The sequence below is a fragment of the Erythrolamprus reginae genome, chromosome 1 (genome assembly GCF_031021105.1).
Source record: "Erythrolamprus reginae isolate rEryReg1 chromosome 1, rEryReg1.hap1, whole genome shotgun sequence".
Lineage (NCBI taxonomy): Eukaryota > Metazoa > Chordata > Lepidosauria > Squamata > Dipsadidae > Erythrolamprus > Erythrolamprus reginae.
The window spans coordinates 1,645,202-1,717,290 of record NC_091950.1 but is presented as its reverse complement, the minus strand read 5'-3'; the positions used below and the strand labels follow the sequence as shown (position 1 = coordinate 1,717,290).

General features: G+C 39.9%; 2 protein-coding genes across 2 annotated transcripts; both read left to right on the top strand.

Moving 5' to 3' along the window:
• The first annotated feature begins 16,262 nt into the window (after positions 1–16,262).
• LOC139158171 (vomeronasal type-2 receptor 26-like) lies at positions 16,263–28,031 on the top strand. The gene is made up of 6 exons (XM_070735589.1): positions 16,263–16,288; positions 17,561–17,852; positions 18,207–19,037; positions 22,703–22,921; positions 23,380–23,509; positions 27,127–28,031. Exons 1-6 carry the CDS (start codon positions 16,263–16,265, stop codon positions 28,029–28,031), a joined length of 2,403 nt encoding a protein of 800 aa, XP_070591690.1.
• A 1,414-nt stretch (positions 28,032–29,445) lies between these two features.
• LOC139158170 (vomeronasal type-2 receptor 26-like) lies at positions 29,446–69,214 on the top strand. The gene is made up of 7 exons (XM_070735588.1): positions 29,446–29,518; positions 39,813–39,990; positions 43,998–44,289; positions 44,853–45,614; positions 55,950–56,168; positions 66,061–66,190; positions 68,310–69,214. The coding sequence occupies exons 1-7, from the start codon at positions 29,446–29,448 to the stop codon at positions 69,212–69,214; spliced, it is 2,559 nt and encodes an 852-aa protein (XP_070591689.1).
• Positions 69,215–72,089: the final 2,875 nt, after the last annotated feature.

Below are 72,089 nucleotides of genomic sequence, written 5' to 3'. Positions count from 1 at the left end.
TTCCCTCCTTCTCTTCTCTCCCTCCCTTCTCTCCCTCCCTCCTTCCTTCCCTCCTTCTCTTCTCTCCCTCCCTTCTCTCCCTCCCTCCTTCCTTCCCTCCTTCTCTTCTCTCCCTCCCTCCCTTCTCTCCCTCCCTCCTTCCCTCCTTCTCTTCTCTCCCTCCCTCCTCTCCCTCCCTCCCTTCTCTCCCTCCTTTCTCAAAAAGCACTTAAACTGTAACTGTACTGTACTGTACTGTACTGTGTAATGACAGAATAAAACCCCCCAGCCCTCACCTGTGTTTGAATTTCATTCATTCACTCAGTCATTCATTCATTCATTCTTCTGTACAGACTGTGTGCCACTCAGCCGCAACACTTTTAACCCATAAATTACCATTTCCCATCCCCTTAATTACCATTACCTACTGTACACATTGAATAAGACTCTTAAGTTATGAACAATAACATATTTATTTACATTTTTTGGGGTGGGGTGGGGGTTAGCATAACTGGGATACAGTAACTAGGGATCTTCTTCTATCACCATTTCTACAATGGACGCTGCAGGTGATGGTGTGACAGACCTCTTGGTTTTTGTGACAAACATGGTCATGGGCAGTTGTTGGCGCCGTTTCTTTTTCTGGGCTAACATGGATCTGTATGGTGCAAAGATGTTGTCAAGGGAGGCGTTAAACTGTATAGAGCGAGTCATGTTGGGATCCCAAAGTTCCACCATGCGTTGTACATTTGAAGTGGCTCTGTTCAGTTCTGCAAGCCGCTCAAGCGTTAGGCCAACATCTTCTTCTTCCTCAGCTTGTTCAGCTTCCGCTTCCTCCTCTTCTTCACTCGCTGACCTGGTCAGCTCCTCCAGATCTTTGTCTGTCAGCGGTAGGCCATGCTCATCAAGCAAACCATTGACTTCCTCTGCTGTCATGTCAACGAAGCCTTCTCCACCCAGTGCCTGTGCCAGCTTCACAGAGGTCTGGACTGCAGCATCTTGGATTTCTTCGGGAGCAAATCCCTTGTAATCATGCACCACTTCTGGCCACAATTTCCTCCAGCAGGCATTCATTGTCTGTGTCTTCATATCTGTCAAGGCATTCTGAATGTTCTTCAGACAAGATGCAATTGTGTACTGACGCCAGTAGGCCTTCAATGTGAAGTTGTCATCAGCATCCATTGCTTCCACGATGCTTCCAAGAGAATTGCGCGTGTACAGTGCCTTAAATGCACGGATAATACCTTGATCCATCGGCTGGATAAGCGATGTGGTGTTTGGTGGCAAGAATTCAACTTGCACCCCATCATGTTCATGGTCCAGGTGATCATGGCCGCCAGCATTGTCCATTAGGAGAAGCACTTTGAAATCCAGTCCTTTGCGAGCCAAATACACCTCCACCTGTGGGATGAAGCAGTGATGAAACCAGTCCCGCGTGAGGGGTTTTGTAATCCATGCTTTAGCATTATGCATCCAGTACACTGGCAATGCATTCTTATTTCTGTTCTTGAGGGCTCTTGGATTTTGTGACTTATAAATTAGCCCTGGCTTCAGCAAAAAGCCTGCTGCATTCCCACACATGATCAAAGTCACTCGATCTTTCATGGCCTTAAAGCCAGGGGCTTTGGCTTCATCTTGCATCAAGAAAGTCCTTGAAGGCATCCTCTTCCAGAACAGGCCTGTTTCGTCCATGTTGAACACCTGTTCTGGAAGGTAGCCCCCTTCTGCAATTAGCTCTTTAAACGTGCGCTGGACAAAGTTTTCTGCTGCACCTGTATCTGCTGAGGCAGCTTCTCCGTGCAATGACACACTCTTCAGGCCATAGCGCCGTTGAAATTTCTCAAACCACCCTTTGCTTGCTGTGAATGTGGCTGGGGCTGAGGCTGAGGCTGAGGCTGCAGAATGACAGGAAAGGGAGAGAGAAGTGACTTGAATGAAAGCATAAAGAGTAAAATGCCCACCTCCTTCCCTCCTTCCTTCCTTCCCTCTCTTCTCTCCCTCCCTCCCTCCTTCCCTCCTTCCTTCTCTTCTCTCCCTCCCTCCCTCCTTCCCTCTCTTCTCTCCCTCCCTCCCTCCTTCCCTCTCTTCTCTCCCTCCCTCCTTCCCTCCTTCCTTCTCTTCTCTCCCTCCCTCCCTCCTTCCTTCTCTTCTCTCCCTCCCTCCTTCCCTCCTTCCTTCTCTTCTCTCCCTCCCTCCCTCCTTCCTTCTCTTCTCTCCCTCCCTCCTTCCCTCCTTCCTTCTCTTCTCTCCCTCCCTCCCTCTCTTCTCTCCCTCCCTCCTTCCCTCCTTCCTTCTCTTCTCTCCCTCCCTCCCTCTCTTCTCTCCCTCCCTCCTTCCCTCCTTCCTTCTCTTCTCTCCCTCCCTCCCTCCCTCTCTTCTCTCCCTCCCTCCTTCCCTCCTTCCCTCCTTCCCTCCCTCCCTCCCTCCTTCCCTGCTCCTTCCTTAAAAAACACTTAAATACAGTATCTAATGACAGAATAAAAAACCCCAGCCCTTACCTGCGTTTCCCTCATCTGCATCGCCTTCTTCTGTGTCTTCAAGACGGTTGTACAATTGTTGTGCCTTGGTTCTGATAGTGTTGGTATCCAAAGCAATGCTCTTTTTGCGGCAGTCTTGTACCCACAGGGACAAAGCAGCTTCCATCTTCATGAGCCGTTTGTTTCTAGGCGTCACCATTCTTTTTGCAGCCTTGTTGAAGGCCATCAGGGAACTTTGCCTTATCTTTTTCTCGTCGTCACGAATGGTTCGCACACTCGATTCGTTGATCCCATACTGCCGACCAACATCTGCATAAGAGCGTCCCCCTTTCAGCATGTCCAAAATGTCAATTTTCTCTTTAATTGTGAGTATCCTCCTGGTCTTTTTAGCGTCGCCGCCAGCACTCCGAGCACAACGTTTAGGAGGCATCTTGCAACAAGTCTGAACAAGTTCCAAAAGTTCAGTTGCAAAGCTTTTTTTTGCGTTTGCAACGATTGGTTGAGATTTTGGCCAATCAGCAATCAGCATGACGTCATCGGGCGGGAAAAACCGTGGTATAGCAAAAAAACCGCGAACTTATTTTTTAATTAATATTTTTTGAAAAACCGCGTTGCAGCGTTTCGCACTAATCGAGAACGCGTAAATCGAGGGACCACTGTAATTAAGATTACATTAAAGGTATTTTTTGATGACTATGTTATACTAACTTTACCAAATATTTACATCGTATTTAAGATTTGTAAAACCTTAACTCAAATTTACTAAACCTTTTAACATTTAACATATATTCAATTATGTATTCTTTTTCTGTATTTGAATGTATACTTTCAAAAGAAGCGGGGGAAAAACACCCTCACTTTATGTTTAGTGTTTGTATGTCTGTCTGTTTATTTTATGAAAATTAATTTAAAAAAAAAAAGGAATATCAACCCTATTGCACTTTAGAGTCATCGGCAAATAGGCAAACCTTCCCTACCAAACCTTCCCCTATGTCACTCACAAACATATTAAAAAGAATAGGACTCAGAACAGACCCTTGTGGCACACCGCTTGTAACCTGACTCTGCTCAGAATACTCGCCATTAACAATAACTCTCTGATGTCAACGCTTCAGCCAGCTGCGAATCCATTGAACTATCCAGGGATTAAGTCCAATCTTCACTAATTTATCTATCAGCTCTTTATGTGGAACCGTATCAAAAGCTTTGCTGAAGTCCAGGTAGGCAATATCCACGGCACCACCTTCATCCAACACCTTTGTGACATAGTCAAAGAAATCAATGAGATTAGTCTGACATGATTTGCCTTCAGTAAAGCCATGCTGATTTGGGTCCAATAAGTTATTGTTTTTTAGGTGCTGATTTATCCTCTTTTTGAGTAGAGTCTCCATCATTTTAACTACCACTGATGTCAAGCTAACTGGCCTGTAGTTACCAGCTTCTTCTCTACTGCCCTTCTTGTGGATAGGCACAACACTGGCCATTCTCCAATCCTCAGGAACTTCTCCTGTTAACAAGGATTGGTTAAACAAATCAGTCAGGGGGGTAGCAATTTATTTGCTATATAAGAAGAATATAAGTATATAATATTGGTATATAACACTGATATTTTCCTCTTTAAATTTTACAGCGTTAATTCTTAATTTTTTTTCTTTTTCTCTTTTCCCTTTGTTCTTTTTAAATAAAATTAACTTAGAATATATGCATTGCTAACTATCCTTGGTTTCCTGCTCTACTCTACTGAATTTAAAACCTCCTTTTCTACAGAGACTGCTTCTTCTCTGCCTTCCTTTTTTTTCTTCTTCTCTTTAGTTATATAATTAACTTTTTATTTCTCCTCTTTCTTTATTACTATCTCTCTTCTTTGTATTGAATCTCTGCTTCTTCTTTCTTCTTTAAATTGTTTTTAAATTGTTTTATTTGTCTGCCCTCCTTTTGGTCTTGTCAAATTAGGGTAATAAGATAATTTACTGTGAAATTTGCTAACAATTTTACTGATATTTCTGCCATATTATTAGTTAAATTTTATTGTGATATTTTAAAGAAAATTTATTGAAAAATCAATTGAATAGGTTTGGAATTTATAGTGATTCTTTTCTTTTCACTAAATATAAAACAATAAGAATTGTAAATTTGAAAATGTCGAGTACTTCAATCTATACTAAAACAGTTAAAAAGCAAACAGCAACTGCAGCTTCATCACCCCAAGGCTCACCCCACCCTTCTCCGGCACACCAGACTGTACCTGTAACCATGTTTACTAAAGAGAAGGAGAAAGAGAAACCACAATAGCCTACGCTTACAACAATACAAGAGACTTTGAATGCTATGAAGGACTTTATGCTTAAATCACAAGACGATGCAACTCAACAAAGAGAAGCCATAAAAGACGATGCAACTCAACAAAGAGAAGCTATAAAAACAGAGATGGCCGAATTCAAAACAGAGATGGCTGAACTCAAAGCAGACATGGGAGAAATGAAGGCACAGATGAAGGAGATTCAACAAACTCTGAAAGAGAGTGAAGATCTAGTCAAAAGAGTTGAAGAGAAGACTGACAAAATGGGAAAAAGAATGGACTATCTTGAGGACAGAGCTGACTCGAGATATAGAAGATATGATGAATCAATCACTCACTTGGAAATGCAACGTGTTTCGTATGGGCTACGATTTCAAAACATAATAGAAGAAAAAGATGAAGATTTAAAGATGACTATGGCCGAAACCATTGGAGGAATCCTCCAGGCAGACCCCATGGAAATAATTTATTTATTTATTTATTTATTTATTATTTGGATTTGTATGCCGCCCCTCTCCGAAGACTCGGGGCGGCTCACAACAAGTGAAAAACAATCCAATACAATCCAATTAATTAAAATATTATAAGTTTAAGAAAATCCCCTGTACTAACATACACACATACAGACATACCATATATAACTTCAACGTGCCCAGGGGGAGATGTTTAGTTTCCCCATGCCTGACGGCAAAGGTGGGTTTTGAGGAGTTTACGGAAGGCAGGAAGAGTAGGGGCAGTTCTGATCTCCGGGGGGAGTTGGTTCCAGAGGGCCGGTGCCGCCACAGAGAAGGCTCTCCCCCTGGGGCCCGCCAACCGGCATTGTTTAGTTGACGGGACCCAGAGGAGGCCCACTCTGTGGGACCGAATCGGTCGCTGGGATTCGTGCGGCAGAAGGCGGTCTCGGAGATATTCTGGTCCAGTGCCATGAAGGGCTTTAAAGGTCATAACCAACACTTTGAATTGTGACCGGAAACTGATCGGCAGCCAATGCAGACTGCGGAGTGATGGTGAAACATGGGCATACCTGGGTATGGATAAATAAGAAAAAATAATAGAAAATTAAGATATAAATGTGTAATTGTCTTTGTAAGGATAAGGTTTTTATTTTTAGGTTATAGTAGTGTTAGATAAACTAAGTTTGGATTAGAAATATAGTAGAATTAGGTTATATATTAAGAATTATTATGAGAAGAATTCTTTTTTAAATGAAAAGTTTAACAAATCATTTTTTTAAAATATTCAATTATGTATTCAATTATGTATTCTTTTTTCTGTATTTAAATTTATACTTTCGAGATAAGCGGGGAATGTACATCCCCACCTTTTTATGTTAAATGTACGTATGTCTGTTTGTCTATTTTATAAAAATTAATAAAAAGATTTAAAAAAACCATTTTCATCAATGACTTTGACGAGGGAATAGAAGGGGAACTAATCAAATTTGCAGACAACACCAAGCTGGCAGGGGCAGCATTCCCCATAAGCTGCGCGCGTGCGCAGGCGCGCACCCCCAAATACCCCCCCGTGCACCCTTTTCCACGGGCGCGCGCTCCCCATTTCCCTGCCAGCCTGCAGGGCATGCGGGGGCGTGGAGGTGCCGGCAGTATTCACCAGTAAAACCGTCTGGGCCTGCGGCTTTAGCAGGTTTCAACCCTTTAATAACTCTAGATATCTCATCATTTGTTATTTTTGCATTTAAAATTTGTCTATCTTCTTCCGTTAATTTCTCATTAACCTCTATAGTTTGCATTGTAATATATTCTTTTTTGTATAAATTCCCATAAAAGTCTCTCATTATTTTTTCCATTTCTGTATTACTACGTTTTATTGCACCTTCCTTATCCTTTAAAGCAGAGATATGGGATTTCTCCTTTCTTTTTTTCAAATACTGTACCATTTGTTTCATTGATTTGTTTCCCCAACCCATTATTCTCTGTTTTACAATCATCTTCATTTTATTCCATCTCTCTTCCTCAAGAGATTGTAATTTCTTTTTCTTAAATAATAATAATGTATTCCAGGCTCTATTTCTTGTAGTTTTCAAAGTCTCTTGGATTAAATCTATCTCTTTTAATAAACTTTCTCTTTCAGCTTCCCAGGATTTCCTAATGAAAGCTTCGGTGCTAATACAATTACCTCTCATAACAGCCTTGTGTGTATCCCAAACTATTGTTTGCTTACTTTCTCCTGTTTCGTTAATACTAAAGAATTCACTCAATTCCTTTTGTAATTTGAGTCTATTTTTCTCACTAGCCGAAACCACAGGGTTGTATTTCCAAATCCTTTGTTGTCTACTAACATCCATTTCAATCACTGCTAACAGTGGAGCATGATCTGATAACCAAATGCTTTTAACTTCTGCTTTCTTGAGGTGTACCTCCCCTGTTTTGTTCATTACTATATAATCAATGCAACTAAATTTATTGTGTCTTGCCGAATAAAATGTATCCCTGTTTACTATGTTTTCATGGAGGTCCAACATATTAATTTTATTTAAATGTAACTTTTTCTTTTCTCCCCTCCCTGCTGTTAATTCCAAGTTGAAATCGCCTGTTAAAATCACTGTGCCTTCCGCAAAATTGTCTAATTTACGCTTTACATTCATTATAAATTGTTTTGCATTTGCATTGGGGGCATAGATTGCTGCTAAAGTTACTGCCTTATTATTTATTTTCCCCTTAATGAATAGCATTCTGCCGTCTTTGTCTCTTTTAATATTAATTAATTGAAATAATAGTCTTTGGTTAATCAAGATGGCGACTCTACTTTTTGCCGTCCCTCTTGACTCGTAGACCCGTTGCCACTCGCTATTGGTAACTAATTTATCTGATCTTTTCCTCCCTTTATGAGTTTCTGATAAAAATAAGATATCAGCTCTACTATCCCTAGCCAGCTTCATGATTCTATAACGTTTTTTCTGTGATGAAAGACCATTTACATTTAACGACAATAACACTGTTTCACCCATTTTACATACTTTTAAGTGTGTTTCCCCCTCCTGCAAAACAGAGCCTGTTGGAAAAGTATTCGTTTATTGTCTTGAACCCCCACCCTAGTGCCCCTTCCCTTGCAACCCCCCCCTAAGGGGAGGCAACGAAAAGATTTTTCGTTATCCAAGAGGCACTCCTGAATTTGCGTTCCACTAGAGACCTCCCCCACCTCTCCCCTTTTAATGCAGTAAAGAAAGACCCCCCTCCTTCCCTCTTTATCCCTTGTTAGTTAGCATAAAATACACAAAGAAGAAGCTAGTTAGTTGAGAACAATAATACCATGTTGGCAGATCAGCTCAGTTCAGTTCATTATTTCTTCTTCTGACGCGTGATTCTAGGCTCTTCTTTTTTTTCCCTTTCTTGGAGCAAATCAAGTTCCTTTTGTAAGGCTGCAATTTTTTCATTTTTTCTTTGTTCTGCTGTGCGAGTTGGTTGGAGTGTAAACAGATCATCTTCTCCTCTTCCATCTCTTCCATCTCCTGCTGCTGGTTTGTCCTTCGCTGTTAATGCCTGGAAATTTACATCCGAATCGATCCCCAGCTGTTGGAGCAGTTTCTTCCCCTCATCCAAGGATCTCGCCTAGAAAAGTTTGGAATCTTTGAAAACAATTATTGTAGCAGGATAACGCCAGGTGAAATGGATTCCTCCTTCATATAGTTGGGTCGTGATACCTCTCATTTGGTTTCTCATCTTGAGTGTTTCTGCAGACAGGTCTTTTAAAACGCGTATTGGAGTGGCTTTATAATGTAAGTTTGGGATCTGCTTTAGTTCTCTGAAAATTTCTGCTGCTCTCCTTTCCGAAATGAATCTTACGATAACATCCTTTTGATCTCCTTGACTCCGAGAACCAAATGCCCAGTGTGCTCTTTCATATTCACCTGGGTCACATTTAATGTTATTTTCACCAAACCATTGATGAATTGCTTGGATAAGATGTTTACCCTCAGCAAAATCTTGTTTAAATCCTCTCAAGCGCAGATTAGCTCTTCTTTGTCTGTCTTCCAAATTATTTATGCGTAGTTCCTGGCGACTTTTCCCCTCCTCCAGTTTCACAATTCTCTGATCTTGTGTCTTCGACTGCTCTTTTAAATCTGCTACACCAGCACTGACGGCAGCTATTTCCTTTTGCATCTCTTTGAGTAGCTGCCCCATATTAACAAATGCCGTTAACAGTGAATCCATTTTTCCCTCCAGATCCGGAGTAGTTGCCATCTTTCCTTTGTTCTCACTTTTCCCCCTACTCACGTTTAAAACTGCAACTTGCTCCTTCTTTGCTTCTTTTTTGTAAGGTTTTCAAAAACTCCATTCAATCCCTCCCCCTCAATCCGCTTTTCACCAAGCTAGATAGGGTTGTCAGGGGTTAACTTTCACTTTTCCTAATTCACATTAGGGAGCTCTCTGTAGAGGCGTCTATCTATTCCGACGCATGCACAAATTCCCCTTTGCTTTCCACCAATTGTAAACTTTCTGCCAAGTTTTATAAAATTCTGTTTCAGCTTGGTTATTTAACTGTCTCGTCATCATATCTAATTCTGCACATTCCATTACTTTCCTAAAAACCTCTTCATCTTTTGGAATTTCCTTTTCTTTCCATTTTTGTGCAAATGTGATCCTTGCTGCTACTAATATATGAATTATTAAATAATATATTTCTTTTTTATATCTAATATCTGTAATACCTAATAAGAAAAATTCTGGGGTCTTCCTAATTTCCTTACTTTTAATTTCCTTTAGCCATTTTTCTACCTTATTCCAATAAAACTTGGTTTTGGGGCATGTCCACCATGCATGAAAGTATGTGCCAATTTCTTTTTTGCATTTACAACAAATAGGTGAAGCACTTGGAAACATCTTTGAAATCCTATTAGGTGGCAGATGCCATCTATAAAACATCTTTATTTGATTTTCTTTAAAGGAAACTGATTTAGTTATTTTTCAGTTATATGTCCAAATCTTTTCCCATGTATCTAGGTCTATTACTTTTCCTATATTTTTACACCAGCTGATCATATTATCTTTTAATATCCAACGTATTGTCTTATAATTTATTAAATATTTATATATCTTCCCGATCAATTTTCCCTGATTTTCAGTTAATTATTTCCCAAGTATATTGTTATCCTTCTTAAATATAAATATTCTTACATATTTTTGATATCTAGAATTAATTTGGGCATATTGCCACCAATCTATTTCTACTCCCAACACCTGTAATTCTTGTCTTGTTTTCAATTTTAGTTGATTGTCAAGTAAATCTCTATATTTCCATATTTTATCTTCTTTTAATAAATTAGGATGAGAAATAGCTTCTATCGGCGAAATCCATTCTGGCATTACTAGAAAATGATTTTTTAAAATCTCATTCCAAACATCTATTAATGCCTTTCTAATAATGTTTCTTTTAAAGTATGAATGAGTTTTGAGCTTTTCATGCCACACAAAAGCATGCCAACCTAACATTAAGTCATGGCCCTCTAAATTTAATAATCTTCTATTATCCAAAATTAGCCATTCTTTTATCCAAGATAGTGCTGCCACCTGGTAATATAACTTCCAATTTGGGAGGGTGAGCCCTCCTCTCTCTGATCCTCCAGTGAACTTTGTTTTATTCTAGGTTTCTTACCTTGCCATATAAATTTTTTAGTAATCTTAGTTAATTTTTTAAAAAAATACCCTCCTGGATTTATTGGGATTACCTGAAATAAAAACAATACTTTGGGAAGGATATTCGTTTTAATTGTAGAAATTCTTCTTACTAAAGGTAACTGTAAATGTTTCCATATTTCCAAGTCTTTTTTAATTTGGCCTAAGAGATTTATATAGTTATCATCTTTTAATGATATAGCTTTGGCAGAAATTCAAATACCCAGGTATTTTACTTTTTTTGTTATCTTCATATTTGTTAATTTTTCTAATTGATTTGTCTGTGAATCCATCATGTTTTTTGTGAGTATTTGTGTCTTTTCCTTATTAATTTTCAAACCTGCCACTTTCCCATATTCTTCTATTAAATATATTAGTTTTGATATTGATGTCAGGGGAATCTTCTATTATAAAGACAACATCGTCGGCAAATGCTTGGGCTTTGAATGTCTCTTTTTTAATCTGTAATCTTTTGATATCATTTTCTGTTCTTATTTTTATTAATAGTATTTCTAATGTCAAAGTAAATAATAATGGCGATATAGGGCAACCTTGTCTAACTCCTCTTTGTATTTCTAATCTTTCTGTTTGTTCATTTTTTATTATAATCTTCACTGATTGATTGGAATAAATAGCATCAATTATATTAAAGAATTTGGAAATTGCTTTTCCTTGCAATTACCAGAAGAACAGTAATTCTCAATGTCTCCCCTGAGGATTCCAACCCACAGAAATCTTCCAATCTAAAACTGCTTTAAAATAACATGATCTCAGTTCTTTCAATGGTGGAAGGAAACCTTGTCTGGACTTCTAAAGAGCGAACTCTGAGGGTTCAGTAACCTTGGTTTTGTGTCAAAGCCCAAACACAGGTAAGAGAAAGCACGGTTGACATCATGGTAGTTTATTGATAGATCAGCCTTGCCATCTTATGATTAAAGTAAAATGTAATACGTAGTCTAATTTCTGAATAAGATAGATAGGAGAAAATAAAGAGATAAAATACAAATGGGTTAATACATACATACATACATATCAACTTTATTTGATTAGTCAATCGACCATATCAAAGTGAGGAAAAGGACCACATCGGTCGTCATAAAACTGTGACTGGTTAAAATACAATAAAATTGGCTAAAATAGAGGGAATTTAAATAAATAATAAGTTAAAATGCAGTATAATATGCTAAAATTGAGTATTAAAACATGAGAATATAACTCGTGCAAAGGATTATATTTTAACAAATCTAAGATACTGATATAAAATATTCTTAAGTGAGTTCATCTCCTTTGCATGCCACCCCAATATGTTCTATAAAACGTATTCTCATCTGAACAGCCATGACTATAAACTTAGCAGTTCTAGAAACTACATATATATTTGTACCCTGAAGAAAATATTATAATTATTTATTACAGTCCCAGTGTATGATTTTGTCAAGTAGGGGCTGTAAATACTGAGGTCTTACTGAGGAGTATAGTAGCACATGTGCAATGTCTTCTATTTCTGGTGCACCGCAAATGCATGTTCTCTCAAAATATGGTACTTGATGGAATCGTCCATATTTGACCATAGAATCTAACTGCTCAAATCTTGCTCTAGTGACTGCTGTTCTATGGTATTGGGTCAGACCCATTCTCAGGTATTTTTCTAGTTGAAAGGCTGTTTTGTTCTTGCCTAACTATTTCAGTGACCTGCACTTAGCAAGTGCCTCAATATCAGAGAGACATCAGATAAAGCTGCACAAACCTTGCTTTCTGTTGCAGGAGGGAAGATGAGAAGAATGGCTGGGCTGCCCTTCTTGCTTCGATTGCTGCTCTTGGGGCTCCTGCCTCCAGCACCTTCTAAGAAGATGCAAACCATTTGTGTGTCGCAGCCTTTACATTTTCAGAGACAATGGGAATTTTACAGGCCTGGTGATCTGATTATTGGGGGGAATTTGGCCCTGACAACTTTTGTGGAATCCAGAGTCCTAGATTTTCAAGGGGACCCATTGCGGCTTATTAATGACATCACGTAAGTTTCACTTGGAGGGGAAAAATGTAGGTAATTGTTTGCTTTCCTTTGGATTCAGCACCTCGTTTAAGAAATACATAGAATAGAATAGAATAGAATAGAATAGAATTCTTTACTGGCCAAGTGGGTTGGACACACAAGTCATTTGTCTTTGGTGCATATGCTCTCAGTGTATATAAAAGAAAAGATACATTTGTCAAGAATCATGAGGTACAACACTTAAAGATTGTCATAGGGGTCAAATAAGCAATCAGGAAACAATCAATATTAATATAAATCGTAAGGATAAATGTAACAAGTTACAGTCATACAGTCATAAGTGGGAGGAGATGAGTGATAGGAAGAATGAAAAGACTAATACCGTAGTAATATTAATGCAGCCTTAATGAATAGTTTGTTTTTTTTAAATAATTTTTATTTACATATATATAATAAGACAATAACAACAAACAGTACATTTACATAAAATACAAAAAACAGAAAAAACAAGCAAGAGATATATTTCTTCTCTTCTCCTGTAGTAGTGACTGTTGACAGCGTCCTCTCCTTTTAAAAAAATTCTTGGTGGTGTTAAGACCAGTGGTTTGAGTTGTATGTTGTTATAGTTGAATTTTTATGTCGTAGGTTCTTATCAAATAAACAAAACAATAACTATATTGACTTTTTTTTTTGAAAAAAGATTGTTCTTTAAATTGTTTCTTTATCTCGCAGCACTATAAAGTGGTGTTCTTTTATTTAACCAAATGTAAAATTCTTCCCATATTTGGTAATATTTTGTTTTTTCTTTTTCTTTTAGTTCCATTGTTAGTTTATCTGCTTCAGCACAATCTAACATTTTTTTAATTAATCTCCGTTCATTTGGCATGTTTTCATTCTTCCAAAATTGTGCGATAGCTATTCTCGTTGATGTTATTAGATGTTGTAATGGTAATAATGTTCCTTATTCATCTGATTTTCAATAATGCCAAGCAAAAATATTTCAGGTTTCATTTCTAGTTCAATCTTAGTTATTTCCTTTATCCATTTCGAAGTTTGTGCCAGATTCCTTTAACTTGTGAATAGTTTGACAGTGGTGACGGAATTATTTCTTCTTGTGTCTAGTTGTCTTCGTGTGCAGTGCTCTATAGCGACGTTTTAAGGGTAGGAGTTGAAACAGTTTGTGTCCAGGATGTAAGGGGTTTGTAAAAAATTTTATGGTCCTCTTTTTGACATGTGCAGTCTACAGGTCCTCAAGGGAAGGCAAGTTGACAACATTTGTTTTTTCTGCAGTTAGGGAACTTCAGATCTTTGTTCTTGTCTCAATAAGGGGGCAAGTTCAAGAAATAGTCTAGAATTCCCTGTCTTTCCAAAACGGTTCCCAAGGACAGAGAAGAATAATAGTATATACCCAAATTATTTGTGGGGGGCCATGACTGTCTTTCCAGATGTTTTCATTGGTATGATTATAATTATCAATCTGATTGATTTGATGATTTGATTTGATTATTTGTATTCCGCTCCTCTCTGAGGACTCGGGGCGGCTCACAACATATTGGAAACAATATAACAAATACATCTAAAAATCCAATTAATATGGCTAAAAAGACTTTTAAAAAGCTCTAATATGATTTAAAAACATTCATCACCATTCACTCAAAAAAGCATACTAATACATATAAAGAAGAAACATCTTGGAAATTTTGCTGGCTTAATATAGAACTTGACTTTTAACACTAATTTGGACATAAAAATCATAGTAAAAAAACTCAAAGAAAAGTTTGATCTTTGTCCAATGTGGATATTGTCCAAAAAACAACAACTCACTCTCCTCTGGTTTGGAATCAGTGGAGCTCGTGAATAATGGCCCTCAGTAAATCTGAATTATGGCCCTGATTGGTGTCTTCTCCTCAGACCTGAAGAAGCTGCTCTGAGAGAGAAGGAAAATGAAGAAAGGGAAGAAGGGTGGGAGAATTTATTTATTTATTTATTTGAGTTGGATGGGACCTTGCAGGTCATCTAGTTCAACCCCCTGCTCAAGCAGGAGTCCCTAAACCATCGTAGACAGATGGCAGTCCAATCTCTTTTTGAAAGTGTTGAGTGTTGAGGCTTTCACAACCTCCACTGGGAAGCCATTCCACTGGTTTATCGCTCTCACTGTCAGGAAGTTCTTCCTTACTTCCAGGTTAAATTTCCCCCTGGTCAGCTTCCATCTGTTGCTCCTAGTCTGGCCCTCTGATGACCAGGAAAATAGTGTGCCCCTTTCCTCTCTGTGGCAATCCCTCAAGTATCTGAAGACTGCTATCATGTCCACCTTGTACCTCTTCTTCGCTACACTATCCATGCCCAGTTCCTGCAACCTTTCCTCATATGTCTTGGTTTCTATTCTCTTTATCATTCTGGTTGTTCTCTTCAATATTTTCTCTAGAGTTTCAATGTCTTTTTTTATAGTGTGGTGACCAAAATTGAATGCAGTATTCTAGTTGTGGTCTAACTAGGGCATTATAGAGTGGTATTAGCACCTTCCTAGTTTTGGAGTTTATCCCTCTGTTGATGCCGCTAGTGTTGGCTTTTTTAGCCACCACATTGGTGGTTCATAGTTAGTTGGTTATCCATCAAGACTCAGAGTGTGTTTTATATAAAACAATCTGGGAGAAGGACAGCCAGGATTTTCTCCTTTCTCAGAAATCCATCCAAGTACAATTAAGGAACTGAAAAAAGCCAAAACAGCCCAAAGAGACTTCTTACTTCCTGCTCCAAGGATACATAAAACAGGCGAGGCCAATTCCACCAGCACACAAGAACTTATTTTTTATTTTATTTATTTATTCTTTGTCCAATATACAATACAAATGGAAGAAAATAGACATTAAGTAGTATATATAAGGATAGTAAGTAAAAAAGAAGAGAAGTAGATGAGAGGGAGAGAATATATAATATATATGAGGGAAAAAAAGACAATTAGACAGGGGATGTTAGGCACATCAGTGCACTTATATATGCCCCTTACTGGCCTCTTAGGAACCTGGAGAGGTCAATCATGGAGAGTTTAAGGGAGAAATGTTGGGGGCTAGGGGCTGACACCACTGAGTCTGTTAATGAGTTCCATGAGGATTTGTTTATTCAGTTCATATATGAGGTTTGGATTCTTTTTGCCGATGTGGAGGGTAGAGCATTTGTTGGTTGATATTTGAAGTTGCCAGGTGTTAGACCAATCTGAAACAAAGTCAAGGTCTTTTTGGAGAGTGAGTGTGTTGTCAGTGGTGTTGAAAAGTTTCACGTTGTTGGCAAAAAGTACACAGTTGCTTGTGATATTATGGCAGAGGTCATTGATGTATAGGATGAAAAGAGTAGGACCTAGTACGCTGCCTTGGGGAACGCCACTTTTGACAGGGACGGGGGTGGAAATGGTGCTTCCAATTTTGATGACTTGTTGCCTGTTTGATAGGAATGCAGTAATCCAGTTGTGGAGGAGTTCTGAGATGCCATAGGATTTGAGTTTTAGGAGAAGTTTGTCGTGAACCACTGAGTCAAAGGCTTTGCAGAAGTCGATATAAATTGCATCGATGGATTTTCCTTGATCAAGGTGGGTGGTCCAGATGTTTTTGCAGTGAAGTAGTTGTAGGTTGCAGGATAGTTTCTTTCAGAATCCAAATTGTTTGTTTGAGAGTAGGTTATTAGATTCTAAGTATAGAGTGATTGATCGATTTATAATTGATTCCATGATTTTACAAGGGACGCAGCATAGTGATATTGGTCTGTAGTTGTCAACTAGTGATGGGTCTCCTTTTTTGAAAATGGGTATGACTACTGCTTTTCACCACAGTTTGGGAAGAGTGCTGGTCCTGAAGGATTTTTGGAAGATCATGCTTAGGGGTTCAGCTATGACCGAAGAAAGTTCTCTTAGGAAGTAAGCACAAAGACCATCTGGTCTGACAGATAGGGAAGGTTTGAGATCACGTATTGCTTTTTCAACATAGTCTATCGTGAAGTTGGTTTGGGTTAGGTTTTTTAATGAGTTTGGAGTGCGATTTGCGAAGAAGGGGGATGAGCCATTATTGTTAACAAAAACAGAGCCAAAAAAGGAGTTGATGAGGTTAGCTTTGGATGGGTCATCATGGTATTCTTTGTTGTTAGGGCCTACAAGAGGTGGAATAGGTCTGGAGTCATTAAGTTTGTAGTTGATGAAGTTGTAGAAGGCACGGTTAGATTAGGTGCTTAGGAGGTTTTCCTCTTGTTCACTGTGATAGTTGAGACATTCTGCTTTTATTTGTTGGCATATGCTTCTGTAGCGGCTTTTAAAGTTGGTTACTGGGCCTTTTTTATTTCTACGCCAGAGGGATCTTTTTTTGGTTTGTAGTTTCTTAATCAAGACAGGTACGTTATTTTTTTGTTTTCTTCTGGAAGAGGTGAGTGGTACATGCAGATCTATAGGTCTATTAATTTGATGTAGGAACGCATTGTAGAGGTCATCAATGGTGCTGCAGTTAGAGAACAAGGATTGCCAATTAATGAGTGAGAGATTGGTGTCTATGAGTTTGTAGTTGGCTTTCCTGAAATTGTACTTAGGTGGCGCGTTGTTCTGTTGAGTGTTATGATGGTGTAGGTTGAGGCTGAAGTTGATCATACTATGATCGCTGTTGGAGAATGGTTCTCTGATATGCAGTCCATAAATAGCATTTTTGCTATTACAGAATATGAGATTGAGACAGTTGTTGAGTCTGGTATTGTTTGATACTAATTGTTCTAGTCCCAGGCTGCTGACAGCGTTATAAATGGCGGTATGTATAGGTTCGGTGGAGCATTCATTTAGTGTCCAGTTGATGTGCGGTAGGTTGAGGTCACCTAGGAAGATAATGGGATAGGGGCAGGAGGTTGCCCATGTTAGTAGGGAGGTTAATTTTGTTGCATGGGTAATGTCATAGTTCGGAGCTCTGTAGCACAGTAAGAAGCAGAGAGTAGTGTTGAGGGAAAGATCACAGATTAAAGTTTCAGGAAGGAATAAATCGTGTGCAACTTGAATGTTTTTTAGATTGAGTGAGCTTTTATAGAATATGGCTACACCCCCTCCTCTGCGTGATTCGCGGTCGGACCGGAAAACCAGGTAGTTATTTTGAGTGATGATGGAGTCATCATCACTCAAAATTTCCTACAATGTTCCTCAATCTCTTTCTCACCGTAGACCCCTGCTCAAAAACTACCACCAGTTCCTGGCCTTGATGTTTGCTGTCATGGAGGTGAACAGGGATCCGATTCTGCTCCCCAACATCACCCTTGGCTTCCGCATCTATGACAATCAGAAGATGGAAAGGAAGGTTTTCTTTTTCAGCCTCTCTCTGCTCTCCACACGGCGCCAAATGGTCCCCGGTTACAAATGTGACAGAAAGGACCCTCTGCTCTCTGTCATTGGAGGTCACAACCCCACATCCTCAAGGCAGATGGCCTCTATCTTCAGCAGCTTCAAGGTGCCACAGGTAAGGGGGCTGCACTGGACACAGCATGGAGTATACAAAAACAACCGAAGCACACACAGAATTCAAGTATGAAAACAAAGGTGTTGGGGGGGGGGACACATCAGGGGTATATGACTTGGGTAATACATCCTAAAGTTGAATAGATTTTTCTATTTTTTTAATGTCAAGATACGTTTTTATGTAACAGATCTATCCCAACCAGGCAAAATAGGGTACTGGTGGTTCTCCCTAAGAAGGGAGCAAGATGAAGCTTTGAGGTAGCACGACTGGTGGACCACTAACTACACAATGGGAACCTTAAAATGACCATAAATCCTAACTTTGTTTTTGAAAGAAGATTCTTCCTTTTTCCAGCTCGGTGTTGGCATTGAGGAGATAGGAGATAGAAGAGCTTATCCTTCCTTCTTCCGGATTAATCCCCAGGAATCTGCTCAGTATGAGGGTTTAGTCCAGCTGCTCCTCCATTTTCAGTGGAACTGGGTTGGACTGGTGGCCAACAAAGATGATGGTGGGGAACGTTTTGTCTCATCTCTGGTACCAAAGCTCAAGGAGAAGGAGATCTGCCTGGCCTTCACTCAAGTAGTGAAATTTGATTTTTACACTGAATCAGATAAAAGACTACATCATATTTTCAACACTTGGTCTAAAAGTGAAGTGATTATTTTTTTGGGAGACTACAGTAGTATAACAAATTTACAGATATCTGTTTTTGTTTGGGAAACACAGAGTGATGCTTTTCTGAGGGTTTGGATCTTTACATCCCATTGGAAACTTAATATGATGAAGTCTGAATATATATTGCTAATTTTAAAGCTCTACCATGGGGCTTTGCATTTAAGAGACCACACCAGGGATGTCCCAGAATTCAGCCATTTTCTCATGTCTTTAGACCCTTTGAACCCACGGTGGAATTTCTTTCTCCCTGTATGGTGGGGGATGACCTTTGGCTGCAGGATTTACAAACCAGGAGAGATCATTCAAAAGGAGGAAAAACCATGTTCTGGAAAGGAGAATGTACGGAATGTGCCAGCTCACATTTTTGAAACAAGTATGACAGGTGACAGTTACAACATCTACAATGCCATCTATGCTGTGGCACATGGACTCCATGCAATGTATGGATCAGGAATCCAACCAGCTGCTATGAGACTTGAAAATAGGATCTCAAATGTCCAGACATGGCAGGTAATCTCTGTTTTTTTAAAATCCAGTCCACAGATCCATAGAGCTAACATAATGACATTTAATACTGACCCGAACAGTACAAGTGTAACAACAACATGTAGCAACAGGTAAACCAACCCTCCCTGCAAACCCCCCCCCCCCACATTCATAGTTAGAACCCCTCCAATGAGGAAAAGTAAATCAATCACAAGTTTCAGACCTGTAAATGTCAATATTGACCTGAACAGTACAAGTGTAGCAATCAGTACGTAGCAACAGGTAAACCAAACCCCCCCACCCCCAAACCCCCACACTCACAGTAAGAACCCCTCAAATGAGGAAAAGTAAATCAATCACAAGTTTCAGACCTGTAAACTCTTCAGGTCAAATAGACCTGAAACAGTACATGTGTATCATTACCTTTTTTTTGAAAAAATAAATAATAAAAAAATTCATTTTTAACTTGTTTATGATCAAGCGTGGTCACATATAGTATACTAATGCAATAGGTAATCAAAAAAACACTTACAGTCTTCGAAACCAAAAAAACACTTATAGTCTTCGAAACCAAAAAAACACTTACAGTGTTCTGCCGGGCTCTCTGGTAGGAGCCTCCCGAAAATTCAAGGGTACAAATTTCAGACACACACATGTTTGAAAATTCTAAACAATGTTCTTTATCACAAAATTCGAAATAAACTAAGCACTCTTTTTTTATTGCAAAGAGCACTCATCCCAAAACAACCGGATAGTTTGTACAATTTCCCTTAAGCAGTCATTAAGTACTTAGCTAGCAGCTGTGAAGAAACTTCACACCCCTTCTTCTTCCAATAAAGTGAGACACACACACACACACACACACACACATTGCTCCGCTTTGATTTCAAAGGCGTGAAAAATCAACAAAGTCCAGAAAACAGCAACACACGATTTCTGAAGAACTGCGATCAGATACTCTTTCACAACGGCCAAACCCACACGCTGCTATTTATAGCAGCAGCCCTAATTACTGGAGCCCCACCTAACCACAGGTGGCCTCATTTTCTCTTGTAATAATCCTTCAGTTGTTGTCTCCTATGCATCACTCTACGCATGATTAGAAGTAATGTGAGAAAATATTATTTTACTGAAAGAGTAGTAGATGCTTGGAACAAGCTTTTAGCAGATGTGGTTGGTAAATCCACAGTAACTGAATTTAAACATGCCTCGGATAAACATATATCCATCCTAAGAAAAAATATAGGAAATAGTATAAGGGTAGACTAGATGGACAATGAGGTCTTTTTCTGCCGTCAATCTTCTATGTTTCTATGTTCACATATAGTTTACTAATGCAATAGGTATTGAAAAAAAACCACTTACAGTAGTTTAAATCAACACTTTTTTTAGCCTGGATCAAATAAACCCGGGTTTATTTGACCCAAGTGTTAGTAATTGCGCCCAGAAAAAAACTAAACAATAATAAAAATACAGTAACCCCAAAAAACACTCATAGAAAGAACCCCTCAAATGAGACAATGTCATGTAATTTCAAGTTTCAGACATGCAGGGATTTTTTTTACAGGGTCTCAAATTTCATTTCAGGTCAAATAGACCCAAACAGAACATAAGGGTTAAATTGCATTAACAGAGAGAGATAATTTAGATCAAGTGAGGAGGATTTCAAGTTCACCTTGTTATTCTTTTTTTTCCTTTCATTTTTCTCTTTAATCCCTATATCCTTATATGATTGGCTATGTAGTGGTTTTTAAGCATAGAATGTACCAGGAAAGACTTAATGAACTCAATCTGTATAGTCTGGAGGACAGAAGGAAAAGGGGGGACATGATCAAAACATTTAAATATGTTAAAAGGTTAAATAAGGTCCAGGAGGGAAGTGTTTTTAATACGAAAGTGAACACAAGAACAAGGGGACACAATCTGAAGTTAGTTGGAGGAAAGATCAGAAGCAACATGAGAAAATATTATTTGACTGAAAGAGTAGTAGATGCAGTTTCCCAGTGAGGGGAGCCTCAGTGAAATCGCTTCATCGCAAAAACATGGAAGTTCAGAGGTGGGGTTTCCCATGGAGGGGAGCCTCAGGGGAATCCCAGCAGCGTAAAAATGGGCACTTCGCTGGCAACAGAAGTCCGGAGGTGGGACATTGCAGCAGTGGTGGCTTTGGTTTGTAAGGTGAAAATAGTTCGGAAGAAGAGGCAAAAAAATCTTAAACCCTGGGTTTGTATCTCGAAAAGTTCGTATGATGAGGGGTTCGTAAGACGAGGTATCACTGTATAGTTAAAAATATCACTTGTGCTTCTAATTCTTTAGCTTTCTTCCATAGTTTATCATTTTCAGATGCATTGTTGTATTATTGGTCCCCTGCATGTAGAAAAGTAGAAGAAATGGGTAATAATCCAATGGGTTTATTATTTCAGAAGGTTTTCAATTGTACCTTTGAGTTTTGGTCCAGGGATACAGCATATCTGCCTAGATTGACTGTAGACTATAGTTTCTGTTCCCTCAGGAATTTTCAACAAAAAGTTGAGAAAAAGTTCTACTACTGTTTAAATATTAGTATGGCATCATATTAATACATCTCAAAGCAGATTAAAATGGCAATATTTTTAAAAACATCAAAAATACGGATTAATTGATGTTTGATTTAATAGGGGTAAAGGGGGGAAGGAGAAATAAAACAAACCAATTGTATCTAAGATTCATGGATGGATGACTTTCCCAAAAGGTTCCAGAAGTATTCAAATGTTGTGTGACTTTCATGGAGTATTCATTGCATAGAGTGATCCAGAGCAAGATGACAATTCCACCAGATTCTTCAACGGGTCAACTGAAGTCCTACTAGACACATTTGCAGAACCACCTCAATTTCCTTCATGTTATAGAAAGACATTTGACTCATTTCATTGTAAACCTGATTTATGTTACTATGGCTTTGCATGCTATGGAAATTCATTCCACTTGTTCAGTTTGTTGTACTGAACTGCTTCTTGTGTGAAATCAACTATTGTCAACTTTAGCACACAGAACAGGACTCAACGTGATGTAAAATTCATGAAATTGTGGTGGTTTTTTCCTGCATCAAAGCATAAAAATGGACACCTATGTCCATTGAAGTCACAAATCAGGGCAGGAACTATGAGGAAAACTAAATCTTTGGAGGTGTGGGAAAGAATTAGTAATTTGGCATTGGACGAGATGACCTACAGAACCGCCATCTGCCGCATGAATCCCAGCATCCGGTTAGGTCCCACAGAGTCGGCCTTCTCCAGGACCCATCAACTAGACAATGTTGCTCGGTGGGACCTAGTGGAAGAGCCTTCACCAGGGGAGGGGCTCTGGAATGAGCTCCCCCCAGAGATTCGTACTGTCCCAACCCTCCTTGCCTTTCGTAAGAACTTGAAACCTTATTTATTCCGCCAGGCTGGGAGTCATTAGATCCCAGCCTCTAGCCACTGAATGCTTAGTAAGCTTGGTTTGTGTTTGAGTGAATTACTTTTGATATTTAACTTTTATAATGTTTTAGATTAACTATTTCATTAATTGGATCCAATTGTATTTTGTACACTGTTTTATTGTTGAAATGTTGTGAGTCGCCACAAGTTCACAGAGAGACGCGGCATACAAATCCAATTAATAAATTATAATAATAAATAAAATAAATTTTCTGAAGGTCTCTTTTCTTTCAGCTTCTTCCCTATTTGAGAAAACTCCAGTTCAATAACAGTGCTGGAGATGAAACCTACTTCTCAGAAAATGGACTGGGATCTGCTCGTTATGATCTTTTCAACTGGGTTCTCTTCCCCAATGAAACTTTTGTACCTGTGAAAGTTGGAAAAATAGATCCCGGGGCTCCTGCAGGCCAGGATTTCACCATTAACTCTCATACAATTGTCTGGGCAACAAAGGTAAAAAGAGTCAATCCCTTCTGGGGATTCAAAACATTTCCCTTATTGGAAAAAATACTGAATCAAAAATTTGGCAACTGTTTGATGAAAAAGCTGTTTTTTAAAAAAAAAAATTAAAGAGAAAGAAATTCTGGGAGATTAGGAAAAAATTCTGCTTGAATGGAGCAGCCAAGAGTGGTTTCCATGGACCATTCCCGTTCAGTTGGATCTCCATCACTGTTTTCTTCAAGAAATCTGTAGCTCAATTCATGACTCTTCATTTGCATGTCCCTCTTCAGTTCCAAACTCCAGAAAACGTTGATGGCTAAACATGGCACTAGCCTTAAACCTCCAGGAACTTATCCTGGTTTGTGCAACAATTAACAATTGCTTTTGAAGATATTCTAATGATGGGAACGTAAATATAAAAATGAATAAGGGAAATGTTGCTAAACACATATTTCTCTTTTCTCTTTTAGAAGGTGCCCTTTGCCAGGTGTGGCCTGAAGAGGTGCCAGGCAGGAGAGAGGAGAAGAGTTCCAGAGGGTGAGCAGGTTTGCTGCTACCAATGTGACCCTTGTCCGGAAGGCACCATTTCTAATCAGACAGGTAGAGCACACTTTCAATGTAGATCTTCCAATATCAAGGAAACCATTCAGTAGTAACCAATATCATTTTTGTTCATTTTTGGGAGATTCACACTATTTAACATATTCATGCTTTTCAAGAGAAGGTCTGTTCCTGGATCTAAACTGGTTTATCTCCCCCGGGCCACCTTTCCTGTTCCTCAGCAATTAAATTCAGGATAGTTCCAGGCACAATTCATGAATTTCCTCCTAGACTTTCTAGTCCTACTCTAGGTATTATGGCCATTAACTTACAGTGCTTATTGCTCAAGCTTCGGGCATTTGTGCACATTACCCAAAGAACATTATTATCATTATTTGTTTGTCCCTTATCCTCAACAACTACATCTATTTCATTTACCTTTTCATAAACTTCATAAACTTCAACTATCCTCGTTGGCCAGGCACAGAAATCATCCACATATGTTACATCTCTGTCCCTTTTACCTAATTTAAATGTCTGTTCAAAAAAGTTCTGAACTCCTCACCAAGGACCAGGGTACCTCTGTATGATGGATGAAAACCATCCACCTACTAACCTCATGAATAACATATCCAGAACCTTCAGCTTTACACCACTGCCTTAACCACTTATTAAACTCTGCAGTACAAGTTGTTTTATACTCCTGACCACAAACCAGTAACACCTCTGAGAAAGTCACTGAATTAGTTATTCTGCCCAGCTCCACAATAAGACACTGGAAATCTCTTTTTACTCAATTAACATTTCTCTGGGACAAATCATTGTGCCAAGATGCTCCACCACATCAACGTTATTATCTTTACTTACAGCCTTCACAATATTTGTAATCTGCCCCCTGTTCCTGCTGGCAGTGGCCCCTGGGAGACACTTCATCAGCCTCACCACATCCTTACTCTGTCCCAAATCAATACCTCTAACAGTCGAGTCACCCACAATAAAATGCATCCTCTTTTTATTTCCACTAACGGCACCTGATGGTTTGGTAACACTATGCACTTCTCTTACAACAACTTCCCTTATCACCTTAAGGTTCGACTACTGCAATGCTCTCTACATGGGGCTACATTTGAAGAGTGTTTGGAAACTTCAAATCATCCAAAATGCAGCCGTGTGAGCAGTTATGGGCCTTCCAAGTCATACCCATATTTCTCCAGCACTCCTCGGACTTCATTGGTTGCCGATTGGTTTCCGGACTAACTCAAAGTGTTGGTTATGACATACAAAGCTCAATATGGCATCAGACCAGATTACCTCCGAGACCACCTTCTGCCGCATTGACAGATTTAGAGATAAATTATAGCCCATGTGGACCATAATGAATCATATCTGAGAGTCGATGGATTAAAATAGAGAATCAGCTTTCAAACAAAGTTACTTTTATTACGAAAATAAGAAAATATATATAATGCCTGTTGGAGGCATCTGAGATGCGTGCTACATCATTGCAGCTAACAAAGAAAAGAAGAAAGGAATATGGAGGATTTCAACAAGGAGGAAATGATGCATGTATGATGTGGCAGGATTTTACATCATAATGGGTGGAGCTAATACAACACACACACTGTTAACTATTTAATCACTGCATAACTCTGAATGACTTAGAATGTCTCTGAGGCTGTCAATAGTCAGTGTGACACCCCTTCTTTGGCAGTCATCAGGGACATTGGTTCATATAAGGCACATTTTCTTGGATAGGTATTTGTGTTGGTCAGCTGGCAGTGGTTTATTCAGCAAGTCAGAACTTTGTTCAGTTGTGGACACATATTGTAATTTCACGAATCCTTGTTTTACATATTCTCTTGGATTCTTATATCTTATGTCGATGTGCCGTGAACAAGCTCCAACATATTCAGTTTCAGATATGAACGTGACTGAAACATTGTCCTCCATAATAACAATTGGTTTCATGGGATTTCCCCAAATACTATCAACGAGAGCAGAAACACATATTAACGCATTACAACAATCAGAAACACATGCATATTCAGCTTCAGTGGAAGAACAAGAAATAAAATTCTGCTTTCTAAGTTTTCAATAAATTGCACAACCATTTTAAAATATTATATAACCAGAAGTACGTTTACGTGTTTCTTTATCACCTGCCCAGTCAGCATCTGCATAACAAATCAATTCAGGATACTTGTCGTGTTTCAGCTCTAGGAACAACTTTATGTCCTTCGTGTACTTCATGTATCTCAGCAGTCTCTTTATGCATGTCCAATGGAACGTAGTTGCTTTGCCAACATACCTTGACAAAAGATTCACACATAGTGAAATGTCGGGTCTTGTCCAACTGCTAATGTATAACAGTGACCCAATTACTTACCGATCAAGTGTTTGGTCTTCAAATTGACGATAATCTTGTTGAGTCAACCTGTAAAAATCAGTTTGCATAGGAGAATGACATGGATGTGCGTTAGACATGTTACAATTATGCAAAAGTTGGTCAACCTTGCTCTCTTGTGAAAGGCAAAACCCCTTCTCAGTTTTTTCAATCTGAACTCCTAGATAATCATGAATATGCCCTAAGCTTTTCAAAATAAAATGTCTTTCTAAACATTTGCAAAAATTTCACTCATACATTTGTTAGGACCAATATAAACAATGTCATCAACATAAACAAGAATAATTTCATAAACATTACCTTGCCCTTTTGTAAACACACATTCATCAGAGTCGGACTTAATAAAGCCCATTGAATTTAGTTTCTCAATGAGGCAGCGGTGCCACATGAGAACAGACTGTTTCAAACAATAGAGACTTTTCTGCAGGTCCCAACAACTGATTCGGTCCCACAGAGTTGGCCTTCTCCAATTCCCGTCAACTAGACAATGTTGTCTGGCAGGATGTAGGGGAAGAACCTTCGCTGTGGGGGTCCCAGGCCTCTTGAATCAGCTCCCCCCAGAGATTCGCACTGCCCTCACCGTCCTAGCCTTGTGTAAAACTTGAAAGATCTATTTATGCCACCAGGCTTGGGGCCATTAGATCTTAGCCCCCCTGTCTGATGAGTGTAGTATATTTTACTGTGTAAATGGTAATGAATTATTTTAAATATTATTAAGTTTTTAAAACTTTTTTAGTATATTAATTGGATTTTTAGTTACGTATATGGTATATTGTTTTTGACATGTTGTGAGCCACCATAAGTCCAAAATGCACAGGCACAATATATGTGGTACATTGCTCAACAGTAGTAACTGTGAGAGGGACCTTGGAGTCCCAATGAACAATCAGCTAAATATGAGCCAGCAATGTGCTGCAGCTGCCAAAAAGGGTTAGGCTGCATAAACAGAGGGATATAATCAAGACCACTTTATAATGACTTGGTAAGACCACACTAGTAATATTGCATCCAGTTTTGGTCTACTTTAGCAAATGGCTTACTGAAGTCCAAGTAACATTGGACTTAAATTGACAGCATTCTTCTGGTCCACTAATTTTGTTATTCTATTCTATTCTATTCTACCCTACCCTACTGTCTATTCTATTCTATTCTATTCTACTCTACCCTATCCTACCCTACCCTATTCTATTCTATTCCCCAAAGGTTTAAACAACCAAGATAATCGATATCTTCTTTTGATAGTCCATGAAATGAAAAGTACTCTTGATTTCAGATTCTGCGAGTTGTGATCCTTGCCCAGAAGACCAATATCCCAACAAGGAGAAGGACCACTGCATTGCCAAAAAGTTCCATTTCCTTGCCTATGAAGACCTCCTGGGATATGCTTTAGTTTCTCTTACACTTTCTCTCTCCATAATCACATTGGCAGTTCTGGCAGTTTTCCTTAAACATCATGACACACCGATTGTCAAGGCCAACAATCGAGATCTCACCTACATCCTCCTGGTCTCCCTCCTGCTCTGCTTCCTTTCTTCCTTCCTCTTCATTGGAAAACCCAGGAAACTCACCTGTCTCTTTCAACAAACTGCCTTTGCCATTCTTTTTTCCCTTGCAGTTTCCTCCATCTTGGCAAAAACTGTCATGGTGGTTCTGGCCTTCATGGCTACCAAACCAGGGAACAAGACAAGGAAACTCTTAGGAAAACCTCTGACCAACTCCATTATCTTAGCTTGTCCCCTGGTCCAAGTAATTCTTTGTGCCACCTGGTTGATAGCCTCTCCCCCATTTCCCAACTTGGACTTCCACTCCTTGGTAGGAGAGGCCATCTTGGGATGCAATGAAGGCTCAGCTTTAATGTTTTATGCTGTCCTTGCCTATCTGGGTTTCCTGGCCCTTGTTAGTTTTACCATGGCTTTTTTGGCTAGGAAATTGCCCGACAGCTTTAATGAAGCCAAGTTCATTACTTTTAGCATGCTGGTTTTCTGCAGTGTTTGGATCAGCTTCCTCCCAGCCTATTTGAGCACCAAAGGGAAGTCTATGGTGGCTGTGGAGATCTTCTCCATCTTGGCCTCTGCCGCTGGTCTCTTGGCTTGCATCTTTTCTCCCAAGTGCTACATTATCATCTTCAAGCCCCATCTGAACTGTAGAGAGAATATCATGAGACAGAAGAATCTCTGATTTATGTGGGTATTGAAAACCTCTACTTTCACTTTATAATATTTTTGTATTTCATCTTAATTCCATTAAATAATGAGACAAATGATTTGATTGTAATCTCTCTCTCTCTCTCCATCCATCCATCTATCCATCCATCTCTATCTATCTATCCATCCGTCCATCCATCCATCCATCCATCCACCCATCCATCTATCCATCTATCTATTGGATTTATATGTCCGTCTGTGAGGGTGTGTGCTGGGGGGTGGATCTGCCGACCCTGCCAGCCCGATGTCCGTCTGTGAGGTTGTGGGCTTTGGGGGTGGATCCACCAGCCCCGCCGCCAGCCCAATGTCCATCCGTGAGGATGTGGGCTGGGGGGGAAGATCTGCCAGCCCCGCCAGCCCAATGTCCATCCGTGGGGGTGGGGGGCAGATCTGCCGGACTGACAATGTCTGTCCATGGGGGGGCACAAACCAGGGGCTGACAAGGCAAGCGGCCTATCGGCGCACCCCGCCACTGACCTTCTTGCCATCTGTGTGTGGGGGCACCAATGCTAAACACGGTCCATCCGGGCAGGCCAGGCACAGGTAGCCCTAGGAGAGAAAGAGGGAGGGAGAGAAAGAAAGAGAGAGAAAAGGAGAGAGAGAGAAAGAGGGAATGAAGGAGGAAGAGAAACAAAGAAAGTGAGAGATATAAAGGATAGAGAGAAAGAGGGAGGGAGAGAAAGGGAGGGAGCAAAAGAGAAAGAGGAAATGAAGGAGGGAAGGAAAGAGAAAGAGGGAATGAAGGAGGAAGAGAAAGAGAAAGAAAGATATATATATTTATTTTATTATTTATTTATTTATTGGATTTGTATGCCGCACCTCTCCGCAGACTTGGGGTGGCTAACAACAGTAATAAAACAGTATATAACAATAATCCAATACTAAAAACAGTTAAAAACCCATTATATAAAAACCAATCATACATACAGACATACCATGCATAAAATTTTAAAGGCCTAGGGGGAAAGTGCCATGAAGGGCTGTATAGGTCATAACCAACACTTTGAATTGTGACCGGAAGCTTATTGAGGAGGGGGCGGACAAGTGCCTCCTTATAAGGAGCCGGAAAGGACCCCCTCCCCAAGGAGGCATTGACAAACCAACCAAGAGGGACACGGATCCAGTAGGCAGATGTTGGAACGTACAGCTCTAATGGCCTTGTCTACTCCATCAGGTGTCACCAAGTCAAACTCCCCCCAGACAGATGGACAAAGACGTTTAGCCCCAGTCACCTCGACTGACTCGTTGTCAGTCGACTCTGTTTTACAAATGGGGTCGAGGTCGAGGTATAAAGTGTTGTGTTTGGGCCTGGGCCAGCCGTTGCTCCCACAGATGGGAGAGACGCGGCACAAAGTGAATGCGAAAGCCTGGCTGACAGCCTGATAGATATGGCAGACAGCCAGGAAGATGTGGCAGACAGCCAGGAAGACGTGGCAGACAGCCAGGAGGACGAGGCCACTGGTACGCAGGATTCAGCAGACACCCCATGGGATTTGGCCTGCAGTCCCTCAGACAGTCTTTCATCCCTGGGTTCTTCTGCAGATCAATATATCGATCTGCATAGCCGAAGAGCTATGCAAAGAAGGGATCGCTTTAAGGAGTATTACAAGTCATTATAGGAGCACCTGGGCTGGGTGTGGTTCTTATACTGAGGGCTGGGTGTGGTTCCCTTAATGAGGGCCAAAGGGATAAAAGGGAACAAAGCCCAAGGCATACTGTGGCTGTTTATCTGTGTTATTTTGTGGTTCCTGTTCTGAAGTTTCTGTTCCATGCCGTTGGAGTTTTCAACCCAGCTTTTTCAGACAAGTGGGGGGTGAAAACTCTGGGACTTGCTGTTTGCTCCAAAGATTCAAAAGGACTCCTGAAACGTCTTTGCTCATTCCAGGTAGTCTTTGTTTGTTTTTTTCTGTGTTTTTCTATGCGGCTGAAGTAAGCCTTGCACTCTCATTTTTTTCGGACACTAAGAACTGTTTTTGAGTAACCCTTTTTTGTTTATCTAATTCAAGTTTGCTGATTAGCAGAGCATGTGTGTGTGTGTGTGTGTGTTTGATTTCTTTTCCTTGGACTGTTACGCATTGCCTGAGCCCAGTCAGGCAGAACATAAAGGATAGAGAGAAAGAGGGAGGGAGAGAAAGGGAGGGAGAAAAAGAGGGAATGACGGAGGGAGAAAGAAAGAGTGAGAGTTAGAAAGTATAGAGAGAAAGAGGGAGGGAGAGAAAGGAAAGAGAAGAGAGAGAAAGGAGAGGGAGTGAATTATGGATGTCAGAACTTGCGTACATGTGATAGTGTGCGCCCACACTTTATTTATTTATTTATTTATTTATTTGTCTATTTATTTATTTATTTATTTATTTATTTAGACTTCTTTTTTTTAATAAACTTTTTATTGATTTTTAAAGGTTAACATAAAACAAACATATAACAGTGCACAGTGCATGTGCCCGTCACCTAACAACAACACCCCCCCATCACCCCCACCACCCATACAAGAGGATTCAAAAAAAAAATTATTGTTTATCTATTATTCCTTGGTTCTATCTTGCATCAAGTATTACTAAAAGAGTGATTGCAATTTATTTTTCATATTTACATCACAGATTCTACTTAACATATAATCTTTTACCTTATTCCATCGCACCATCAACTTCTCCAATTTGTTCTCATCGAAATTGTTTAATCTTATTTCCATGGTTTTGAAATGTATGTGGTCCACCATGTACCAGTACCAATTTTGTAATGTCCATTTTGTAGAGTCTTTCCAACCTAATACCATCACCGCTTGGGCACTTTCCAGTGCTGCGGCTTTAATTTCCTTGAATTCTCCTAATTCCCTATATTTAATTAAAATTGCTATTTCTTTTGTAATTATCCAGTTAATGTTTAACATTTTATTAATTTCATTCTGCACTACATTCCAAAATTTCTGAATTTCTGCACACTCCCAGAGCATATGCATAAAAATTCCCTTTTCCTGGCACCCATGCCAACATTTACCCTTCTCTTTCCTCTGGAAGTATGCAATTTGTGCTGGTGTATAGTACCATTTATGTAAAATTTTCCTTCTCATCTCTCTAACTCTTGTATTTTTAATCTTATATATATTTTCTATTATTTCTTTCATTTCCCTTTCATCTATTTGTAAATCATCTTGCCAGCATCTTGTCAAACTTTTTGTTACTTCCTCTTCCATCTGCAATAGCATTCTGTATATATTGCCGGCTTGTGCTTTACTCTCATTTATCTTTTCTCTTATTATTTTTTCTAAGCAATTTTCTTCTCGTACGAAAGCTTCTTTATTCTCACTTTTATTTAAATATGTGCTTATTGCATTAATCTGCAACCATTTCTGTTTACCAATCCACCATTCCAATCGAGTTCTGCTGACTCTTCCATCTTTCTCATATAATTGTTCAATTCTCATTATCCCTTTACTATTTAATACATTGATAATTCTACTTAAGTTAACATCATCCCCTGTATTCAATACATATAACGTTGATAGCCTGGATACCCTTATTCCACTTTTCCTCTGCCATTTAAGCCATATTTCTAAACATGCTTTAAAAGGATCACTTAAGTTACTAATTTCTGTCCTACTCTAATTTTTAAATAATAATTCTTTATTATTTATATTATTGATTTCCTTTTCTAACTCTACCCATTTCTTTCCCCCCCATAACTGTAGTTCCATTAACCTTTCCATTTGAAATGCATTTCTATATAATACTAGACACGGGCTGCCCCAACCTCCCTCTTTCTCTTGTGCAAACTGCCAATGCTTCCTTATTCTAGGTTTTTTGTCTCCTTCAATCCAAAAATTTAATTTGTTGTCCCATTCTCTTAGTTTTGCCTCAGGAAAACTACCCGGTAGAACCTGAAACAAATACATCATTTTTGGTATTATCATCATCTTAAGGGCCCTGATCTTGGCAATTCTTCCTAACTTTTTACCCTTCCAATTTTTTATCTGCTTCTGGATTTTTTTCCATATTAGGTTATAATTGGCCGTCACTATTTTTATTGGATTCTTGAACAACCAAATTCCCAAATATTTCATTTTTTAACAACCTAATTTCAATCCTGATATTTTTTGAATCTCGATTTGCTCTTTAGGGCCAGTATTTAAACATATTATCCCTGATTTCTCTATATTAACCTTAAGTCCAGATTGATCTTTAAATTCCTGGAGCAGTATCATTATTCTTTTCATCATTTCAATTGGGGTTTCAGACATCACTATAGCGTCATCTGCAAACAAATTTAATTTCAATTCAAATTCCCCTATTTGATAACCTCTCCATTCCTTATCGTTTCTAATTTTGTTTGCTAAGGTCTCAATTGCTAATGCAAATAACATTGGGGATAGTGGGCAACCCTGCTTAGTTCCATTCTGAATTTTAATCGTTTCTGTTCTATTACCATTTACTCTGATTTGAGCTATATTATCCTTATATATTGTTTCTATAATTCTACAAAAGGAATCTCCCATATTTAAATCTTTACATAGTTGAAATAGGTAATCATGGTTAACTTTATCAAAAGCTTTATAGACATCTAATTTTAGAATACTTAGTTTTCTTTTGGTATTGGTAGCATGGTGTAAAACATTGACCACATTCCTTATTGATTCATAAATCTTCCTTCCTTTAACAAATCCATATTGATCTTCTCCAATTACTTTTGGTAAAATATTCTCCACCCTGTTTGCCAATATTTTCATAAATATTTTATAATCCTGATTTAATAAGCTGATAGGGCGATAAGAACTCGGGTCAGTTAAATCACGATCTGGTTTTGGGATAGTTATAATTTCTGACATTTTCCACGTCTGTGGAGTTTCAAAAGTCTCCATTACATTGTTAAACAATTTTTCCATATGCGGTAATAATTCATTCATATACATTTTATAATATTCAGCAGTAAAAACATCTGGACCTGGGGCTTTAGCAGGTTTCAACCCTTTAATAACTCTAGATATCTCATCATTTGTAATTTTTGCATTTAGCATTTGTCTATCCTCTTCCTTTAATTTCTTTTTAACCTCTGTGGTTTGTGAAATAACATACTCTTTTTTGTATAAGTTCCCATAAAAATCTCTCATTATTTTTCCATTTCTAGATTACTACGTTTAATTACACCTCCCTTATCTTTTTAAGCAGAGATGTGGGATTTCTCTTTTCTTTTTTTCAGATAATGTACCATTTGCTTCATTGATTTATTACCCCATCCCCTAATTCTATGTTTTATAATCATCTTCATTTTATTTCATATTTCTTCCTCAAGTAATTGCAATTTCTTTTTCTTAAGTAATAATAGTGAATTCCATTCTCTATTTCTTGTAATTTTTAAAGTTTCTTGGATTAAATCTATTTCTCTTAATAAATTGTTCCTTTTAGCTTCCCAAGATTTCCTAATAAAAGCTTCAGTACTAATACAATTACCCCTCATGACAGCCTTATGTGTATCCCAGACTGTTGTTTGTTTAATCTCACCTGTTGCATTAATACAAAAGAATCCATTCAGTTCCCTTTGTAATTTAATTCTATTCTCCTTATTAGCTGAAACCAGAGGGTTATATCTCCAAATTATTTGTTTCCTGCCAGGCTCTAACTCAATTGTTGCTAACAAAGGCGCGTGGTCTGATAACCAAATACTTTTCACTTCCACTTTCTTAAGCTTTGCCTCAGCTGTCTTATTAATTAATATGTAATCAATACAACTAAATTTATTATGTCATGCAGAATAAAAGGTATCCCTATTTACTATGTTTTCATGTAAATCCGTCATATTGATTTTATTTAAATGTAACTTTTTCTTTTCCCCCCTCCCTGCTGTTAATTCCAAGTTGAAATTGCCTGCTATTCCGCAAAACTATCTAGTTTCCGTTCTACATTCATTATAAATTGTTTTGCATTTACATTGGGGGCATAAATTACCGCTAAGGTTACTAACTTATTTTTTATTTTCCCCTTAATAAATAACATTCTACCATCTTTGTCCTTTTTAATATTAATTAATTGAAAATACACTCTTCGGTTAAACAAGATGGCGACTCCTTTTGATTTGGTCATCCCTCTCGACTCATAAACTTGTTGCCACTCGCTATTTGTCACTAATCTATCTGTTTTTTCCCTTCCTTTATGAGTTTCTGATAAGAATAAAACATCAGCTTTACTATCCCTAGCCAGCTTCATGATCCTATAATGTTTTTTCTGTGATGAAAGACCATTTACATTCAACGACAATAGCCCTATATCATCCATTTACATAATTTTAAATACATTTCCCCCTCCTGCAAAACAGAGCCCACCGGAAAAATGTTTTTTAGTTACCATGAATCCCCACCCTAGTGCCTCTTCCCTGACCCCCCCCCAGGGGGAGGCAACAAAAAAAACTTTCGTACTCGAGAGGCACCCTTGATCTGCGTTCTACCAGAAAGCTCCCCCCCTTTTCCCCATTTTACAGCATATCAAAAGATTCCCCCCTCCTTCCCTCCTCTCCCCTTATTAGTTAGCGGAAAAAACCAAAAGAAAAGTACACAAGAAAAAGATTAGTTAGTTGAAACTCATAGTACCATATTAGCAAGTCAACTCAGTTCAGTTTTTTATTTTTTCTTCTGGCGGGTGACCCTTGGCTCATCCCTCTTCTCTTTCTCCTGGAGAGAATCCAGTTCCTTCTGAAGTGCTGTGATCTTCTCTGCCTTGCTTTGTTCTGCTACTCGGATCGGTTGGAGCATAAACAACTCATCCTCTCCTGCTTCTGGCTAGTTTTTCGATGTCTGTGCCTGGGACGCTCCATCCGGATTTAACCCCAACTGATGAAGCAAATTTCTTCCCTCCTCCAACGATCTCGCCTGGAAAGCCTTGGAATCTTTAAAAACAAATATTGTAGCTGGATAACGCCATGAAAACCTAATTCCATTTTCATAAAGTTGGGAGGTCACTTCTCTCATCTGATTTCTCATCTTGAGGGCTTCAGCAGACAGATCTTTTAAAACACGTATTGGAAAAGCTTTGTAACGTAAGTTTAGAATCTGCTTCAACTCTTTGAATATTTCTGCCGCTCTCCTTTCTGAGGCAAACCTTACAATAATGTCTTTTGAATCCCCTCGGTTCCGAGATCCAAAAGCCCAGTGCACTCTTTCAAATTCTTGTAGGTCACATTTAACCTTGTTTTCATTGAACCACTGAAGAGTTGCTTGAATAAGCTGTTTACTCTCCGCAAAGTCTTTGGGAAAACCCCTCAGACGAAGATTAGACCTACGTTGTCTGTCCTCCAAATTAATGATGTGGAGTTCCTGGCGAGACTTCCCCACCTCCAGTTTCCCAATTCTTTGATCTTGTGTTTTGGATTGTTCTTTCAAGTCTGCCATTCCAGCACCAACGACCGATAATTCCCTTTTCATATCTTGGAGCAGTTGTCCCATGTCAGCAAATGCTTTAAGCAACGAATCCATCTTTCCTTCCAACTCCGAAGTAGATGCCATCTTTCCTTTGTTCTCGCTTCTCCACTTACACACGTTAAAAACTATTACTTGCTTCAACTTTTAACTCCTTCTCATAAAGTTTTCAACAGCTTTGTTCAATTCACTTCCTCTCAGTCCACTTTCACCAAGCTAGAGAGGGTTGTCGAGGGTTAACTTTTACTTTTCCTTCTTCACATGAGAGAGCTTTCTCTCGGTGCGTCTATCTAGAGCAACGCATGCGCAGATCTCCCCATTTATTTAGACTTCTATGCCGCCCAGTCCCAAAGGGACTGCCGCTCAGACACTATACTTTTCCGCCCACACCAGAAAAAAATTAGAGGGAACACTGATTGGAATTAGACAAAATATCAATAAATTAAAAAATAACTGCTATAGAATTGGAAAATGCAATACTGAAACAAACAAAAAAATAACAAATCACCGGGCCCTGATGGTATACTGAGTGAATTTTACAAAGAATTAAGAGAACTGCTAGGAAAAATATTACTGGTTATATTTAACGAAGTCTTAGAACAGGGGGTAATACCAAAGTATTTATTTTGAATTGTACTACCAAACAGCAGTACTACTTTGGATTAAAGATTGGATAGAAATTAAGAATCAGAGATTGTTAACATTGGAGGGACATGATATTTTACAAGGATGGCATGAATTCTTGTGGAATCGAAAAAACAAAATTCCAACATATTTTAAAAAACATATACCGGTAATAAGAGATTCACTATGGGCGAACTGGATAAAAATCCAAAAGGAACACTACACAAAAATACTGAGGTGGTACTCCAGCATGGAGGCACTAACACACCCAAACACAGTTCAGTTAAAAAAAATGGTTAACTATAATCAGGTACTAGATGAGAGAGGTAACATCAAAACAAGACAACATCTGGAAGAACAAGGGATTATTATTGAGTGGTGGCCATACAGTCAAATCCAGACAAAGTGACAAAAGAATAGGAAAAATAATGGAATCCAAGAAAAATACTCAACTCTGGATAAATTAATATTAGGCCAAGAGAAAAATTTTATAACTAGAATATATGATTTTTTAATCGAATATAAAATTGAAATGGAGGTAGTTAAGGGAAATATGATCAGTTGGGCAAAAAATGTGGGGTATAATATTTATTTAGAACAATGGGACTCAATATGGAAAAATGACAAAATGATAAAATCTATTTCATATAAAGAGAATATTCAAAAAATGGCATCTTGCACCAGCTAGGCTAGCAAAAATATATCCAAATTTAAAACCAGACAGTTGGAGATTTAGAAATAAAAACGGAATGTTTTTCCACATGTGGTGGACGTGCCCCGAAATAAAGAAAATATGGAAGAAAGTAAAACTATGGATTTTTGAAATGACCAAATTAAAACTTAAACTAAAACCAGAGACCTTTCTTATGAGCATAATAGATCTGAAAATAAAAAAGGAGTATTACTACTTGATCCAACACGTAATTATGGCAATCAGGATGACTATAGCACAAAACTGGAAAAAAGAAGAAACACCGTCAGAGAGAGAAATGATTAAGAATATTTATGACTGCGCAGAGATGGATAAATTAACACAAGAGTTTAAAAATAAAGATGAATCACGTTATTATGAAATTTGGGGAAAATTTTATATTTGGGTGGATAAGAGAAGAGATAATAGCTGTAAATAAAAACTTCATGTTCCTAGAATCAACTATATATACAAAATCATGATATATAGTAATAATCTGACTTTGGTTATATATAGAACAACTGCAGAATAACCGCTGATGCCACAGGCCATAGGATTTCATAAAGAAAGAACTGTTTTGACAACAGTTCAGGTTGGGGGGGGATAAGTTGTGTTATGTCATGATATAAGACTTAAGTTCAATACTTAAACAAATAAGTATGTCGAAAAAAGATGGACCATGTATTTTAATGTTTATATAATAATTTTTTATTTTTTTAAAAAAAGAAGTTACCTCCTTGGGTCATGAAATGTCTGCAAGAAAACAAAGAAGCTCAGGGAGCACCATGTCAACCGTGAGCTACAAAGATTCTCCTTTATCTTTTTAATAATAATTATATAACAGTTTTAAGCCTTGATTATCTTCTTAATCCACAGTTAATGGATGGTTGAATGTTACACAGTGATTTTGCATGAGATGGGTGATGATATACATGTAACCACTCAGCCATCGATCAATTCTATCCCTCCCCTATCTCAAAAGGTTAAATAAGGTTCAGGAGGGAAGTGTTTTTAATAGGAAAGTGAACACAAGAACAAGGGGACACAATCTGAAGTTAGTTGGGGGAAAGATCAAAAGCAACGGGAGAAAATATTATTTTACTGAAAGAGTAGTAGATCCTTGGAAAAAACTTCCAGCAGACGTGGTTGGTCAATCCACAGTAACTGAAATAGTATAAGGGCAGACTAGATGGATCATGAGGTCTTTTTCTGCCATCAGTTTTCTATGTTTCTATGTTTCTACTAGGGTACAGCCAATTGCCACCATGCCCCAATCGCACCCATTGGATTGGAACATTCGAGATGGAAGGCACCTTTCAGGTCATCTAGTCCAACACCCCACTGAAGCAGGAGACCCTAAGCCAGTGAGGGCAAAGCTATGGCCTATCTGCTGGCATGGGAGCTGTTGCCGTAGCTCACCTCCACCACGCATGTGTGTGCCAGCCAGCTGGATTTTGGCTCACACAGAGGCTCTGGGAGGGTGTTTTTGGCTTCCAGAGAGCATCTGTGTGGGGGGGGGAGGTGTTTTCACCCTCCTCAGGCACTGAAGGAAAGAGCGCCCACCCTCTTTCGGCACCCAAGGATAAAAGGTCCATCATCTCTGCCCTACACCATATCTGACAAATGGCCATCCGATCTCTTCTTGAACATACAATGGCAGAGGCCAAACTCCATTTTATGTGCAGGAGTTCACTTTCAGATGGCTCCAAAACCCAACTTCACCTTTGCTTTACTCCTCTGTGGATTAGCAATAAGACACACCAACATGTTTCCCCCTAACTAGTGTGTAAACAACTTCTGTAGTCAAATGGGTAGGTCAATTGCTTTTCCTTGCAATTACCAGAAGAACAGTCATTCTCAATCTATCCCCTGAGGATTCCAACCCACAGAAATCTTCCAAGCTAAAACTGCTTTAAAATAACATGCTCTCGGTTCTTTCAATGGTGGAAGGAAACCTTGTCTGGCCTTCTAAAGAGCGAACTCTGGGGGTTCAGTAACCTGGGTTTTGTGTCAAAGCTCAAACACAGGTAAGAGAAAGCGTGGTTGACATCATGGTAGTTTATTGATAGATCAGTCTTGCCATCTTCTGATTAAAGTAAAATACAATATGTAGTCTAATTTCTGAATAAGATAGATAGGAGGAAATAAAGAGATAAAATACAAATGGGTTAACACATACATACATACATACATATCAACTTTATTATAGTCAATCGACCATATCAAACCATACATACATACATATCAACTTTATTTATAGTCAATCGACCATATCAAAGCGAGGAAAAGGACCACATCAGTCGTCATAAAACTGTGACTGGTTAAAATACAATAAAATTGGCTAAAATAGAGGGAATTTGAATAAATAAGTTAAAATGCAGTATAATATGCTAAAATTGGGTAGTAAAACATGAGAATATAACTCGTGCAAAGGATTATATTAAACAAATTTAAGATACTGATATAAAATATTCTTAAGTGAGTTCATCTCCTTTGTATGCCACCCCAATATGTTCTATAAAACATATTCTCATCTGAACAGCCCTGACTATAAACTTAGCATTTCTAGAAACTACATATATATATTTACCCTGAAGAAAATATGATAATTGTTTATTACAGTCCCAGTGTATGATTTTGTCAAGTAGGGGCTGTAAATACTGAGGTCTTACTGAGGAGTATAGTTTACAAGTGAGTAGCACATGTGCAATGTCTTCTATTTCTGGTGCACCGCAAATGCATGTTCTCTCAAAATATGGTACTTGGTGGAATCGTCCATATTTGACCATAGAATCTAACTACTCAAATCTTGCTCTAGTGAGTATTGGGTCAGACCCATTGTCAGTTATTGTTCGAGTTGAAAGGCTGTTTTGTTCTGGGCTAACCATTTCAGTGACCTGCACTTAGCAAGGGCCTCAATATCAGAGAGACATCAGGTAAAGCTGCACAAACTTTGCTTTCTGTTGCAGGAGGGAAGATGAGAAGAATGGCTGGGCTGCCCTTCTTGCTTCAATTGCTGCTCTTGGGGCTCCTGCCTCCAGCAACTTCTAAGAAGATGCAAACTATTTGTGGGTCGCTGCCTTTACATTTTCAGAGACAATGGGAATTTTACTGGTCTGGTGATCTGATTATTGGGGGCAATTTGGCCCTGACAACTTTTGTGGAGTCCAGCGGCCTAGATTTTCAAGGGGACCCACTGCGGTTTATTAATGACATCACGTAAGTTTCACCTGGAGGGGAAAAATGTAGGCAATTGTTTGCTTTCCTTTGGATTCAGCACCTCGTTTAAGAAATACATAGAGTAGAGTAGAGTAGAATAGAGTAGAGTAGAGTAGAGTAGAGTAGAATAGAATAGAAAAGAAAAAGAATGGAATAGAATGGAATAGAATGGAATAGAATAGAATTCTTTGCTTGCCAAGTGGGTTGGACACACAAGGAATTTGTCTTTGGTGCATATGCCCTCAGTGTATATAAAAGAAAAGATACATTTGTCAAGCATCATGAGGTACAACACTTAAAGATTGTCATAGGGGTCAAATAAGCAATCAGGAAACAATCAATATTAATATAAATCGTAAGGATAAATGTAACAAGTTACAGTCATACAGTCATAAGTGGGAGGAGATGAATGATAGGAAGAATGAAAAGACTAATAGTAATATTAATGCAGCCTTAGCGAATAGTTTGGGTTTTTTAAAATAATTTTTATTTACATATATATAATAAGACAATAACAACAAACAGTACATTTACATAAAATACAAAAAACAGAAAAAAACAAGCAAGAGATATATTTCTTCTCTTCTCCTGTAGTAGAGACTGTTGACAGCGTCCTCTCCTTTTAAAAAAATTCTTGGCGGTGTTAAGACCAGTGGTTTGAGTTGTATGTTGTTATAGTTGAATTTTTATGTCGTAGGTTCTTATCAAATAAACAAAACAATAACTATATTGACTTTTTTTTTTGAAAAAAGGTTGTTCTTTAAATTGTTTCTTTATCTCACAGCACTATAAAGTGGTGTTCTTTTATTTAACCAAATGTAAAATTCTTCCCATATTTGGTAATATTTTGTTTTTTCTTTTTCTTTTAGTTCCATTGTTAGTTTATCTGCTTCAGCACAATCTAACATTTTTTTAATTAATCTCCGTTCATTTGGCATGTTTTCATTCTTCCAAAATTGTGCGATAGCTATTCTCGTTGATGTTATTAGATGTTGTAATGGTAATAATGTTCCTTATTCATCTGATTTTCAATAATGCCAAGCAAAAATATTTCAGGTTTCATTTCTAGTTCAATCTTAGTTATTTCCTTTATCCATTTCGAAGTTTGTGCCAGATTCCTTTAACTTGTGAATAGTTTGACAGTGGTGACGGAATTATTTCTTCTTGTGTCTAGTTGTCTTCGTGTGCAGTGCTCTATAGCGACGTTTTAAGGGTAGGAGTTGAAACAGTTTGTGTCCAGGATGTAAGGGGTTTGTAAAAATTTTTATGGTCCTCTTTTTGACATGTGCAGTCTACAGGTCCTCAAGGGAAGGCAAGTTGACAACATTTGTTTTTTCTGCAGTTAGGGAACTTCAGGTCTTTGTTCTTGTCTCAATAAGGGGGCAAGTTCAAGAAATAGTCTAGAATTCCCTGTCTTTCCAAAACGGTTCCCAAGGACAGAGAAGAATAATAGTATATACCCAAATTATTTGTGGGGGGCCATGACTGTCTTTCCAGATGTTTTCATTGGTATGATTATAATTATCAATCTGATTGATTTGATGATTTGATTTGATTATTTGTATGCCGCTCCTCTCTGAGGACTCGGGGCGGCTCACAACATATTGGAAACAATATAACAAATACATCTAAAAATCCAATTAATATGGCTAAAAAGACTTTTAAAAAGCTCTAATATGATTTAAAAACATTCATCACCATTCACTCAAAAAAGCATACTAATACATATTAAAAAGAAACATCTTGGAAATTTTGCTGGCTTAATATAGAACTTGACTTTTAACACTAATTTGGACATAAAAATCATATTAAAAAAATGCAAAGTTTGATCTTTGTCCAATGTGGATATTGTCCAAAAAACCCCAACAACTCACTCTCCTCTGGTTTGGAATCAGTGGAGCTCGTGAATAATGGCCCTCAGTCAATCTGAACTATGGCCCTGATTGGTGTCTTCTCCTCAGACCTGAAGAAATTGCTCTGAGAGAGAAGGAAAATGAAGAAAGGGAAGAAGGGTGGGAGAATTTATTTATTTATTTGAGTTGGATGGGACCTTGCAGGTTATCCAGTCCAGCCCCCTGCTCAATCAGGAGTCCCTACACCATCCCAGACAGATGGCAGTCCAATCTCTTTTTGAAAGTGTTGAGTGTTGGGGCTTTCACAACCTCCACTGGCAAGCGGTTCCACTGGTTGATCGCTCTCACTGTCAGAAAGTTCTTCCTTACTTCCAGGTTAAATGTCCCCCTGGTCAGCTTCCATCTGTTGCTCCTAGTCTGGCCCTCTGATGCCCAGGAAAATAGTGTGCCCCTTTCCTCTCTGTGGCAATCCCTCAAGTGTCTGAAGACTGCTATCATGTCCACTCTGTACCTCTTCTTTGCTACACTATCCATGCCCAGTTCCTGCAACCTTTCCTCATATGTCTTGGTTTCTATTCTCTTTATCATTCTGGTTGTTCTCTTCAATACTTTCTCTAGAGTCTCAATGTCTTTTTTTATAGTGTGGTGACCAAAGTTGTGGTCTAACTAGGGCATTAGAGAGTGGTATTAGCACCTTCCTAGTTTTGGAGTTTATCCCTCTGTTGATGCCGCTAGTGTTGGCTTTTTTAGCCACCACATTGGTGGCTCTGTCGCGCTGCAGATTGACAGCCTCCAAAGACATTGAGAAACATCCAGTAGTTAGATAGTTAACTCTGTCTAGTAATGTAGCTCCTCCTTTGTGATGTAATCTGTTTGCTCACATCCTCTCTTCTTGAAGAAGAAGGCGGTCTCTAGTCTTAGAGATCCACCATTACGGTTCATCTTCTTTAGCAATAAGATGTGCCATCTTGTGTGTCTTCAGACATACTTTATTTTTATACTTTTCTAATAAAAGTTATTTGTTCATTCGAACATGCTCTGTCTGCACTTCAATAACCATCACCTCCGGAAGGTCCTGGCTAAGTCTCCTCAGGCTCAGCACCTTGTTTAAGGTAACGGTCCTTCTAATTCCAACAGGCTCATATTTAGTTGGTTATCCATCAAGACTCAGATCTCCCTCACAGTCACTACTGTTGAGTGTGTTTTATATACAGTGATCCCTCTATTATCGTGAGGGTTCCGTTCCCAGACCCCTCGCGATAATTGATTTTTTCGCAATGTAGGGTTGCGGAAGTAAAAACACCATCTGCGCATGCACGCCCATTTTCCCATGGCCGCGCGTGCGCAGATGGTGGAGTTTGCGTTCCCCGCCGCCCATGCAAAGGGGAAACCCCGATTTGGCTCCTCGCTGCTGCTGCGCTACCCAGCAGATCAGCTGCTGGGTGGCCGAAGGAACCTTCCCTGGGTCTTCCCCCTCTTGCTGGCGGGCGGGCGAGCGGCGGGCATCAGCGAGGAGCCGGGGTTTCCCCTTTGCGTGGGCGGCCGGGAAGACCCAGGTTGGGGGTTCGGGGGGGTGCTAGGAAGCCCCCCAGGCTGGCTGCGACCTTTTAAAACAGCCGCGCGGCTTCCCAGCTGAGTCCTGAAGCCAAACGCCAAAGGCGAACTTCCGCGTTTGGCTTCAGGACTCAGCTGGGAAGCCGCGCTGCTGTTTTAAAAGGTCGCAGCCGGCCTGGGGGGCTTCCTAGCACCCCCCCAAACCCGGGTTGGGGGTTCGGGGGGGTGCTAGGAAGCCCCCCAGGCCGGCTGAGACCTTTTAAAACAGCCACGCCGCTTCCCAGCTGACTCCCGAAGCCAAACGTGGAAGTGGTTTTTTAAAAAAATTAATATTTTTTTAAAAATCACGATATAGCGTTTCGCGAAGATCGAGATCGCGAAACTCGAGGGATCACTGTAAAACAATCTTTGAGAAGGACAGCCAGGATTTTCTCCTTTCTCAGAAATCCATCCAAGTACAATCAAGGAACTTAAAAAAGCCAAAACAACCCAGAGAGACTTCTTACTTCCTGCTCCAAGGATACATAAAACAAGCGAGGCCAATTCCACCAGCACACATGAACTTTCCTATAATGTTCCCCAATCTCTTTCTCACCGTAGACCCCTGCACAAAAACTACCACCAGTTCCTGGCCTTGATGTTTGCTGTCATGGAGGTGAACAGGGATCCGATTCTGCTCCCCAACATCACCCTTGGCTTCCGCATCTATGACAATCAGAAGATGGAAAGGAAGGTTTTCTTTTTCAGCCTCTCTCTGCTCTCCACACGGCGCCAAATGGTCCCCGGTTACAAATGTGACAGAAAGGACCCTCTGCTCTCTGTCATTGGAGGTCACAACCCCACATCCTCAAGGCAGATGGCCTCCATCTTCAGCAGCTTCAAGGTGCCACAGGTAAGGGGGCTGCACTGGATACAGATGGAGTATACAACAATAACCAAAGCACAATCAGAATTCAAATATGAAAACAAAGGTATTTTTGGGGGGGAAGACACATCAGGGGTATATGAATTAGGTAATATATCCTAAAGTTGTATTGATTTTTCTATTTTTTAATGTCAAGATACGTTTTTATGTAACTGCAAAAGGACACTGTCATAATTCTGAAAAGCTGTGTTTGCCAAGATTCCTGATCCGGAATTTCTTTTCCAATTTGTCATCACACTTTTCAGTGCAGTTAATTCTCTGTATCTGGTGGATGTTTTGTTCCGTTGACTTCTGATCTGTCCCAACCAGGCACAATAGGGAATTGGTGGTTCTCCCTAAGAAGGGAGCAAGATGAAGCTTTGAGGCAGCGCGACTGGGGGACCATTAACTACACAATAGGAACCTTAAAATGACCATAAATCCTAACTTTGTTTTTGAAAGAAGATTCTCCCTTTTTCCAGCTCGGTGTTGGCATTGAGGAGATAGGAGATAGAAGAGCTTTTCCTTCTTTCTTCCGGATTAATCCCCAGGAATCTGCTCAGTATGAGGGTTTAGTCCAGCTGCTTCTCCATTTCCAGTGGAACTGGGTTGGACTGGTGGCCAACAAAGATGATGGTGGGGAACGTTTCGTCTCATCTCTGGTACCAAAGCTCAAGGAGAAGGAGATTTGCCTGGCCTTCACTCAAATAGTGAAATTTGATTTTTACACTGAATCAGATAAAAGATTACATCGTATTTTCAACACTTGGTCTAAAAGTGAAGTGATTATTTTTTTGGGAGACTACAGTAGTACCACAAATTTACAGATAGTTCTTTTTGTTTATGAAACACAGAGCGATGCTTTTCTGAGGGTTTGGATCTTTACATCCCATTGGAAACTTAATATGATGAAGTCTGAATCTATATTGCTAATTTTAAAGCTCTACCATGGGGCTTTGCATTTAAGAGACCACACCAGGGATGTCCCAGAATTCAGCCATTTTCTCATGTCTTTAGACCCTTTGAAGCCACGGTGGAATTTCTTTCTCCCTCTATGGTGGGAGATGACCTTTGGCTGCAAGATCTCCAAACCAGGAGAGAGCATCCCAAAGGAGGAAAAACCATGTTCTGGAAAGGAGAATGTACGGAATGTGCCCACTCACATATTTGAAACACGTATGACAGGTGACAGTTACAACATCTACAATGCCATCTATGCTGTGGCACATGGACTCCATGCAATGTATGGGTCAGGAATCCAACCAGCTGCTATGAGACTTGAAAAGAGGATCTCAAATGTCCAGACATGGCAGGTAATCTGTGTTTTTTTTTAAAAAAAAATCCAGTCTCCAGATCCATAGAGCTAACATAGAGAGGAAGTTTCCCACATGGAGAATGTAGAATAACAGAGTTGGAAGAGACCTCAGAGGTCTTCTCTCCTGCTTAAGCAAGAGACCATATATCATTTCAGACAAATGGCTGTCCATCCTCTTCTTGAAAGTCTCTATTTTATTTATTATTTATTTATTTATTTATTTATTTATTTATTTATTTATTTTGTCCAATGCACAATACATATTGAAGAGGATAGACATGAGTTATTATATATAAAGAAAGGATATAAAAGTCCAATACACAATGAGGGTTTTAGTGGGTATATATCAATATACACATAGTAAAATACATGATGAAGGTTATAGAGGAGATACTCATAGTAAAATATATCTAAGAAATAATAGAAAAGAAGATATAGGAATAGAATATATCAATGAAAGAATAGAAGAAGAGATATAGGAATAGAGGAAAGGTATATAGGAGATATAGGAGAGCAATAGGACAGGGGACGGAAGGCACTCTAGTGCACTTGTACTCGCCCCTTACTGACCTCTTAGGAATCTGGATAGGTCAACCGTAGATAATCTAAGGGTAAAGTGTTGGGGGTTTGGGGATGACACTATGGAGCAAGAGGGGCGGCATACAAATCTAAGTAATAAATAAATAAATAAATGGAGTCTGGTAATGAGTTCCACGCTTCGACAACTCGGTTACTGAAGTCATATTTTTTACTGTCAAGTTTGGAGCAGTTAATATTAAGTTTAAATCTGTTGTGTGCTCTTGTGTTGTTGTGGTTGAAGCTGAAGTAGTCGCCGACAGGCAGGACGTTGCAGCATATGATCTTGTGGGCAATACTTAGATCTTGTTTAAGGCGTCTTAGTTCTAAACTTTCTAGGCCCAGGATTGAAAGTCTAGTCTCATAGGGTATTCTATTTCGAGTGGAGGAGTGAAGGGCTCTTCTGGTGAAGTATCTTTGGACATTTTCAAGGGTGTTAATGTCTGAGATGCGATATGGGTTCCAAACAGATGAGCTGTATTCGAGGATGGGTCTGGCAAAAGTTTTGTAAGCTCTGGTAAGTAGTGTGAGATTGCCAGAGCAGAAGCTACGTAGGATTAGGTTTACAACTCTTGAAGCCTTCTTGGCTATATTGTTGCAGTGGGCTTTGGCACTTAAATCTTTTGTTATTAGTATACCAAGGTCTTTAACCGAGTGGGGATTATCTGTGATAGTTTGATTATTCAGTTCGTATTTGGAGTTCAGGTTCTTCTTCCCAATGTGTAGGACAGAGCATTTGCTAGTTGAGATTTGGAGTTGCCATGTGTTAGACCACTCAGAAACAGCGTCAAGGTCTTTTTGGAGAGTAGTTGTGTTATCGGTGGTGTTGAAGAGTTTTACATCATCGGCAAAGAGGACACAGTTGCTTGTGATGTAATCGCAAAGGTCATTGATGTAGAGAATGAAGAGCGTTGGTCCCAGTACACTACCTTGGGGAACACCGTTTTTAACTGGGACGGGGGTGGATATGGTGCTTCCTATTTTGACCACTTGTTGTCTGTTTGATAGGAATGCTGTAATCCAGCTGTGGAGGGATCCTGAGATGCCATAGGATTTGAGTTTTAGGAGTAGTTTGTCATGGACCACTGAATCAAAGGCTTTGCAGAAGTCAATATAAATTGCATCTGTAGATTTCCCTTGATCTAGATGAGTTGTCCATATATTTTTGCAGTGGAGGAGCTGCAGGTTGCAGGATAGTTTTTTTCTGAAACCAAATTGTTTATTAGAGAGCAAATTATTAGTTTCTAAATGGAGAGTAATTGATTTGTTTATAATTGATTCCATGACTTTGCATGGGACGCAGCATAGTGAAATTGGTCTGTAGTTATCTACAAGAGAGGGGTCTCCTTTTTTGAAGATGGGGATGACCATTGCTTTCGACCATAGCTTAGGAAGTGTGCTGGTTCTGAAGGATTTTTCAAAAATTATGCTTAGTGGTTCAGCTATGGCAGAAGAGAGCTTTTTTAGAAAGTATGCACATAGACCATCTGGTCCAACTGATAGAGAAGGTTTAAGGTCACGTAATGCTTTTCCAACTTGGTCTTCAGTGAAGTCTACTTGGGTTAAATCATTGAGGGAGTTTGAGGTGCGATTGATGAAATTGGGGGATGAGCCATTGCTGTTAACAAAGACAGAGCCAAAGAAAGAGTTGAAGAGGTTGGCTTTGGATGAATCATCATGGTATTCTTTGTTGTTGGGTCCTTTGAGAGGTGGGATTGGTCTAGAGTCTTTGAGTTTATTGTTGACAAAGTTGTAGAAAGCTCTATTAGATTTGGTGCGTAGGAGGTTTTCCTCTTGTTTGCTGTAGTAGTTAAGGCATTCTGCTTTTATTTGATTGCAAATGCTTTTATATCGGCTTTTGAAGTTGGAAACTTGTCCTTTTTTGTTTTTCCTCCAGAGAGATTTTTTTCTTGTTTGTAATTTTCTTATTGAGATGGGGAGGTTATTTTTTTTGTTTATGGTACATGTTAGAGGTACATGAAGTCTGATGATAATTTTCATTTCGAGTAGGAATGTGTTGTAGAGGTCATCAGTAGTGTAGCATTCAGAGAATAGAGTTTTCCAGTTTAATGTTGAGAGGTGGGCTTCAATGAGTTCGTAGTTCGCTTTTTTGAAATTGAATTTTGGTGTTGTATTATTTTGGTGGTTCATAGTGTGGCTTAAGTTGAGACTGAAGTTTATCATGCTGTGGTCGCTGTTGGAAAATGGTTCTGTTATTTGTAAGCCATATATTGTACTTTTGCTGTTACAGAAGATGAGATCCAGACAGTTATCAAGTCTGGTATTTTTAGTTACTAGTTGGTCAAGTCCCAGTTGGGTGACGGTATTATATATAGTAGAATGGATGGGTTCCGTGCTGCATTCATTTAAGGACCAGTTGATGTGTGGTAGGTTGAGGTCTCCGATTGGTTCTAATATGTCCTGGTGATGTTTATAAAATTCCGAGGGGATACTGTCGGGTCCTGGAGTTTTGTTATTATGTTGTTTTGCAATGGCCAATTTAATTTCTGTAGAAGTGATATTCCTATTTAGTTTTTTTCTCTCTTCCTCTGTTATCTGAAATGTTCCATTTAGAGCTAAGTATTTCTTGATTGCAGTGTTGTCTGGTTTGTCTGAGTTGTATAAGTCCTGATAAAATTGTTGTATTATGTTTTTCTTTTCCTCTGTGTTTGTTTTGAGTAGGCCCGAGTTATCATAAAGAGATTCTATGGCTTTGTCGGCTTTTTGCTGCGCTAATTTAAGCTGTTCTGTTCGGGTCTGTGAGACCCGAAATCAAGGTTTGAGACCCTGTAAAAAATTTTCCCTGCATATCTGAAACTTGAAATTTCATGACTTTTCATCATTTCAGGGGTTCTCTCTATGAGAATTTTTTTGGGGGGGTGGGAGGTTTCTTTCTTGCTGAAAAAAAAAACCTCCCTAATGTTATGTTCCCGGGTCACCCTGACCCGGACCGAAAACTCTTCATTTGCAGTGCTTATGTTTGGTCTTTTTGAAAGCTTTTTTCACTTGGAAAGTAGTCTGAACATTTCTTCACACAATGGAATGAAAATTGAACTGAAAAAATTAATCCTTATTGGTTTATTTTGCCCATAAATGTGCCTCCCCCCCCCCGTTTTTGTGAAAGTTTTTTCAATTTATGGATAGTTTTGCTTGCAAAATGCAGTCTATTTTACTGGAGTTGGTGTGGGAATGGTACCTTGAACATTTCTGAATATAAGAAAAATATAAAGGAACTGAAAAAAATGATTCTTACTGTTTTTTTAACATCAGAAATAAGGCCTCCCCCCCCCCCCATGGCTGCTTGCAACAATTTTCACTTTTTATTTTTTTATGCTCCAAATCCGAAATATTCTTTAAAATCTTACGCATTCATTTACTCAATTTAACAATGCTGATCATCAAAAAAATATTTGTGGGGGTGGGGGAAAATTTTTTTTCTTGGCAAAAAAAAAGTCACATTTACTCTGTTCGGGTCATATAGATCCGGATCAAAATGATTTTTTTTTAGGTACTTGAATTTGGTCTTTTTGAAAACTTTTTCCACTGGAAAACTAGTTTGAACATTTATGAACATAATGATATGAAAATTGAACTGGAAAAATTGAGACTTATATTTTTATTTTGATCAAAAAGCCCCTCCCCCCATCCTTTTTGAATTTCGTGTCAATTTATATTTTTTAAGGCTACAAATCCCTAAGGAATTTTCCCCCAAAAGGTTTGATATACTAAATTGAACAATCCTGAACATAAGAAAAATATAAATGAACTGAAAAAAATGACTCTTATTGGTTTATTGTTTTATACTCGAGTATAAGCCTACTCGGGTATAAGCCTATTTGAGTATAAGCATGGGGGCCCATTTATGAGCAAAATAAACCAATAAGGATCATTTTTTCAGTTTAATTTTCATATCATTATGTTCAGAAAGGTTCAAGCTACCAATCCCACACCAAAATAGAATAGTAAAATAGAATGCATTTTGCAGGCAAAATTATCAATAAACTCAAAAGTTTTGATATACTAAATTGAACAATCCTAAACATAAGAAAAATAGAAATGAACTGAAAAAAAATGATTCTTATTGGTTTATTTTTGAATATAAGACCATATCATTTTATACTCGAGTATAAGCCTACTCGAGTATAAGCCTATTTGAGTATAAGCATGGGGGCCCATTTATGAGCAAAATAAACCAATAAGGATTAATTTTCTCAGTTCAATTTTCATATCATTGTGTGCAGAAATGTTCAAGCTACCAATCCCACACCAACTTTAGTAAAATAGAATGGATTTTGCAAGCAAAACTATCCATAAATTGAAAAAACTTTTACAAAAACGGGGGGGGAGGCACATTTATGGGCAAAATAAACCAATAAGGATTAATTTTTTCAGTTCAATTTTCATTCCATTGTGTGCAGAAATGTTCAAACATGTTTCCAGGTGAAAAAAGCTTTCAAAAAGACCAAACATAAGCACTGCAAATGAAGAGTTTTCGGTCCGGGTCAGGGTGACCCGGGAACATAACATTAGGAACTTTTTTCGAACAGAACAGCAGGGTTAAAAGCCAACCATCGACCAGGTTTATTAGCGGATTCAAAGTTTAGTTGTTTTAAAGTTTTGTACTTGGCAGTAAGTTGTTGTTGAGTTTCTAGGTTTATTTCATGTTTTATAGTTTTAATTTTAATTAGTGTTACTGTTTCATCCGGATTTTGTTGTAGTGTTGTTTCTGCTTCCTGTAATTTAATGTTAAGGTTGTTAAGTTTCTCTTTTTTTTGTTTATTGGTGTAGGCTGAATAAGATATATATATTCCACGTATATAGGCTTTCATTGTATCCCAAACTACTTGTAGTGTCGTGTCTCCTTCACAGTTAATTGCTATAAAAGGTGGTAGTTTGTTTTCTATTTTAGTTTTAAAGTGTTTTTCATTTATGGTGGAATAGTTCATAGTCCATCTTTTGTACGTTATGGGATCCTGATTGTTGAGAGTTAAGAGTATGGGATTGTGATCAGCCCAGGTGGCAGGTTGGATCCTTATTTCTCTTGTTTGATTTATAATATAAGAATTGGACCAAGCCATATCTATGCGCGACCAAGATTTGTGTGGGTATGAAAAAAAGGTGTATTGTGTATTTTCCTGGTGGTGTGTTCTCCATATATCCTTAAGGGCAAATTCATGTGTTAGATGATCAAATGTAGCTGGGAGGGTTTTTCAAAGAGTGGTGTTTACTGCTCTTATAGTCTTTGTTTTTATTGTGTATCGCGTTGAAATCGCCCATTATGACAAAATTTGTTAGATTTAATTCCAGGATTTTTTCATGTAATTCTGTGTAGAATGTTGATTGATTGTTAGTGGGTGCGTATATTCCTATTATTGTTAATTGTTCATTTTTTATCGTTATTTGTACCATTAGAATTTGACCATCAGGTTCTTCATATATGAGTTTTGGTTCATATTGGCTTTTGACGTAAATTGCTATCCCTCTTCTTTTAACTGATGCTGATGAAGTGAAAAGTTCACCAAGACCTGGGAGTAATAGGGTTGTGGTGTCTTTTTTAATAATATGTGTTTCTTGTAGACATGTTGTAAAACTAATCCTACGTAGCTTCTGCTCTGGCAATCTCACACTACTTACCAGCTCATCTGTTTGGAACCCATATAGCACCTCAGACATTAACACCCTTGAAAATGTCCAAAGATACTTCACCAGAAGAGCCCTTCACTCCTCCACTCGAAACAGAAGACCCTACGAGACTAGACTTTCAATCCTGGGCCTAGAAAGTTTAGAACTAAGACGCCTTAAACAAGATCTAAGTATTGCCCACAAGATCATATGCTGCAACGTCCTGCCTGTCAATGACTATTTCAGTTTCAACCGCAACAACACAAGAGCACACAACAGATTTAAACTTAATATTAACCGCTCCAAACTTGGCTGTAAAAAATATGACTTCAGTAACCGAGTTGTCGAAGTGTGGAACTCATTACCGGACTCCATAGTGTCATCCCCAAACCCCCAAAACTTTACCCTTATCCCCTGTCCTATTGTTCTCCTATATCTTTTATACCTTTCTTCTATTCCTCTATCTTCTTCTATTCTTTCATTGATATGTTCTATTCCTATATCTTCTTTTCTATTCTTTCTTAGATATATTTTACTATGAGTATCTCCCCTATAATGTTCATCATGTATTTTACTATGTCTATATAGATATATACCCACTAAAACCCTCATTGTGTATTGGACAAAATACATAAATAAAATAAAAAATAAATAAAGATTGACTGTTGACTGTAGTTTCTGTTCCCCTAGGAATTTTCAATGAAAAGTATTTCTTCAACTACTGTTTAAATATCAGTATGGCATTATATAAGTACATCTCAAAGCAGATTAAAATGGCAATACAGTGATACCTCTACTTATGAACGCCTCTACTTACAAACTTTTTGAGATATGAACCTCATGTTTAAGATTTGTTTGCCTCTTCTCACGAACCATTTTCTATACATTTTCTACTTATACATTTTCTACTTATGAACCTGAGCCGATGCTGCTGGGATGCCCCGCCTCCAGACTTCCATTGCCAGCTGAAACGCCTGTCATTGCCTCGCTGGGATACCCCTTTGCTTCCCCCCCCCCCCCGTTGTGATTCTCTTCATTTCTTGCTTCAGCTGACCGCTGGAATATTCCTTTATTCCTTTATTTATTTATTTATTTATTTATTTTTATTTATTCTTTGTCCAATAGACAATACATATGAAGGAGAATAGACATTAAGTAATATATATGACGATAGAAAGTAAGAAAGAAGAGAGGTTGGAGGAAAGGAAAGAAAATGTAGGATATATGAGATAAGGAAAGAAGATTGGACAGGGGACGATAGGCACATCAGTGCACTTATGTACGCCCCTTACCGGCCTCTTAGGAACTTGGAGAGGTCAATCGTGGAGAGTCTTAGGGAGAAATGTTTGAGGCTGGGGGCTGACACCACTGAGTCTGGCAATGAGTTCCACGCTTTGACAACTCGATTGTTAAAGTCATATTTTTTACAGTCAAGTTTGGAGCGGTTGATGTTAAGTTTGAATCTGTTGCGTGTGTTGTTGCTGTTAAAGCTGAAGTAGTCATTGACCGGAAGGACATTGCAGCACATTATCTTGTGGACAATACTTAAATCGTGTTTTAGGCATCGCAGTTCTAAGCTTTCAAGATCCAGGATAGTTAGTCTATTTTCGTAAGGTATTCTGTTACGAGTGGAGGAGTGAAGGGCTCTTCTGGTAAAGTACCTTTGGACGTTTTCGAGAGTATTGATGTCTGAGATGTGGTGTGGGTTCCAGACAGATGAGCTGTATTCGAGAATGGGTCTGGCATAGGTTTTGTAGGCTCTAGTCAGTAGTGAGAGATTGCCAGAGCAGAAGCTACATAGGATCAGGTTAACAACTCTGGAAGCCTTCTTGGCAATATTGTTGCAGTGGGCTTTAGCACTTAGGTCGTTTGATATTAGTATTCCAAGGTCTTTTACTGAGTGTGGGTTGGCTGCGAGAATTTGTTTATTCAGTTCATAAGTGTGGTTTGGATTCTTTTTGCCTATGTGGAGGGAAGAGCATTTGTTGGTTGATATTTGAAGTTGCCAGGTGTTAGACCAATCTGAGACAAAGTCCAGGTCTTTTTGGAGAGTGGGTGTGTTGTCGGTGGTGTTGAAAAGTTTCACATCGTCGGCAAAAAGCACACAGTTGCTTGCGATATGATCACAGAGGTCATTGATGTATAGGATGAAAAGAGTAGGACCTAGTACGCTGCCTTGGGGAACGCCACTTTTGACAGGGACGGGGGAGGAGATGGAACTTCCGATTTTGACAACTTGTTGCCTGTTTGACAGGAATGCAGTAATCCAGTTGTGGAGGAGTCCTGAGATGTTGGGATACCCCTTTGCTTCCCCTCGCTGGGATGCTCTTCATTTTGTGCTTGCGGGAAATCTGGGGGTGGGACACCCCAGCTGTGCTGGCAAGCACAAAGAGAATCGGGTGGTGGTGGGGAGGCAAAGGGGGAGGCAAAGGAGAACTCCCCACAAGCTGAGGTGAATGGAGTGGAGGAGAAGCGGTGAGTGGAGATGGGGCAGCTAGGGTTTGCACGCTTTTAAATTGATTCCTATGGGGAAAAGTTCTTCTACTTATGAAGGTTTCTACTTAAGAACCTGGTCATGGAACAATTTAAGCTTGTAAGTAGAAGTATCACTGTATTTTTTTAAAAAACCAAAAATAGAGATTAAGTATAATGTTTGATTCAAGAGGGATAGAAGGGGGAAGGAGAAATAAAACAAACCAATTGTACCTAAGATTCATGGATGGATGACTTTCCCAAAGGTTTTCAGAAGGATTCAAAGGTTGTGTGACTTTCATGGAGTGTCCATTGCATACAGTAATCCAGAACAAGATGACAATTCCGCCAGATTCTTCAACGGGTCCACTGAGGTTCTACTAGACACATTTGCAGAACCACCTCAATTTCCTTCATGTTGTAACCTGAATCCAGTTATAGAAAGACATTTGACTCATTTCTTTGTAAACCTGATTTATGTTACTATGGCTTTGCATGCTATGTAAATTCATTCCACATGTTCAGTTTGTTGTACTGAACTGCTTCTTGTGTGAAATCAACTATTGTCAACTTTAGCACACAGAACAGGACTCAACGTGATGTATAATTCATGAAATTGTGGTGGTTTTTTCCTGCATCAAAGCATAAAGAATGGGCCTCTATGTCCATTGAAGTCACAAATCAGGGCAGGCACTATGAGGAAAACTAATTCTTTAGAGGTGTGGGAAAGAATTAGCAATTTGGCATTGGACCAGATTACCTACGGAACCGCCATCTGCCGCATGAATCCCAGCATCCGGTTAGGTCCCACAGAGTCGGCCTTCTCCAGGACCCATCAACTAGACAATGTCGCTATGCGGGACCTAGTGGAAGAGCCTTCACTGGGGGGGGGCGTCTGGAATGAGCTCCCCCCAGAGATTCGTACTGCCCCAACCCTCCTTGCCTTTGGTAAGAACTTGAAAACTTATTTATTCTACCAGGCTGGGAGTCATTAGATCCCAGCCTCTAGCCACTGAATGCTTAGTAAGCTTGGTTTGTGTTTGAGTGAATTATTTTTGATATTTATTATTTATTATTTTATTATTATTATTTATTGGATTTGTATGCCGCCCCTCTCTGTGGACTCGGGGCGGCTAACCACAGTGACAAAACAGAATGTAAAAATCCAATGCTAAAACAGTTAAAAACCCTTGTTATAAAACCAATCATACATACAAACATACCATGCATAAATTGTAGAAGCCTAGGGGAAAAGATTATCTTGGTTCCCCCATGCCTGACGGCAGAGGCGGATTTTGAGGAGCTTACGAAAGGCAAGGAGGGTGGGGGCTATTTTAATCTCTGGGGGGAGTTGGTTCCAGAGGGTTGGGGCTGCCACAGAGAAGGCTCTTCCCCTGGGCCCCCCAACCGACATTGTTTAGTTGATGGGACCTGGAGAAGGCTGGGATTCGTGCAGCAGAAGGCGGTCCCTGAGATAATTTAACTTTTATAATGTTTTAGATTAACTATTTAATTAATTGGATCCAATTGTATTTTGTACACTGTTTTATTGTTGAAATGTTGTGAGTCAACCCGAGTCCACGGAGAGGTGTGGCATACAAATCCAATTAATAAATTATAATAATAAATAAAATAAATTTTCTGAAGGTCTCTTTTCTTTCAGCTTCTTCCCTATTTGAGGAACATCCAGTTCAATAACAGTGCTGGAGATGAAACCTACTTCTCAGAAAATGGACTGGGATCTGCTCGTTATGATCTTTTCAACTGGGTTTTCTTCCCCAATGGATCTTTTCTCCCTGTGAAAGTTGGAAAAATAGATCCCGGGGCTCCTCCAGGCCAGGATTTCACCATTAACTCTCATGCAATTGTCTGGGCAACAAAGGTAAAAAAAAAATTTTTTTTTTCCAATTCATTTTTATTTTATTTTGTTTGACTTACAAACATGAAAGGCCAGGTGAAATATCGCCTGGACGAAAATTGCCGATGGCGGGAACCAACTCGGCTCCCCCATCAGCTGGGGGGCGTTCCCCGCGATAGCGTGGGAACGCCCCTGAGCAATCAGCGGCCGCTCGGGCATTCTGGGAAAGCCGAGGGGCGGGGCATGTGCCCTTTATCAGGGCTTGCTTGCCCTCCCCTGGCTTCCCTTGCCGACGAGCTCGCCGCAAAACGGAGCTCGCCTCCTTCGTTGGATCGCCGCTCCTTCTTCATTGCCGGCATCGCGCAGGACGGCGCCTACAGGAACTTCGAAGATTCCCTTTTTCCCGCCCGGTTTGCTTGCTTGGGGAAAGGGGGAGGTGGTCAGATGGCTAGCGTGGGCTGACGGCCCCAACAACCCCCTCCCCAACCTTGTGTTTGTAGCAGCGGGGCATGCATGGGCTTCTACCGGCTTGCCTGTTGGGAGCGCGGCTTCAGGGACTGTGGGTCCGCCCGGGCAGGTTAGCAAGGGCTCTGACGGCCCAGCTGGCAACGCGCCAGAGTGTTTCGGTGCCGGGCAACTAAGGCGAGCGCTGAGAGCGAGCAGCGGCAACGGGGAGGCCTTTTTCCCCCCTTCCCCCACGTGGTTTGTGTTCCGCGTGCAGGGCGGCGCTGGGGGGGGGCTGCCACGTTGGGAGGCTGCCGTGAAGTAAGACTTTAAATTTATAATTATATTAGCAGCATTTTGGAAACTTTCAAAGCTATCACCTCATGTTAAGTTGCAACTTACCTAGAAGAATGATTTCCCAAGTATGCAAATGAGCTGTTGCATTCAGTAAATAAGTTGTCAGATATATTAAAGTAGGTAAATGTTATCATGATGGGGAAACTGGCACGTGCGCCATAGGTGACACTCAGACCCATATCTGAAGGCACATGAGGCATTTAATACATGTAACTTTTTCAAGGCTTAAATAAGATTCAGGAGGGAAGCATTTTAATAGGAAAGTGAACTGAGGTTGGTTGAAGGAAAGATCGGAAGCAATGTGAGAAATATTATTTTACTGAAAGAATAGTAGATGCTTGGAACAAACTTCCAGCAGACATGGCTGGTAAATCCATAGTAACTGAATTTAAAGATGCCTGGGATAAACATATATCCATCCTAAAATGCCTTAATTTATTTAAGTTGGTTTACTTGATTTGATTGAGCATAAAATGGTGGAATTGAAATGTTTCAATCTTGTAAAGTTAAGTACATGTATACTTGAATTGCTTAAAAAAAATGGACAAATTAAAACGATTTAATTTATTTAAGCAGGTAAACTTGAATTGATTGAGCATAGAAGGAATGAATCAAATGATTTAATTTATTTAAGTCAGTATACTTGAGTGATTGAGCATAAACTGAACGTTTCAGACAATTTAATTTATTTAAACTGGTACACTTGAAGTGGTTTAGCATAAACTGATTTGTAAAAACAATTTAATTTATTAAGTCAGTATAGTGAAATTGATTGAGCTTGAATCAAATTATTAAAATTTAATCGATTTAAGTCAGTAGATTTTGATTGAGCATAAAAGGAATGAATCAAAATGATCTAATTTAATTTAAGCTAGTATACTTGAATTGATCCTAAGTGGAATGAATTAAAAAGAGTTAAGTTATTGAAATGATTATACTTGAATTAGTTGAACATAAAGTGATCAATATATATATATAGATAGATAGATAGATATAGATATAGGATTTAGGTTATTAAGTCAGTATATGGGAATGGATTGTGCTTAATGAATTATCAAAATGATTTAATTTATTAAGTTAATATATTTGAATTGAGTGCGCTTAAAATGAATTAATTTGCAATTAAACTAATTTACTGGGGGGCACAACACATGGGTTGTGATATGACAGCGGGGCTGGTGGGCAAATCCCCCCCCTCTGCGCGCCCCACCAATTCCACAGGGCACTGTGAGCATTCCTTTAAGGCAATTTTTAGCGACAAATAAGGCCCCCTTTAGGCCAAACAAGCCACTAGGTTTTGAGCACTGGTTAGAACAAGATTTATAATTGAGCCATAATGTGGTGGACATAGAAATGGTAGGGGGAGTAAAACTTTCATATTCGGAAATGCTTTTCAGCAACCCGGTCTCACTACCACTTGTTAACAGTTCTTTCATACCCAGTGGATAATGGTGCCCTCTTATGGCATTTTTTCTCACAAAGAGGGACAATATCAATCAGGGATAGTAGCCATGAAACCAGGTTAGGGGTTTTGAGCAACTGGGTCTATGGAAAGACTGCCTTGTCAGTGAAAAATGGCTTTTAGTGATCAAAAGACGGTAGCTTTACTATAGACCTTTGCCCCTTTTGTTCATCATAGCTTCAGGGGACTTAGCTGGCTTCTGACAGCAACTTTGCAGTTAAAACCTTGGCTTCTGCTCAGAAGCGGGTTTAGCAGAAACAGTACAACAAATGACGAAGGCTTTCTGCTACTTGGGAGACTGTTAATCTTTATTACACTTTTATCAAACATATATCCCTGCACTCCATTTGGAACAGCGCTGCTGAATATAAAAGTGTTTGTTTCTTCCTATGTAAGGATCTCCTACCGAGAGCACTGTGCAGAAATATATCTTGGCCTTTCTTTGAAGCACGGTGGAATGGGGACCTAAGAAGCTGTTTGGCAGACAGGTCTGGCATATGTTTCTTTATCACATTGAAAATAGCAATTAGGTTATTGGGCGGTAAGTAAACATAGCCTCATGCTGCTCCCTTACCCTCAATTTAAAATAAATAAATAAATAATTGCTCTCACGCTTTAAGAAGGGTGACAGTGTTAATATAAACTGTTATGGCAGGTGAAACATGTTCTACACCTTACATAGAAAAATTTGTTTATTAAAGCTTTTGTTGAGAATATATACATGTTATCAGGCCAGAGGTTTACTTTGGTATGTTTTCCTCTTCACTTTCAAGTTGGCTTAATGGCAATCCTCCTGGTCAAATATGCCCTGAGGAATTATCTTTGTTAATTTTATGGCCATACTTAACTAGTGATGTACTGCACTAAAGGAGTACTTGGTAACAGGGGGGTTTTCTTATGTGCTTGCTCCTGGGTATTTATTATTGTTGTTATTATTATTATTATTATTATTATCATGATGTGCCAGATCCTGGAGCAGTTGCGCATGGAAGTCATTATGTCTCCCTGAATGGTGCTACTAATATTCTGAATTTTGCCACATTTCCAAATGTGAAGTTATTGTACTGGAGGCTACAACAGTACGGGTGTAGTTGGTAGCAAGCCCCCCCCCCCCCCTTTCTGGACAAGCAAAACTGAAAGATACTATTAATACCATAACTACAGCCTGCAGATCCCCACGTCATTACCATGCTGAAGGTTGGAAATCTCCCAAATTCTGGCTAATCCTCTCATGAGTAAGACAATGAGGAACTGGATTGAGGGGGCAATAGCCTGGCTCTGTTTAAAAGTGCTATTGCTAACATGTTGTAAGCCGCCATGAATCTAAGGAGAAGGGCGGCATAAAAATCGAATAAATAAATAAATAAATAAATTAGTCGGCTTATCTCAGCCCCTTTAGTTTTTTTTTCATAAGAAATGGTATAGTCACTTACCGGAATGGGGGGCTTGCAAGAACGCTAAGCATTGAGGTCATCTGAATCAAACTCACGTTTGAGTTGATTTTAAGCTTAATATAATTATTAAGCATTATATTAATTGTTTTTAACCCTTGTATGCTGTTCGAAAAAAGTTCCTAATGTTATGTTCCCGGGTCACCCTGACCCGGACCGAAAACTCTTCATTTGCAGTGCTTATGTTTGGTCTTTTTGAAAGCTTTTTTCACCTGAAACATGTTTGAACATTTCTGCACACAATGGAATGAAAATTGAACTGAAAAAATTAATCCTTATTGGTTTGTTTTGCACATAAATGTGCCTCCCCCCCCGTTTTTGTGAAAGTTTTTTCAATTTATGGATAGTTTTGCTTGCAAAATCCATTCTATTTTACTAAAGTTGGTGTGGGATTGGTAGCTTGAACATTTCTGCACACAATGATATGAAAATTGAACTGAGAAAATTAACCCTTATTGGTTTATTTTGCACATAAATGTGCCTCCCCCCCGTTTCTGTGACATAGTCTTCACTTTATGGATAGTTTTGCTAGCAGAATACATTCAATTTTGCTAAAGTTGGTGTTGGATTTGTAGCTTGAACATTTCTGAACATAATGATATGAAAATTGAAGTGGAAAAATTGATGCATATTGGTTTATTTTGCATATAAAGTTATTTCAATTTATATAAAAATGATGCTGTTAATTTCAAACTTACATACTTTTTTTTAGTAAAATGGATTTCTTTCATAAAATTAGTTATCTGGCTACAATGTGGTTGATTTTCAAAAGGATATTCCAAATATTTCTAGACAAATATGTATAAACAGTGACAATAATGGCACACAGCAAGGCCGGGGTGTGTGTCCCTTTTGTGGCAAAAATAAACCAATAAGAACCATTTTTTTCAGTTCATTTATATTTTTCTTATATTCAGAAATGTTCAATTTAGTATATCAAACCTTTTGGGGGAAAATTTCTTAGGGATTTGTAGCCTTAAAAAATAGAAATTGACACGAAATTCAGAAAGGATGGGGGGAGGGGCTTTTTGATCAAAATAAAAATATAAGTCTCAATTTTTCCAGTTCAATTTTCATATCATTATGTTCATAAATGTTCAAACTAGTTTTCCAGTTGAAAAAGTTTTCAAAAAGATCAAATTCAAGTACCTAAAAAAAATATTTTTGGTCCGGTCATATACGAACAGAAACAGATTCGAAGTTATGAATTTTTTTTGCCCAGAAAACAATTAGCCACCACCCCAAAAATATTTTTTGATGATCAGCATTGTTAAATTGAGTAAATGAATGCCTAAGATTTTAAAGAATATTTTGGATTTGGAGCATAAAAAAATAAAAAGTGAAAATGATTGCAAGCAGCCGAGGGGGGGGGGGGAGGCCTTATTTCTGATGTTAAAAAACCAGTAAGAATCATTTTTTTCAGTTCCTTTATATTTTTCTTATATTCAGAAATGTTCAAGGTACCATTCCCACACCAACTCCAGTAAAATAGACTGCATTTTGCAAGCAAAACTATCCATAAATTGAAAAAACTTTCACAAAAACGGGGGGGGAGGCACATTTATGGGCAAAATAAACCAATAAGGATTAATTTTTTCAGTTCAATTTTCATTCCATTGTGTGAAGAAATGTTCAGACTACTTTCCAAGTGAAAAAAGCTTTCAAAAAGACCAAACATAAGCACTGCAAATGAAGAGTTTTCGGTCCGGGTCAGGGTGACCCGGGAACATAACATTAGGGAGTTTTTTTTTTTCAGCAAGAAAGAAACCTCCCACCCCCCCAAAAAAATTCTCATAGAGAGAACCCCTGAAATGATGAAAAGTCATGAAATTTCAAGTTTCAGATGTGCAGGGAAAATTTTTTACAGGGTCTCAAACCTTGATTTCGGGTCTCACAGACCCGAACAGAACAGCAGGGTTTTAATGAATAATTCAGAAAATGTTATTATCATAAACAATATTGAAGTCGTGGTGCCAGGATGGTACCATTAATATTATGGTTATATTGATTAAGTCATGTTGGTAAAGCTAATCCATGCGCTAACGGTAAAGAAAGCATTGGCATGGGCCTTTGCTTATCTTCATAAATTTCTTGCAATTATTTTACTCCCTGGGTTAGCAAGCAAGGCCACGGAACATATTGGCTAATCCCCCTGGCATTTTAATGCTGGAGGAAGAGTATTATGATTTCCTGAGAGGAATACAGGAACATGGGACTGCGACTATGGTGTACAGCTGGCCCATCAGTGGAGTGAAGCGAGCCAGCAACAGGAGGCCCAGTCTGTTAACAGGGAGTATGTGTGCATGGGCAGGCGGTTGGCAGTCACATGGCATAGGCTGGGGCGCAGGGTACCCAGAATTGGGGGATGGCGCCATCGCTCAAGCAAAGGAATGAAGGTTGGACCACATGGTTACATGCCATCATGTAGGGGCAACAGGTGGGCTTAGCTCTCCTAACAAAAGACCTCGGCGTCAAACTATTTGAGGATAGGGGGAATGACCAAGAGATGGTCCAAGGAAAGGACTCAGATTGGGGAGAAATTAGTAAGCTGCTATACATTGCCCAGTTTCAGGGGCAACGGGCATTGGATGAGACCCAGATCCTCACCCAACGAGGCGAGGCTGTTTCACACGACAGCCATAAAAATGGCCTTTGGGACATGGTAGGTCTGCAAGGTGCTGTCATGATCTCATAGTAGTGGATCATGCAAGGTTCCCTGGGCCAGCAAACTGATGTTAAATAGCGGCTGCGGCAGCCGCGTTGGTTACACATGGTGGCTGACCAATAACGCAGATGGTGGATTGATCACTGGCCTGGTATATCAAACAAGGATAGATGCCGAGGTATGACGGACTCAGTGCAAGTAAAGCGATGAAGCCAGGGAAGGGTGCCTTTTAAAATAACAGTTAGGGGCCGTTACAGGAGGATCGGCAAGATATCGGGTGGTATTCCCTCAACAATACTGAATGCAGGTTTCAACAAGTTCTCAGCAAAGTAATGAATCCGGTGGCAGATGGAAGTCAGTGGCTTTCATAAAGTAGATTCAGAGCACCTGAGTACAAGCACTCTTGGGATCGGGTGGCTAACACTGTCTTTGTATCCTTATCGTTTCTCTAGGTCCTGGCCCTGCTCCACTTTGTTACGTGCGAAGTGCGAAGGAGCTGCCCTTCCGTTGCCCACAGTAGTGAACTGCAGCCACAGCATGGCTGGGTGGCTGAACATTGAGCTGCAACATTATCTTCAGGAATGTGGAGGTTGCTGAGTCGCTGGGGCTTCAGCGGAAAGGCTTGAGATCGGAGGTCTTCGTTTGAGACGGGTCTCTTCCGTTGTGAAAAGTCGGGAGCAGTGATGGGCCGGACCCAGATTGTTGGTGTTGCACACAGGTGGCAACGACCTGGTGATGGTGAAGGACTTGGCTCAGTGGCGTCAAGTCATGGCAGTCCCCCAGGGTTGGCAGAGCATATGGAACAGATTGTTGGTGTTGCACACGGGTGGCAACGACCTGGTGGTGGTGAAGGACTTGGCTCAGTGGCGTCAAGTCATGGCAGCCCCCCGGGGCTTGCAGAGCATATGGAACAGATTGCTGGTGTTGCACACGGGTGGCAACGACCTGGTGGTGGTGAAGGACTTGGCCCAGTGGCGTCAAGTCGTGGCAGTCCCCCGGGGCTTGCAGAGCATATGGAACAGATTGTTGGTCTTGCACACGGGTGGCAACGACCTGGTGTCGGTGAAGGACTTGGCACAGTGATGTCATGTCATGGTGAACCACCGGTCGTACGGGGCCTACGGCCGTGGTGTGTGGTTCTGGTGTATGGTTCTAATACCCCCACATGGAGGGGACGCGGAGTTGCCGTCACACCAACAGCTGTTGACGGGACCAGGTTATGGGTTAACATGGCAGGGGGAGGAAAAGTGATCTGACACACGGGCATGTGTTTTTAACCCCCCCCCCTAGCTTTCACTGGGTCAATTTAGGAAGATGTCAGGAGTGGCAATTTTTACACAGACCTGCAGTGGTGCCTGCGTGAGCTGGGGCAGGCTTAGGGGGGGAGCAGGGGGCCAAGATAGAGATCTGACCCCCTGCTGTGGCAGAAACGGGGCGGAAAGGGTATCAGTAGCAACTGTGTGTTCTCCTTTGGGCATCTTTTGTAAGATGATTGGCACCCCCATTGCACAACTCACGCTTCCTCCACGGACGGAGAGGTGCGAAGGGAGTGCCCTTGGGGCTCACCTACGTCATTTCCGGTTCCGGGTCATGCAAGGTGAGCCCTCCCACATGCTGGGCGTGGCTTTCGGGTCGGGAGTAGGCGGGACACGCCTCACCCTGACCAGGCTTGGAGTAACGCCCATTTAAGTTGCCCAAGTATGTTGTGTTCAGGAAACTCCGCCCCATTTAGTGACCCCTGCAGGTCTTTCTGTTAATATTTAATAAAGTGACCCATTTTACCCAGCTTGGTGTCCGAGTGTTCTTTTCCTGTCCAAGGCAAATGAAAGGCCAGGCGAAATATCGCCTGGACGAAAATTGCCGATGGCGGGAACCAACTCGGCTCCCCCATCAGCTGGGGGGCGTTCCCCGCGATAGCGTGGGAACGCCCCTGAGCAATCAGCGGCCGCTCGGGCATTCTGGGAAAGCCGAGGGGCGGGGCATGTGCCCTTTATCAGGGCTTGCTTGCCCTACCCTGGCTTCCCTTGCCGACGAGCTCGCCGCAAAACGGACACCCACCCACCCTCCGCTCAATCCAGGATGTTTTTATAGGTCGCCTGGTTTGGGGCCGAGTAGGAATTTTTGCAGTCTTAGGGCATTTGCTACAGATTGTTTTTCGCCTACTCCATCCTGGACGAGGGTAAGGATTTGTGGTTACGGGGTGCATCTGTATGTAAATAGGTTCTGATTCAGCAATTGGATGTTTATATTCTTGGTCACTATATGGCAGAAACGGGGCGGAAAGGGTATCAGTAGCAACTGTGTGTTCTCCTTTGGGCATCTTTTGTAAGATGATTGGCACCCCCATTGCACAACTCACGCTTCCTCCACGGACGGAGAGGTGCGAAGGGAGTGCCCTTGGGGCTCACCTACGTCATTTCCGGTTCCGGGTCATGCAAGGTGAGCCCTCCCACATGCTGGGCGTGGCTTTCGGGTCGGGAGTAGGCGGGACACGCCTCACCCTGACCAGGCTTGGAGTAACGCCCATTTAAGTTGCCCAAGTATGTTGTGTTCAGGAAACTCCGCCCCATTTAGTGACCCCTGCAGGTCTTTCTGTTAATATTTAATAAAGTGACCCATTTTACCCAGCTTGGTGTCCGAGTGTTCTTTTCCCGTCCAAGGCAAATTTAGACATCATACAATACAACATTGAACATTTACCATTTATATATTTACAAGATTTATTTTTTACAATTCTATTTACTATACCTTTTTCTTAACTTCCACCCAGTTGTATATTTTTTCCCACACTTTGTAATGTATTTTGTTGGTTTTGAATCTCATATGTTAATTTGCTAAATTTGGCGCAGTCTAATATTTTTTTAATCACCGTTTCTTTGTTTGGAGTCTTATCTTGTTTCCAAACTTGTGCATATGCTAATCTTGCAACAGTAAGTAAGTAATTTATTAAGTAGTAATTTTCTTTGCTGTGTTTGCCTCTAATTATGCCTAATAAATACATTTCCGGTTTTATCTCAATTTTGTAGCCCAATATTTCTTCCATCCATGTCCTAATTCGGATCCAGAATTTTTTTTTGCTTCGTTAATCTCTTCTGGGGATTCAAAACTTCTCCCTTACTGGAGAAAAGGGTTACTTAATCAAAAATATTGCAACCATTTGATGAAAAAGTGGTTTTTCAAAAAAAAAATTAGGAAGAAATTCTGGAAGATTAGGAAGAAATTCTGCTTGAATGGATGCAGATGGAGCAGCCCCGAGTGGTTTCCATGGACCATGCCTGTTCAGTTGGATCTCCATCATTGTTTCCTTCAGAAAAGCTATCAATCAATTCATGGCTCTTCTTTTGCATGTCCCTCTTCAGTTCCAAACTCCCAAAAACATTACATGGCACAAGCCTTAATCCTCCAGGAACTTTTCCTGGTTTGTGCTACACTTAACTATTGCTTCTGAAGATATTCTAATGATTGGAACAGAAATATGAAAATGAATAAGGGAAACGTTGCTAAACACATCTACAGTATTTCTCTTTTCTCTTGTAGAAGGCTCCCTTTGCCAGGTGTGGCCTGAAGAGGTGCCAGGCAGGAGAGAGGAGAAGAGTTCCAGAGGGAGAGGAGGTCTGCTGCTACCAATGTGACCCTTGTCCAGAAGGCACCATTTCTAATCAGACAGGTAGAGCACACTTTCAATGTAGATCTTCCAATATCAAGGAAACCATTCAGTAGTAACCAATATCATTTTTGTTCATTTTTGGTAGATTCACATTCTTTCACATATTCATGCTTTTCAAGAGAAGGTCTGTTCCTGGATCTAAACTGGTTTATCTCCCCCTGGCCACCTTTCCTGTTCCTCAGCAATTAAATTCAGGATAGTTCCAGGCACAATTCATGAATTCCCTACTAGACTTTCTAGTCCTACTCTAGATATTATGGCCATTAACTCACAGAGTTTGTTGCTCAAGCTTTGGGCATTTGTGCACATTACCCGAAGAACATTATTATCATTATTTGTTTGTCCCTTATCCTCAACAACTACATCTATTTCATTTACCTTTTCATAAACTTCATAAACCTCAACTATCCTCGTTGGTCGGGGACAGAAGTTATCCACATATGTTACATCTCTGTCCCCTTTACCTAGTTTAAATGCCTGTCCAAAAAAGTTCTGAACTCCTCACCAAGGACCAGGGTACCTCTGTATGATGGATGCAAACCATCCCTCTTAAACAACTCCCTATTAGACCACCTACTAACTTCATGACTAACATATCCAAAACCTTCAGCTTTACACCACTGCCTTAACCACTCATTAAATAAAAGTTGTTTTATACTCCTGACCACAAATCAGTAACACCTCTGAGAAAGTCAATGAATTAGTTATGCTGCCCAGCTCCACACTAAGATATTGGAAATCTCTTTTTACTTGATTAACATTTCTCTGGGACAAATCATTTGTGCCAAGATGCTCCACCACATCAACGTTATTATCTTTACTCACAGCCTTCACAATACTTGTAATCTGCCTCCTGTCCCTGCTGGCAGTGGCTCCTGGGAGACACTTCATCAGCCTCACCACATCCTTACTCTGTCCCAAATCAACACCTCTAATAGTCGAGTCACCCACAAGAAAATGCATCCTCTTTTTATTTCCACTAACTGCACCTGATGGTTTGGTAACACTATGCACTTCTCCTACAACAACTTCCCTTATCACCTCGAGGTTCAACTACTGCAATGCTCTCTACATGGGGCTACTTTTGAAGAGTCAAATCATCCAAAATGAAGCCGTGTGAGCAGTTATGGGCCTTCCAAGTCATACCCATATTTCTCCAGCACTCCCCAGACTGCATTGGTTGCCGATTGGTTTCCAGACGCAATTCAAAGTATTGGTTATGACATACAAAGCCCTACATGGCATCGGACCAGATTACCTCTGGGACCGCCTTCTGCCGCATGAGTCCCAATGACTGATTAGGTCCCACCGAGTTGGCCTTCTCCAAGTCCTGTCAACTAGACAATGTTGTCTGGCAGGATGTAGGGGAAGAGCCTTCTCTGTGGGGGCCCAGGTCTCTGGAATCAGCTTCCCCCAGAGATTGGCTCTGCCCACACCATCCTTGCCTTGTGTAACAGCTGAAAGACCTATTTATGCCACTAGGCTTGGGGCCATTAGATCTTAGCCCCCTGTCCAATGAGTGTAGTATATTTTACTGTGTAAATGGTAATGAATTATTTTAAATCTTATTAAGTTTTTTAGTATATTAATTGGATTTTTAGTTACGTATATGGTATATTGTTTTTGACATGTTGTGAGCCACCATGAGACCAAAATGCACAGGTACAATATATGTGGTACATTGCTCAACAGTAGTAACTGTGAGAGGGACCTTGGAGTCCCAATGAACAATCAGCTAAATATGAGCCAGCAATGTGCTGCAGCTGCCAAAAAGGGCTAGGCTGCATAAACAGAGGGATATAATCAAGACCACTTTATAATGACTTGGTAAGACCACACTAGTAATATTGCATCCAGTTTTGGTCTACTTTAGCAAATGCCTTACTGAAGTCCAAGTAACATTGGACTTACATTGACAGCATTCTTCTGGTCCACTAATTTTGTTATTCTATTCTATTCTATTCTATTCTATTCTACTCTACTCTACTCTACCCTACCCTATTCTATTCTACTCTATTCCGCAAAGGTGTAAACAACCTTGTTGTAGGCTACCCTATCACCAAGATAATAGATATCTTCTTTTGATTGTCCATGAAATGAAAAGTACTCTTGATTTCAGATTCTGCGAGTTGTGATCCTTGCCCAGAAGATGAATATCCTAACAAGGAGAAGGACCACTGCATTGCCAAAAAGCTCCATTTCCTTGCCTATGAAGATCTCCTGGGATATGCTTTAGTTTCTCTTACACTTTTTCTTTCTATGATCACATTGGCAGTTCTGGCAGTTTTCCTTAAACATCATGACACACCGATTGTCAAGGCCAACAATCGAGATCTCACCTACATCCTCCTGGTCTCCCTCCTGCTCTGCTTCCTTTCTTCCTTCCTCTTCATTGGAAAACCCAGGAAACTCACCTGTCTCTTTCAACAAACTGCCTTTGCCATTCTTTTTTCCCTTGCAGTTTCCTCCATCTTGGCAAAAACTGTCATGGTGGTTCTGGCCTTCATGGCTACGAAACCAGGGAACAAGACAAGGAAACTCTTAGGAAAACCTCTGACCAACTCCATTATCTTAGCTTGTCCCCTGGTCCAAGTAATTCTTTGTGCCACCTGGCTGATAACCTCTCCCCCATTTCCCAACATGGACTTCCACTCCTTGATAGGAGAGGCCATCTTGGGATGCAATGAAGGCTCAGCTTTAATGTTTTATGCTGTCCTTGCCTATCTGGGTTTCCTAGCCCTTGTTAGTTTTACCATGGCTTTTTTGGCTAGGAAATTACCCGACAGCTTTAATGAAGCCAAGTTCATTACTTTTAGCATGCTGGTCTTCTGCAGTGTTTGGATCAGCTTCCTCCCAGCCTATTTGAGCACCAAAGGGAAGTCTATGGTGGCTGTGGAGATCTTCTCCATCTTGGCCTCTGCCGCTGGTCTCTTGGCTTGCATCTTTTCTCCCAAATGCTACATTATCATCTTCAAGCCCCATCTGAACTGTAGAGAGAATATAATGAGACAGAAGAATCTCTGATTTATGTCGTTATTGAAAACCTCTACTTTCACTTAAAGATATTTTTGTATTTCATCTTACTTCCATTAAATAATGTGACAAATGATTTGATTGTAATCTCTCTCTCTCTCTCTCTCTCTCCATCCATCCATCAATCCATCTCTATCTATCTGTCTGTCTGTCTGTCTGTCTGTCTGTCCGTCCATCCAACCATGCGTCCGTCCGTCCGTCTGTCTGTCCATCTATCTATTGGATTTATATGCTGCCCCTCTCCAAAGACTTGGGCTGGCTTACAGTATATAAAGAACAATACAAAATATCCTAAATCCAATTTTAAAGCTAAATTAACTAATCTAAAACCCCAATTTCTTACAAACCAATCACTCTCATTCTAACAAACAAACATACCTTCCATTCATCAGCCAGGGAATGATGTCTAATGCCCCCAGGCCTGTCTGCACAAGTGAGTCTTTAGGCTCTTGCAGAAAGCAAGGAGGGTGGGGTGGTATGAATATCTGGGGAGGAGCTAGTTCCAGAGGAACCCCCCCCCCAATAGGCTCTTCCCCTAGGCCCCAACAGGCGACATTGTCTAGTAAAGGGAGGTGAACCACTGTAGGACAGTGCCTCCCACTCCCAACCCCTCCAGTCGATGCAGAAGGATACCATGGCAAATGGTATTGAAAGCTGCTGAGAAATCAAGAAGCACCAGGATAGAGGATTGACTCCTGTCCTTGGTCCACCAAAGGTCATCCATCAGCACAACTAAAACAGTTTCTGTACGGTAGCCGGGCCTGATTCCTGCCTGTTGAGGGCCCAGATAATTGGCTTCATCGAAAGGACTGTTGGAGCTGGAGCGACACCACTTTATCAACAACCTCCCCTTTTAAAAGGAAGGTTGGTCATGCGACTGGCTGGTCATGCCATGTGAAGGTCATCTAGTGATGAGGTCCCCCTGGGTGGTCACATAACCAAGTGGTCACACAATGTGAGGGCCATCTGACCACAAAAGGCATATAAAATAAGAAAAGAACTGACACGAGACACTGGAATTGAAGTTCTGCGGATGATGTAGGTCAGGTACCTAGCCTGGTGACAAAACATTTGGAAAGTAAACAAGAAGCTCAGAAATAAACCACCCCCAACCTGAATTCATGTTAATTTTGCAGCCAAAGTCCCAAAGGTGCTTTTTCTTTCATGAGGCAACTGGACTTGTTTTTTTCTTTGAAGACATTTCACTTCTCCTCCAAGAAGCTTCTTCAGCTCTGACAGGATGGTGGGAATGGAAGCATGGAAGCATTTATACTCCTTGCATACAAAGTTGGTCATTTGCATCCTTATAGAGAGTTATTGAGGCCACTTGGAGATTTACCTGTGTCCTCAGAGTCACCTGAGTGGCGCTCCTGGTTCCTGTAGTCTGCAATTTTTTCACTGGAAATCCATTCCTCTTCCCATGCCATTCAAAGGGGGTTTATTCCAAATTTTATAGCTAAAACTCTGTAGAGATTCTCAGTCATGGTTGTCCCAAAGGTGCTTTTTCAGGAGGCAACTGAACTTTCTTGTTTTTTCTTTGAAGATGTTTTGCTTTTCATCCAAGAAGCTTCCTCAGCTCTGATGAGATAGTGGGGAATGGAAGGATGCAAATGACTAGCGGTCATCTAAAAGGATGAAAATGACCAGCTGTCTGCAAGGAATTTAAATCCTTCCATTCCTTACTGTTGTGAGTAGCTCTGGCCCAGCTCCTGCCCCAAGGACTGTGGATGTGGGGGAGACATCCACATGCTGCAGGCCTGTTTTGCCCCCAGTGGAATGTGCTGATGAAGAAGACATGAGTGACAGGGAGGAGGAGAGTGTGGCAGACAGCTCAGAAGGAGATCAATTATCTAGCTCCTCCTTGGATTCAGAACAAGAGTTAATGATACAGCTACGCATGCGGAAAGCGATGCATAGGCAGCAACAACTGAGAGATTATTATCAAAGAAAATGAGGCCACCTGTGGTTGGGTGGGGCTGTGGTCATTAGTGAGGCTGCTACAAATATCAGCCTGTGGGTTTGGGCATTGTGGAGGATTATCTGATCATTGTGTTTCATGACTGCTTTGATGACTTTGATCTTTGTGTGCTGATTTTTCCCCGCTTTGAAACTAAACCAGAGCAAAGTGTGTGTCACTTTGTGAAAGAAGAAGGACTTTGAATTGCCTCACAGCTGCAAGCTAAGTATCACAGAACTGATAAGGGACTTGTACAAATTACCAATTTGTTTGGAGACGAGTGCTCTTTGCTATACCAAAAGAGGGCTTGGTTTAAGTGAATTTTCATTATAAAGAACATTGTTTTGAATTTTCAAACGTGTGTGTGTCTGAAATTGTATCTGTGCATTTTTTTTTGGGAGGATTCTACCAGAGAGCTCGACAGAACACCTTACTATCCTGTCATAGGAAATGGGGGGTGGAGGGAAGTGTTTGAGATTTCAGGGGGGAAGTCTGATGGAGGAGCCCAGGGAAGTTTCGTTTCTCATGAGAAGGGGTGATGAAGGGGGGCAGCTGCAAGCTGGCATAGTTATGCAAAATAATATAGCAAATAGCAAAACCATGCAAGAAGCTTGGGAGACTTTAAAAACTATGAGAAAGACCTACAACAAGGGCACAAACAGGCAAAGAAGGATAAAAGAAAAGATGGCATGAATTAAAATACAACAGGATGAAATAACATTATTCTCTGTAAATGTCAATGGACTAAATTCACCTATGAAAAGAAAAAACATAAGAACATAAGAAGAGCCCTGCAGAATCAGGCCAAAGCCCATTGAGCCCATTGAGCAGGAAGAGAAGGCAAAACCCTCCCTTTCCCTTGACCCCCAACAAATGCTACTCAAGGGAATCCTGCCTACCTCAACCAAC

Coding starts and splice junctions, on each gene's coding strand:
- LOC139158171 (XM_070735589.1), top strand. CDS start 16,263: ATGACCGAAGAAAGTTCTCTTAGGAA. Junction 16,289..17,560: donor GAAGAAAGTTCTCTTAGGAA/GTAAGCACAAAG, acceptor TTCTCACCGTAG/ACCCCTGCTCAAAAACTACC. Junction 17,853..18,206: donor GCAGCTTCAAGGTGCCACAG/GTAAGGGGGCTG, acceptor TCCTTTTTCCAG/CTCGGTGTTGGCATTGAGGA.
- LOC139158170 (XM_070735588.1), top strand. CDS start 29,446: ATGGCAGACAGCCAGGAAGATGTGGCAGACAGCCAGGAAGACGTGGCA. Junction 39,991..43,997: donor CGGTTTATTAATGACATCAC/GTAAGTTTCACC, acceptor TTCTCACCGTAG/ACCCCTGCACAAAAACTACC. Junction 45,615..55,949: donor CAAATGTCCAGACATGGCAG/GTAATCTGTGTT, acceptor CTTTTCTTTCAG/CTTCTTCCCTATTTGAGGAA.